The sequence below is a fragment of the Colossoma macropomum genome, unplaced genomic scaffold (genome assembly GCF_904425465.1).
Source record: "Colossoma macropomum unplaced genomic scaffold, Colossoma_macropomum, whole genome shotgun sequence".
Lineage (NCBI taxonomy): Eukaryota > Metazoa > Chordata > Actinopteri > Characiformes > Serrasalmidae > Colossoma > Colossoma macropomum.
The window spans coordinates 8,500,366-8,566,348 of NW_023494798.1; the positions used below are offsets into that span (position 1 = coordinate 8,500,366).

The following is a 65,983-nucleotide window of genomic DNA, read 5'->3' on the forward strand; positions in this document are numbered from 1 at the left end:
CAGTTTTCTTCATGGCATTTCTTGCCAGGTCATTATTTTATCTTGCTTTGCTATTTATTACTTTTTTTTAAACATCTTAGACATATGGGCATTTCAGTAAGACAGCTGTGTGCTAGTTGGTTAGCTGGCTACAAATAACCTTAGAACATTAGTTTTTCTTGGCTTGACATCTGGATAGTTTTAATGTGCAGCTGTTAAGATGAGAATTTTAATATTTTAACAAGTATTTCCCCTTGAAGGACTCATATTCCCATCTTTCTTGTTTTGTTATTCTTTCCTCTGATGCCCACAAATGCTGTAAAGCTATAATACATAGCCAAAAGTATGTGGACACCCTAATTATTTAGGTCAAGTGTTTCAACCACACTTTTTGCTAACAGTTGGATAAAATTAAGCACATCTCAATAGATAAACATTGGCAGTAGAATGGGTCGTACTGAAAAGCTCTCTGACTTTAAATGTGGCACTGTTATAGGACGCCAGCTTCGCCACAAGTCACTTTGTGAAATTTCTGTCCTGCTAGATCTGCCCCAGCCAACTGTAAGTGCTATTGTTGTGAAATCTCGAGGAGCAGCAACAGCTTAGCTACAAAGCAGAAGACTCATAGAGTCAGGCTTCACTATCTGGCAGTCTGATGGACAAATCTGGGTTTAGTGGATGCCAGGAGAACATCACCTGCCAGATTTCACAGTGCCAACAGTAAAGTTGGGTGGAGGAGGGATAATTTTTCAGGGTTTGTGCTCAAAACTTTAGTTCCAGTCAAGAAAATGCTAATGTTACAACACACAAAGACATTTTAGACAATTATATGTCTCCAACTTTGTTGCAGCAGTTTGGGGAAAGCCCTCTTCTGCTCCCACATGACTGAGCCACAGTGCCCAAACTGAGTGATGTTTTTTGTTTTTAAATGACTTTTTTTATCCCTTTGAATTCAACAAGTTTTTTTTTTTATTCACTGTGCCTTTAAGACTGATATATGAACATGACATCTATTGTTCATCTGACCTCTGTTTAGCATTGTACCTTATTCAAAAGCAGTCTGGGCTGAAACACTGCTTATAACTTCAACGTGAATGGGCAGAGCCAAACTGCTGTAGGTTGAATAGATATATGCAAATGAGATGTTTTTTACAACCACAAAAAGAGTGAATTCAAAACTTGTTTTTGCAGCTTAGATTTCATGCTTTATTTTTTCATAATACTTTAAATATGTTTCCATGCTACATCAGTGTCTTAAAAAAACAGTGTTATCTCCTGGCTGTACAACTTCTTTCCAAATTAAAGGCCAATAAGACAAAACCATGTATGAATAAAGAAGAATTATATTTTTTTAAAGAATAATTAATTTTATAAAAATAATTAATTTTATAGCAGAACATTTGTTACTAACATACGTGAAAAATACAGTCTTTAAAGAATAAAATAATGTAAAAAATAACAATATAAAACTATGTTTTATTTTTCTTTGGGTGAAGGGATGGGGTTTGGGCAAATCATACATCCTCCCAATCAACTCTGGGCACCCCTACTGAACCCCAACTATCCTTCAAGATATTTAGAGTTAGTTGAAATAATCAAAGTAGCTGTGTTAATAAATAACTAAATACAGTCTCAATCTTTGAAACAAGGCCCTGGAGGCCCAACATCAATCAACTACAGCGACACTCAGTTAAAAACTAATAGATATTTGCCATGCTTTAATGTGGTAGTTGCAACGCCTGACACTTTCAGGAAATGGAAAAAGATGAAGATTAAATTTTTAATCTCGATAGGTCAGAATAGCTCTCACTTTGTCATGGTATAAAAAAGTGATAAAAATCAATGGGTGTTATTTGTCTGTAGAAAAAAAAAATCCTCAATCACTCAAAATGGAAAAAAAAAAATCCTGACAAGATGCAAAACACCTTTCAAGCCTTCGAGCCCTCATGAGTCACTGTGGAAAAGAGGCTGGTGCATGTTTTCTCTTTAATTCTTTATCTTTCTTTTGCCACAAGTGGTACAGCCTGGTCTTTTTTAAGGTCCTGACAGTGTTTGAATTTTAGGCCAGTCACCCGTTTTAGCTATAAATGGTAAACCGTGGGCACCCACAGTGGTGGCGTCAGCTAAAATGAAGCACACTAGGAGATATGAACTGGATGCTTTGACCCCTACTCATAGTTCATGCTGTTGGAGCTGTTGGGTTTCATATTTCATTTGAGTTTTTAACAGTTTTTGACAAATATGGAATGTAATTCAAAGATATTTTTAATTAACTATTAACGCGAAAGCATGACCCAGAAAAACTACACAAATTAATCAAATGACTCGTGTTGGGTTCAATGGTTTTCTTCAAAGAATATGTATCCTGTTTTTATCTTTAGTGAAACTTGTACACCAATGTGAGAATTTTCCCCATCTGATTGAGCAAAGAGGCACTAGAATGAATGAACAAGCATTGTTTATTTACATATTTTGTTAGTTAGCCTGTTCATTAGTTATTTCATCATTACATTAATCAGTTATTTAACAACGTGTCTAACAATAATACGGTAGAACATCGCTCAAAATTTGCTAGTCAGCATTAACCAGTGAACTCAATGAAATTTGCTAGCTAGCTAAATATTAGCTCTATTAGTTTGATAACAAGCTGATTTTGAATATCAGAAAACCTGTTTCAATGTCTAGCTGTCATTTTTTCCCTGGTTAAAAATGCAGTATTTGCAGTCAAAGTTCTGATCTTTTTTTTTATTTGTCCACTGATGGTTTTTAAGGATTCTTTCACAAAATCACAGCAATCAAATGATCGCAGTGTATTATTTTTATTATCTTCTTTGGTGGTCCTGTTTTTGGAAAACCCACAGTGGAGGGAAAAAAGAAGAGTTTAGAGAAGATGACAGCTCAGCAGTTTCTTTCTGTTTGGAAAACCACTGTAATGTACTGATCACATTTGATACTTGGATGGATGGAGATAATAGAAGATAATAGAAGGTACTTCAGCAGTGCAAGTATATTAGATCAGGTTCAAAGGTCAACTGGAAGTAAGCTTGGTTTCATGACCACCGTTCAACTGGCAGTTGCCACCTTCAGTGTTAAGGAAGCTCCTGAAAAAGACCAGTGAAACCACAAGCACTTTGTGACTGCTTACATCACTATATTGTTTCTAGCTAAGACCACAAGCTTGTTCTAGCTAAACCCATACAACCCAACTTTGTCTGGAATAGAACAATACAAAGCACACTGCACTACTTATAAACAGGTTGCTGTGTTAGTCAAATCCCACTTCATATTCAGCAAGCAGTGATGGCTAAACAGAGTCAATCTTTTCCATGGTAGGTTTCATAACTGGTTATCTTACAACTGACTGAGCTGCCTTGATCTGGTAATTTAATAAATGGTACACCTGTAATTACACATTATACCTTCATAAAATGCACTTAAACTTCAAGGGACTACATTTTACATCCTTTCCACTATAACTACATATGTTACATGTTAGTTACATAGTAATTACAGAATAATTAACAGTAATTACTAAAAAAATAATAGTAGCTACTGAACAGTAAGTCTTAAGATGAATTACTAAATTAAAATAAGCCTGCAGTTTAAGGTATTAATAGTTACCTAACACGTATAAAGAGTTGGGCTCCATCTGAATAGCCTCGTGAGACCTGGTAATTAATTTTTGTCCTCTGTGGGGGGAGATGAGTCCCCAAAGGATATTTCAAAAACCATATAAACTACCATGCTGAAACCTGGTGCACCATGTAGAGACATACTGGCCTTTCCAATGATATATATCTTGTCGGGGAGTGTCATTCACAACAGGAGCTCTGCCTTTTCAAAATTGCTGCCATCTCAGCAACCACATTTTATGTGCAAGATAAGTAAGTAGTTAAAAAGATATGCATTTATGATGTTTCCGAAGCCTGTGGTTGGTATGTTTTAGGTAGACATTAGGTAGGTATAACATTTTAGCTAATTTTCCGAGCAATATTTATTTGATATGCATAAAAGTTTAACCATTTATTATTATACTTTTTTGATGTCCTTTTTGGTGGACACTGGAACTAAGTTAATCTGTTTTTGATTAAGAAAGTCATGGTATCATTGGTAATAGAAAACTGTCTGAGGCAGAGAAACTTAAAGGATGATCACAACCCTCTTGATCCAGTTAGGCTTAGAAGCAAGCATGTAAGCTTAGCAGTTGAATACATTACTATGACATTGCTGCATTTCCTTTTTCTTTATTTGGTCCTCAGTATTTTAAGTATTACTCTTACTGCTAAGTGGACAACTAGGATAAGTGTAGGCAGGCATTTAAGCTCAGGATCTGAGCTTTAATTAATTTCCAAATTTATTAGAAAATAACTGCATATTTACAAATGAAAACATTAAAAATAAATTAATTTTCATCCTTCTCCATTTACATCTAAGATTTATCCCTATCATGGAATAGTTTGCTGCTAAATGACACCAGCCACAGTCATACTGACTGAGTGACCTGGAATTACTTTGAACAGTTGAACATTGTTGATAAGGACTCTGAAGATTAGTGACAAGGTTGTTGAAGTTGCTGGTGATGTTGCAGCAGGGTTTTGGTCTGATACAGTATAGGAAACAAGAAAATATGACTTCAACATTACTAGGCAACGTCCTGTTGCCCACTATAAAGGACATTACATAAAAAAAATAAATAAAAAGTGTTTTCGGAAAAAAACACTATTTTTTTTCAGCCAATAGACTTATTTTTACTGAAATTTTTCTAAGACTAAGGAGAGTAGAAAGTCAATGTGAACAGGAAATCAAAAAGAAAAAAAAATCTTTCCATATAATGATGTTTTTACTTAATCATTAGTGGGGGTGGTGAAAGTGGGAGGTGAAACGTGGTATTATCGACTAATTTTATTTTTCCTCGCCTAATGCAATCAAAAGTTAGAAATCTCAGAGGCAGTCAAAAGTCTAACCCATTCTACTGCCAGTGTTTGTCTATGGAAATTGCATGGCTATGTGTTTGGTTTTATATACCTGTTAACAAGGGTTGTGGTTAAAACACATGAACTGAGTAATTAGGAGGGGTGTCCACATACTTTTTGGCTACAAATCTATCTATCAAAGGTGTACAGTTGTTTAAATAAGCTAGCTGTTAGCACTAATGATATAAGGTTTGGTCAGCTGTGGTTCTACTCAGTCAATGCTTGCATGTTATCTGTCATTATCAGCACAAGATCTTCAAACATTAATATCACTATCTGTCATCATTGCTCTGCTCTGGGTATCTTACTAATATAGAAACCCACTGTAATCTGGCAGACAGTTTGCATTTCTCAGTAGACCTCATTATGCAGGCTTGTTATTCAGTTATTTATCTTGATCAGTTACCACCACAAACACAATGAAACATATGTAGTAATAAGAAGGAGGAATTGAAGTTCCCATATTGTCCTTCCATTTTTGACATTTTTGTACATGATTTGAGAATATCAGCAGCTTCAAAATTTTACGTCAAACCATTCAAAATGTCTTTGAATAATATCACTACATCAACTTATATTGAAACCTAAAGGGGATTTCCACGGTTTGGTTCTACATTTCTTAATTTAATTGTTAAGACGTAAATAAAGTGAGAGTTCAGAGTGGTTTGAAGTATAATGGTTCATTGTAGAGAAACAGACAGACTCATATTTCCTTACAGTGGTGGTGATAGGAAGCAGGGGTCACAAGGTCAACAATGGAAATATAGCCATTTAATCTACCATCCAAAACCACCAGTGAACCTACACGTCTATTGCATGTAATGTTGATAATGGTAAAACAGTGGGGACTCTTTGGGGACTATTTTGCCTTACTTGTACCTCTCCGGCATTTTTTTTTTTTTTAATATGTTTTAGGATATTTCATGTAATAACTTTCTGTGAGGCAGCTTTAAGAGCTGGATATCTGGTTCCCACCACCACTGTGAATAATTCTGATTGGTAAATTTCTTCCAGAATGGAGCATTTCATATCACACCACTCTGATTGGCTTTGTTTCCACCTTAAGCAATTAATTATTCAGGAAGTTTGAAAAATGTAGGCTCCTTTTCCTGTATATTGCTATTGCCAGGTTTTGTTCCAACATCACCATGTCACTGTTGTCGGAAGAAAACCTTGTATCTCCAAAATTGGAACTTTACAGGAGAAGGGAAAAAACTATTTTAACTTTAATGGAAGTCAATGGAACCAGTTGTTTTTCCAAGTCATTTTGAGGTGTTTCTTTTAGTCCATTCATGATAAAATTTGCACACAATGCAAAAAGCAACAGGCATTTTCAAATTATGTAAAAACTGAAAAGTGGGGATACAAGGTTTTCTTTAGACAGGTCAAGAAACATTGTCTCTATGACCAGCAATACTAGCCAAAAGTAAAAATTCGCATCATATTCTCCACAATCAAGATTTAAAGCCTGATCCGACCCTATCGCAGCTTTGGGAGTCAGCCACACTTTCTTTGTCTTTCTGTCATTTTCATGTTCATTCTCTTTGTGAGATCAACTTCTACCCAATTATCTCTCCAAACAGTGGAAACATGCAGCGACTCCTTTTTTAAGAGTGAGGGAGGTGAGTTTATTGTCCTACATACCCCCTCACACACCAAAACAAGGGCGGCTTTTCCACATGCCAGCATCGGATCCTCAAAGCGTCTCAAAAGAGGCGAAAAAGAAACACAGCAGCAACATCAGAGAAGAATCCCCATGGCAGCTCCAGCCCTTGTGTGTTTGTGTAAGCCCATGGTGATTCAGCGGGGCTTTAGCTGTGAATATTTACGGAAAGTACCTGTTATTATTAGCCAGCATCGCTGTTTGTTTGCTCGGCACGGTTGAAAGTCATGCAAAGTGAAGCCACACAAGGGAAAGTGGTTTCGAGCCGGGTTTTGAATGGAGCTGAGGTGATGGGAGAGAGAGAGAAAGAGAGACAGAGAGAGATGACCCTAGCCCTGATGGCTTGGAGATGGCGTGGGAGAGCATGCTTACAGCAGCAGTTTGGTGGTCTTGCTGTGAGTGTGTGTATCTGCACCTCCCTCGCAATCCACTTTAAACATTTACATCTTACCCAGAAGCCTCTTTATCCGCCCGTCCACTTAACCTACACGTTTCTTCTGGGACTTGTCCCATCCATGCCTCGTTCTCACATTACATTCATGCTGGATAGGTGTCCACTGTCCAGAGTGTTCTTCACAAATGTGGACACACCCTTCTGATTTTCAATTTTCTCACAATTAAGCAAGAAAAAGTGACAAAAATGAGTTAAGAACACTCAGATTGGACTGTTGAAAATCTGACTATGACGTGACCCATTTAGCTTTGTATCTGTATGAATATAATTAATTTTGTTGTTGCATAATATGAAGGCCGTGTAAACATTATTCAGTGCATGAAAACTATTTGTTAACAAAATTCATATGCACATATTTGTTGGCATGTTCTTTTTTTTTGGCAGTTTAACATGAACTTTAACGTTTACCAGTTTTAAAATGGAGTGACACTAAATTATATGGTTACATTGTGAATTTGGGCAGGGCATGTTTAGAGTTTCTCCAGGGGGAGGAGTCTAATGTTGAAAACGATGACAAAGGAGATGTGACGACATACATTTTGTCAGAAAATTGTAATTTTATTCAAGGAAATGACATGGGGCCCCCCCTCCCCACCCAAGTTTAGTTTAGTCTCATTTATGGGCCGGTCCCTTTACCGTAATATGAGACAAAATGTGTGGGCATTAATCCCATTGTGGTGGGATTACTACATTTTTTGACAGCATTAACATTTTCTTTCTTTGTCCTTTGAGTCATCTGTGGTAGTAAAGGCAGAAGCCCAGCTGCTCACTCGCTGTAGATTGCTATGACAGATTCTGCAGTTGTTGCCCTATAATTTAAATACAGCCTTTAAATGGCTTTTAAAGCAATATCTTCAACTGATTACGCTGGACAGTGCTTGAGGGAGAACTATGGATAAATCAATAAGCAGCAAACTAACAAAAGCAACAGCAAAGGGGAGCTCCAGGTCCTCTCAAGAGCCTCCACTATAAACAAGAATCCATGAGTTGTATGAACAACAGCTAAAGGCTACAGTTGCAGACTTGGAATCATAGTATTTATGATATATTTGATATATACACTCATTGCTTGGACTATGTATTTATTGTCCTAATGAAAATTCCATGGATAACTTTTCAGTCTATGTGATTTTCATGCTCAGATTGATGTTACCTCTGCATTCATGACAAATACTTATTTCATCACTTATTAATGTCACTGATTTATTGAAAGTAATAAAAACATTCAGCTAAACCAGATGAAAAGCCTCTTCCATTTAGGGTCAAATTTGAGTAAATAAGACACAAATCACTTTATTTTAGTCTTTGACAGCCTTAATGTTTACACATATGATTTTTATTCTCTTGTATTAAACCTGATTTGGGAACTGACAAAGCACATTTGTGCTGGTCATCTCCAAACCTTTGCTGGACAGTCCAGAACTACTGCAATTGCTAACTTGTCAGCTTTGAAATATCTATCAAGATGTGGGTGAATAATGACCTGTCTAGATTTGCTGCTTGTCTTTTTTTGCGATTGTCAACCTTTGTTCATGAGTTTCCCACAGCTAAGCTGCTTCTCACACCACTTAGTCTACCATCTTTTTCCACAACACGCAGCACTCAACAGCATTTGAATCACATTAGGCCGGGTTTTACGTCAACCCAGATGCAATACGCTACGCTGTTTTCTATAAACCTTCGTAGAGGGGATGAGAATCACAGTTACAGCCAAGCGGGGGATCAGAAAGTCCACTGGGCGAATCCCAGGCCGAGTTCTCTGATGAGGACCCTTGAGGAGTGGGCTGTTAGGATTGGGGAGCGGGGTTCTCTTAGGAGCGACTGAGATTGGAAGCAGATGTCGGCCAGTGAGGGTGGAGGTAGAGCGGAGGCGGGATGGGGGGGGTTCTGAGGGGTTTCGGAAAATTCTCAGGCCTCAGCCTTCACTTTCTGGGCCCTGCCTCTCTCGGCCAATCAGGGCCCAGCGCTGGCTGACTGGAAGGGTGTTTGAAGCGTCACTATTGGACAAGAAGCCTTACGTGGGTGCAGGGAGCAGATGGTCCTGGGAAAAGGGCGCTGACTCCCAGCCGGCGCACTGTAAAAGAGAAGTGAAAACACTCCGAGCAGCAACTGGACATGGACCAGATTCTGGACTAATCCAGCTGCACATACACACGCACACACACTTAGACATGCACTTGTACAAACAGAGCAAGCATATGCCTGGAATTGCAATTACTGGACAGCTGAAATACTCCAGGACTTGACACTGTCCCAGCCTTGTTCCAGTTTTTGGACACCTTGCTCGGTGGTCCCCCTTTACCTGCTCTAACAATCCTGATCCAAATGATCAGCTAATGAACAAGCGCTGCTTGAGTTAAGAATGTAAAACAGTAAAATGTACAAGCAAATGTACTCCATACTCATAAAAGAGGATAATTGTAAAGTACATTTTTGTTCACCAGTCAAAAATATGACAACAGTCTTGATGTCTAATTATATATCTCAAATGAGTTTTCTCAGTGGAAATGTGTATATTTATACCCTTTTCATAACCTAAAGTTTTAAAATTGAAAAAATAAAACAAAAAGTCTGGAGTCAAGACAGGTTTTATGGAGTATGGAAAAATATGTTCCCAAACCAAAGGTACAGAAGATGTACCCTTGTGGGTACTACCCCAAGGACATGAGGAGTACCACCCCAGTAATCTTTTTTTTCTGGGCTACTGGACCCAGATTCAGTACCACTGGTCCAACGTCTAATTCAATTCAACTGGAATTACCCTACCTAGTCACTAATATCATGAAAATTAAGAAATAGAGAGCAGTGTAGATCTTGATTTTTTTTTTTTTTTAGATTTTTGCAAAAACTGCAAAACTGAAGTAGCAAATCTTATCAAAGAAGAGTTGTGTTACAGAACATACCCAAAGTATTATCTAAAATATTTAATATAAATAGCTGATCTTAGCCAGTGAAACCTTTGTAGGTATTTTTTCATACCTAACTCTAATGAACCAACCAACTTGCCAGCATTCCATTATGAAAATGTCCCTCAGAATAGTAACAGTACATGCACATCCACCTTGGCAAAAGTAAAACGTGTCAGTATCTAGAACTGGAGCTTAGCATGTGCTGCAAATGTGTCCTATCACCTCGTAAAAGATGCACAAGACATCATTTTTATTGTTGGATGCATGGTGACCTGGAGAAATGATTATTAATCTGTTTGATTAGAGTAACTACAAAATGCAATATATGTTACTATTTTTATTCATGAGTTTTGTTGTTCAAAAATGTAGTCGGTGAAGCAAGCTAGATAAAACTACAGATTTTCAGCTTTCTTTACATATCAAATGACTGGAACAACAGCACTGAAAAACTCAGAGCAGATTAAATGGCAGAAATAGCCACGTTTTTGTGTCTGTCTTAAAGGGTTAATTGTAAAGTGACAGCGACAATCAGCCTAAAACCTTCAAAAGAAGGCAAGGAGTAATCAAACTTTTGAGATACAGTGCATAAAAGGCAAAGAAAAGAGTAGAAGTGCCTATGCAAACACAATGCCCTTGTAAAAATATCAAGAATTGCATTATTGATGGAGGCATAGCTGGTGTCTCTGTGTGACAATAGTAGGATAATCAGCTCATTCAGCAGGCACTCCACACTGACTGCTGTCAAATAATAAATACAGCAGAGGCCCTCTCTGTCCTCCTGACCCTCAGCCTGGCTCTGCCAACCCCGTCAATGGTGAGCCATTTCATTTCGTCTTTCATTGTATCCATCTCCCCTGTCACCACAAGAACTGTTGTCCCGGTAAAAACAACAAAAAAAATCAATCAGCATTCCTAATGGAAAGCTTGCATTACCATCTGAAGCTGGTTCATTTCGCATCCCAGAATGCCAGGTCTCCAGTTCCTGGCCCCTCATGAATACAGCAAAGGCCGCTCTGGAGGAGGTTCTGGGGGTTTCCTCCTAGGTTCAGCAGCACATTACCGGCAGCCTGAAAGAGTGTAATAAAAATGCAAATAGAAGCTAACGCCAAAGGAGCCCCCGCCCCCAAGCCCGACCCCTATAAACCTCTGTAATACACTTCCCACCTGTGGCCGTATCTGGGCCAGAATGTCTTTGCTCCATCTCGGAGTCACAGAGAGAGGAAAAGAGAGAGACCTGAGTAGACTCCCATTGTAGTGTGTTCGAGGAAGGGTGAAAATGTCGTTTTTGAAGCGTCTGCTGATTTATGTTTATCTCTTTTCCTTAAAAAAGGATGAGAAGAGCTCATAAAGGTCAGGCTTTTGTTGCTTCTCCACGTTTCAAAGTTCTTAAGGGCTCCTCAGGATGCAGACAAGAGATCTTAAGCCTGGGTTGCGTGAGTTGTTTTTGTGGACTCTACCCCATTTTTCTCACAGGCTAGTCATTGCCAATTCCCACCCGCTAGCTAGGTCTCCCTCTGTTGCATCATAATTCCACTCTTGGAGGTTTGGGGCTAGATGGTGCCTCCTCTGAGACATTTAAAGCAGCCACTGCAGTTTTACAAGCTTCCACTCGTGTTACATTACTAGACATACGAACATGCTTGGAGGAGAATGCTGCCCAATTTGGTTATGTGAGCTAACAGACACCCAATATCATAATGAAGAATAGTGGGAAGGGGAATCGATCCATTGTTCCAGAGTAGCGAGTCAGATGTAGCAGTATGGCTTTTGCTTCACTAATTCAAATTAGCTACCAACAATAGGAAGAAATCTTGGGGCCCTGACACATCAAGCCAACTCTCAGGCATCAGCATTGACCACCTGTATACTTGGTACTTGTTGATTCAGCATCTGAGACCAGTACTCTCTGATCTAGCTAAATGGTGCAAAAGAAGAAAGTAAGCAAAACAAAAAAACTCACTAGGCTAGTTAATTTTGTCTTTGATTTCTGTTTACTTTTTTGATTACAAATAGAACACATGTTAGTTTTTGTACTGTTTCGAGCACAACAATGTCCGGCATAGTCTAGTATTTTGCCTACTCAAATACACTCACTAAACATAGCAATAAACAGATAAGTCAAGCAGCAAAATCGCCAAACTGTGCCAGACTCTGGCCTTCCCAGGACCAAAGTTGTGCACCCCTGCCTTAGACAGTTTTCCTAACATTACACTACCTCAATGAAAGCCTCAATTTACAATCAAGCTGAGTTGGTGGTGGTGCTAGTCTGCAGATTTTGGGGAAGTTGGAGTTGGAGAGATTGGAAAGAGAGGTAAAGGCTCAAACGTATTGCCTCCCATTTTCATTTCAGGCTTACTGTAATCTGGATATCTTCTAGTAGTGTATGCTGGTCAACAACTTGAATCAGAATGCCTCCCATCAACAGCCAATTGACCAAAAAGCTGTTGTACACCCATATTTCTTTTACTTCCAGCATCCCTAATAACAGGAGGTGTGTTGGTGCAATGCACCAACAGATTTTCCTCACTTATCTATTTCAATTTTAAAAGTTAAGTAGCATATACCAAATGTTTTACTATGAACCAAGAAAAGACATTATAAAGCCTGATGTTCGAGTGTAGTCACAGAAGGCTTAATGAAGTCTAAAGAAATCTCTGATCTCTGGCTGCTATTGACCAAAACCATATTCCAGCTTTCTGGACAATGAGCCCAGAATAGACTTCAGGCCATAAGGAGACTGAGTGTGCGGAACCGGGGGGGGGAGGTGGGTCAGGTCATATTTCATAAGCTGCAGCGTAATGGAACCGTGGCGCAGAGCTTAATGTGCGTCATGAGGCCGATCGCTCTCTTTGAGTCTTTGCGCAGGCTCACGCACAGAGCCGCAAGCTCAGCACGGACTTTGGAAGGTCACTTTATCATGTACATAGCCATTTTTAGATCAGGCATGTAGAAACTTTTTGCCAGTGATCACAGTAAAAATTTAGTTTCTAGTTTTGGCTCTGATAAGGGATTTGGGTCTCACTTTATTTTGAAACTCAGTTGATTCTAAACAGTGGTGGGGTTAGGGTTAGGATTTGGGCCAGGTTTAGAGCTGGGACCAGGGTAAGTGTTGGGTTTAGGTTTTGGGTTGAGGTTAATGTTAGGGTTAGGATTAGAACCAGGTTTAGAGTTAAGGATAATTGTGGTCAATTTAGTAGATATTTAGTTGAATGCATCTAAAGTGGACTATCCAAGTAAAAATAAAGTGTTACTGGGAGTTGTTATATATAATAGAACACGTAACTAATATCACCTAATCTTAATGTCTAGCGGCTCCTTAAATGGACATTCACTCTCACTGTAGCTAACCTGCAGAAAATTTGAAATATATAGGCTATATCGAAATGTAATGTCTCAAAGCTAATTAACCTCAAACACTAAGGAGCAGCAAGTGGGTCCAGACCTCCCATCTTCAGTCTTATGACTACATTTCTTACATAGTTGTTGCAAAGAGCAGAACAATTTGTGGGAGATACAGGATAAAAGCTTGATGCTAGTCCTGGTCATGTTAAGCATGATTCATTAAAGCCTACAACTTAAAAGGCAAAGTTCATGTTTTTCTTTAATCTTTGAGCTACTTTTACTTCCTCTGATTACTTCCTTTACTTCCTTAATCACATCACCACGCACCAGCAGGTTTGGAAAAATAATTATAACCAATAATACCAATATTATGTTTCACCACCCCACCAGTCATCATGTGAGAAAGCTTCACTAATTCAGAGACCCCAGTACCCTGTTTAACTCTAAAATAAGTCATGGTACAGAATGAAAACTCAATATTATTTCCAATTCAAGTTGACCTCATTAACCAAATAATATGTCAAGATTTTAAAGATGGGAAAGGAATAGTTTATCCATACATGCTAACATTGAAAACAAAGAACTGAAGCTAGTACACTAAATTTTAGTCCCCCAAGGCACAAACAATGTAAAAGTAGCCTCAAAGGTACAACATGGCCCAGAAAGTCTGATATGTTTTAAAGCTACACTATTCACTTTATCAGATGAAACAGACATATTTGTACCTTTCATAGTTTTACCAGTTTAAATAGAAAAATAAACAGCCTTGGGTTAAGATGGGGTGTTTAGAGTTAATGCAACTTACAGCACATCAGTGCAAAACTATAGGATACAACTGTATTCCTGAGCTACAAGTAATGATGCCATACCCTTGAGGGTACCACCACAGTGACAGCTTTTGTATCCAGAAAAGTACCATTTTTTCTTAGAGTGTAGCCCAGAATTAGCATGTAACTTGAATTATGCTAATCAGTAACCATTCGCTTTCATTGATTGTTTGCAACATTAGTATTATTGGCTGTTACCCCATTCAAAAGTATGAAAAAAGCTAGGTTGTCAGAACTTTTTGTGGACTAGTGAACAGTGACTAGTGTATTGAGAGTAATGTATAAGAAACTTTTTAGGGCCTTTTCAGAGCAACCCTGTCGTAGAAGTGTTCCTTTTTCAGCATTCCAGAGATGAACTTGGCTCTGCTGCACTTGAAGTAAAGATTTTCAGGCATTTTGGGTGGATTCAGCCTGTTCTGGCGGACAGGACATGAGGCAGCTGGGACCGGCCAGTCTTTAGCATAAATATTTGGGCTGAGACTCAACACACCAGGCACTCTACTGCAGGATGCTTCAAGCATGTGTGTGTATGTGTGTGTGTGCATAGATGCATGCCTGCATTGGTCTGTATGTGATTATCAATGTTGGGTTTAATGGTACAAAATAACGTGTTGCAGTAATGCAATTATGTTTTGCCATAACAAAGCAGTGTAACATGTTACAGTTTAAAATCTTGTAATGACATTACGGTTACTGACTCAATAAGCAGGATCGGCAGCTGGGTACTCACGGCTTTTAGGGAGCCCCCTAACAACTTCCGCATTATTACTGCACTATTATGTTGCCTAAAATGCTTGAGTGATGGCAGGAACTCTTAATCATGTCTCAAAAAAGAACACATACGTCTGAAAAACGAGAAGAAAAAGCTTTGGGGTCCGTCTAACGAAGCAGGTTCAACTTAGACAGGAATTTCTGACTAAGCCTCAACAAACACAGCTGTGGTTCACTTGTTTTATAACAGTGGTTAGTGACTTTCTCTGTTAAAGCAGGTTTAGACACTCAGGCTGTGATTAACCCTTGTGCATATAGAAGCACACCGTTTATGATGAATAGTCAATCAAGTGAAACATGAGGACATCAGGTGAAACATCTCTAAAGAAGGTAAAAGAAATCATACGACCTAAATATGTTGAAACTCAAGCGTTTCTGATGGTAAATAATAACACTACAGTGTTTTTACAGTATCTGACGTTTAACTAACTTGGCTATTTCTTTCTAAGGACTTGGACGATTGAAAATTTCCCTTGTACTTTCCATGTATTTAGAAAGTACCTTAGAAGTAAAGTAGTGAATCATGAGATTACTTTTTTTGAAAAGTAGTCAATTCAGTAATCCCATTAAAGTTTGTGAGAAGCAGTTAGTTATTTGTAATAGGCCCTTTTTTTTCTTTGTTTGAGTAACTACCCTAACACTGGTGATGGTGGGTACCGTCATCTGTAAAAGTTTGGACGCCCCTGGTCAAATTACATGTTTTTGTTCATTTTCTAAGAAAAAAAATGTGTACATCCTCTACAAAGTACACACTTCTGCATAAGTAAATGCACTATTTACTGTTTGGGAAATAAACTGTAACAAAAAGTGGCCTGTGAAAAAGGTGACATATTTTATATATTGAAATAAGCACGTAAAAAAAAACTTTGAGTGACCCTATTCTTTAATTATGATTATTAAAACAAGTGATTAAACATTTTGTCATTACCGAAATAATCATTACACTACTGAAATTTTACCAAATATTTTAGTAGTGACTGTTTCAGTAGTGACAATTTTAGTTAATTTTGTGCAGAACTCAAAAATGCTAGCCAATACAGGACTAGCAAACACACTTTGAACAACTGTACACGTAACAAATTTTACAAACAAAACACACAAAAATTATTTAATTCCAAAAAATGTGTTACGGTAGTGACAGTTCTTAATGTTACCCACTGATTTTTAGTCTTTGGGACACATTTACTTGAAAACAATGGGATCTAACTGCTCACCATGTGGCCATGGGGAACAGGGATGCAGCCTCACTTCCTGCTCTAAAATGCAGGGGTGTGGCTAAAATAAGGCTCCGCCCATGGACTAAAACTTGTGTTTCAGTAGTGAGATGAAAATGTGGGACAGTACAAAGTTCAAATTTAGGGGATATATAAACCGATCAGGCATAACATTCTGACCACCTCCTTGTTTCTACACTAACTGTCCATTTTATCAGCTCTACTTACTATATAGGTGCACTTCGTAGTTCTACAGTTACAGACTGTAGTCCATCTGTTTCTCTGCATACTTTGTTAGCCCCCTTTTACCCTATTCTTCAGTGGTCAGGACCCCCATGGACCCTCACAGAGCAGGTACTATTTGGGTGGTGGATCATTCTCAGCACCGCAGTAACACTGATGTGGTGGTGGTGTGTTAGTGTGTGTTGCGCTGGTCTGAGTGGATCAGACACAGCAGTGGTGCTGGAGTTTTTAAACACCTCAGTGCCACTGCTGGACTGAAAATAGTCCACCAAGCAAAAATATCCAGCCAACAGCGTCCTGTGGGCAGCGTCCTGTGACCACTGATGAAGGACTAGACGATGACCAACACAAACTGTGCAGCAGCAGATGAGCTATCGTCTCTGACTTTACATCTACAAGGTGGACTGACAAGGTAGGAGTGTCTAATAGAGTGGACAGTGAGTGGACACAGTGTTTAATTGTTCTGCAGTCTGTAACTGTAGAACTACAAAGTGCACCTATATAGTAAGTGGAGCGAATAAAATGGACAATGAGCGTAGAAACAAGGATACTTAATTGTTTTTTTTTAAGTGTTTTGCATACATATCTGTCTATCTATCTATCTATCTATCTATCTATCTATCTATCTATCTATATATATATATATATATATATATATATATATGTGTGTATATATACGTGCACATGTGTGTGTGCATATATATATATATATATATATATATATATATATATATATATGTATATATATATATATATATATATATATCTGTGTGTGTGTGTAAATGTGTGTATGTTAGTCAGAGGAAAGCATCTCCAGCAGGTGTGACACGCCTTCGCGCTCTTGCACTGTCGTTGTTGTTCTTTTTTTCTGCACCCAAATGCAATGGAAACTTTCCTCAGCAAGATATGTAAATTACCCTTTGAAATCCCCGTCTGTTGGTACCAACAAAGCCGCAGGTACACCGAGTTCATGTAACCCTTCTGCTCGAGCATTTACAGCAGCTTAACTCCTTAACACACTTTCGCTGCACAGCACACATCAGTCTAAAAAGGCTGGCAAATGTATTTGAACACATCAAGCTTCAGCAACTGAAATTCAATGCAATATAATGTCATATTGGATATACTTTATATAGGCATACATGTGCATGGTTTAGTAGACTGAGTTGGAGTTAAACGAACTGTTTAAGACCAAAGAGCTCTGAAAATGGTTAAGATAACACCTGCACACACATCAAATCATACTGTATATGTTTATTTGCATTTATTTGTGTTTTTATATATAAATGCTTACTTCCTCAGATACTTTTGCACAGTACTAGTGTTTAAAATAGTTAGTTAGCATTTGTCTAAATTGTCTCAAAATTTTATTTTCTTCATTTTCATCATGCAAATGCAGGGTTCATATGCACTTGACCATGAAAATCTACATTTCCAATTTTTACAACTGAAACGTTAAATCCGCTTTAGCTTTTACGTACTGAAAGATGATGGTACTCATATCAATATTGATCCAACTCTGAAACAATTTTTAACAATTTCTTTTCAGTGTTGAAAAAAACAAACTAAATATCAATATTGGTCTAATTTTTTTACATAAACATAACTCAGTACTGGGTCCACAGTAGACTGCAGAATTACTGATATTTCATGCATAAACGGTACATTTTGCTTGTAAATTGTACGTTAGATTCGATGTACTTCAGTGACAAAGTAATTTGCAATTGCTGGAAATAGCTTTGATTTTAACCAACAAAGCTATCATTGAAACTTCTTGCTATTTAAAAACTATTTTAGGACTTGAAGATCACAGTCGCAGCGACAGCCATAGCGACACACAACACTCAGCACAGCTGGGCAAAGCTAAAAAATACTGACAAATAATTACATTGTTTCATTTAAATTTCTTGAAAATATGAACCTGCTGTCTTTCAAAAGCTAACAGGCTCACAGGCTCCTCTAACAATACTCACAGTTAGGCTTTATGTTGCATTATTTACTAAAGGATTCACTTATACGTATCAGACATGCAAGCTCCAAAAGTCAGTGCTTAAGCTACAGCTGTGCAGTATTAAAATCAGTGTGGGAAAGTGAATGTACACCACTATTAGCTTGGTACTAACGTGACACTGAAAGTCCCATAGAGACTGAATCCTATAGCTAACTGGAATTAGCGTTATTATAGCAGTGCTAATCAGTGACATATAAAGTAAAAAGATACAAAATGAAAGTCTCTATATTTAATTCTGTTACATAATGACAGGTTGTGCTAGGTAAACTAGCATGCTAATTATAAAAAGAAACTAACTAGGTAGTTAGGCTAATTATAACTTTACCAGTCATATAAACTTGTTGCATTTAGCCTGCATGTACAGATATGAATGCAGCCCAGCTAGCTCTTTTTTGCATTTACACAATATCTGAAAAAATACCTGAAAACTGAAAAACAAAATGAAATTGCAGTGAAGATGACAGTCCTTTGCTACTTCAGATAAGCACTTTTGATGTCTAGTTTTACAGTACAGCTAATGATACTGTATGTTTTGATGCATTTTTACTGTACTGTGGCAATAACTGCAGTAGCCATATAGCCATGTCTATATCGCTGCTGTCGGAACAAAACCTTGTATCTCCATTTTCATCATTTTTCAGTTTTTGACATAATTTGAAAATGCCTGTTGGCTTTTACATTGTGTGTAAATTTCATGATGAAAGGACCAAAGAAATGGCCCAAAACTACTTGAAGAAAACGTCTGGTTCCATTGACTTACATTAAAAGTAAAGTATGTTTTTCCCTTCTCCTGTAAAGTTTTGGAGATATGAGGTTTTGTTTCGACAGCAGTGAGATGTGCACACAGGTTTTTGTTTCCTATTGAAATCTTTAAGATCAAATGCAGATGGAAAATCTACAAATGCAACTTTAAGAATTTAAAAGAAAACAGAAACGTATTTCAGGAGGTTCTGTAATCATTACTGGCGGGTCAAGGCAGTACTCTGTTACTCTAAGAATATAGTCATTATCGTACTTTCTGCGAGACGAGTGTGGGCTGAAAGCCTGCTGTTGGTGTGTGTGTGTGTGATGAAACTGAAGGTCAGGAAAGTGGAGACAGGAGAAGAACCACCTGCCCAGACCGCTGCCAAATGATCCGTCCACTGACTACACAGACAACTTGAACAAACTTTGAATGGTAGCGTGGTCAGTAGTAGCCGAAGAGGAAAGTCTCAGTGTCTGCTAACACTTTTAACAAACTGACCTTTTGCCAGTATCTTTACGTATGTGAGTGGATTTATAAGCCACACATATGACGACCACACTGATTACAATCAGCTCTACACTTCTCTAAAAAAGCTGATGATTTCTGGTTTCTTGTTTTGGAGGAAAAGCAGCCTGTTGGCTCGCCAGCTGCACTGCTTCAGAGAGGACTAAACAGAAAGAGAGAGGCAGAGAGCAGCTACAGTGAGAAGATAGGCCTTGTGTGTTTTTATTTAGACATGAGGAATTTATTGGAGCCTGGGGTTATGAGCACATGAATGGGCTCAGTGTGCCTGTTTTAGACCGCTGACATCATCAGGGATCGCCAGGGTGACACGGTTGTTAATGAAGGGCCGCAAACAAGCAGGGCCAGTCCCTTAGGTCCTGTCCCATGTCTCTGACCATGGGGACAGTTCTGAAGCAGAGTGCCTCGCTATTGGACAGCAATCGCACTGCGCTGCTAACAGCTGTATTAGTCACGTATTGTCATTGTCTTTTCAAAACCTTGTATTTCCAAATCGTAACTTTGCAGGAGAAACGTCGTCATGTTGCAAGTTAGGTTAGTGATGGAAGACATTTATGTTGCATTTGCATACATATGTTCCATTTATCATGAAATGTTGACGACCTTATGGGCTAGTATCTTCTCATGATGCAAAAATAAAAAAAATAAATAAAATAAACGAATGGAAATGCAGGTTTGTCCACTATTCAGGACGACTGGCACAATTTGGTGATCTGGTGTTTTGGTGTTTTTTTTTGGTGAAAAGAAAATATATATAAATATATATATATATATATATATATATATATATATATATATATATTTTACATATAGCAGTCTTTGATTCTAAACCTTACATCCATTTTCTGGTCCTGTATTTTGTAATTACAGGTTGTTAATTGAACTCTTGTTTTAACTGAATGGCCTGAGTGTCAAACCTACTAGTGATTACAAAATCCAAGACCAATATTAGGATTCAAGGTCCAGATTTGAACATTTCTGACCTACATTAAAACTCATTCGCACTTCATTTTTAAATGCTTAACAGAAGCTGTTATTACTTGTCCTCTGGGCCTACATTTAACTAAACTAGCTTCTATCAGGATTCTATGTTTTAGGCAACGAAATCTTGCAGATTACTTGGGTGCTCTGGATAAAGTTCTGCTAAATGGATAGATGTGAAGCTCTAACTATCTTATCTAGTTAATCTGGTATTGCTGTTTGAGTTGACTCTGATTCTGATTCCAAGCCACGGGAATCAATGCAGTTAATTCCATTTCTCGATTTCAGAAACACTTGGAGTACAATGTTAATTATAATTGACCATAACAAGGAAATCTGGACAGTTAGTGCTAGCTAAAATTATCTTTGCTGACTAAAAGGGCTAAATTGTACCTCATTGTATTAATTTTGTCTTTGAAGGCACTTGCACAACATAATACCCGTGTGGTTCATATCACAACACTCTGTTATATTTGTTGCTACTTTCCAAAACCTCTGCAGCAACTTCAGTGGCTGTAAACTGAGGCACCCCATTCAACACACGTGTCTCCGATGTCGACTGAATGAAGAGTAAAGGGTTCCTCACATGATGGCTAAGTCCTTAGTGATTTCCTGAGTGTCTGTTCACCTTTAAAGTTTCACACAAAATGTAGAAAGACCAGAATCCACCAATTACACATGGTGAGAGGCAGATGATGCATTTCTCCACCCCTCTTCATAGCCTCATTACTCTGGATGTGAGTCACATATGATCTCAGATAGAATGGAAAGAGCAGCTCTACAGATTCAGGAAATATTTGAAGCATATTTCTGCACTGTATTATCGTAGAGAAACATATATATAGAAACATTGAATTCGGGCCCATTCATTGACCTCAGGTGCTTTACTCCTTGGAGTGGGTAGATGTTTCTGCGCTGACAACGCTGTTTGACTGTAAACCAAAGTTTTACATTTTACTTTGTTTTCCACTTTATTAAAAGTGAAACACAGCTGGATTATTCAGATATATCTGTTGTGGAAGTGTAGTTTTTTTCAGACAGGCTGCCTAGACAGCAACAACAAAGTATTTTGAAGGCCTTTGTGTGGAATTAAGTCCAAAGCTTTGGAGTCAACTCTCAACTCTCGGTCTGGAATCAAAGAATTAATTCCTTTTAGGAGGAACGTTCAGCCCTAAAATCTAGTAACTAACGGCTGAATTGAATCAAGTGCAGGGCTGGACTTCTCCATTAATGGAGCTGCACACTGCTAGTGCACTGCCTTCCCTGCTCAGACATGCATGATCCAAACAACGAAGCCATTGATAAGAGATTGACTTGAATCTTTTAGAGGTGTAAAGTATTAAAATAGAATGCAGTGCATGCACTTGCAAGTGCAAGGTGAAAAAAGAAGGCCAAATAAAAATGATCAAAGTTCATTGTCAAAATTTCAAAAGTCAAGATCAAAACAGACAATCCGGCTACTGGGGAACAGGCCAAAGGCACAGTCAAAAAACAAAAGAGAAACTAGCAAGACAACATACACACTGAGATGGTTACAGAGACTCAACTACATGCAAGAGACTTTACGGACTCTGAGGAAGTTTGGCTCTGCTTAAGAACTCTGGTTCTGAGTGAAAACAAAGGGAGAACCGGTGAAAATAATGAATGGAGGAATAGGGTGGGGCCAGTAATCAGGAGGACGATGAAGCTGAGTGCTGGAGCCTGGATGGAGAAGCAGGTACAGGCAAGACAGTACTTCAGTACTCAGGAAGGATTTTTCCACTTTTCTGAAGCACAAATAAATAAATGGATAAAATCTCTATCATTCCAAGACATTCCCCCCGAGACTCCCTGTTACATGTTACATTTAACATTTATCTCTCCTCTAAATGCACACGAAGATTTCCCAAGTGCACTACACATTTAAAAAGATGGTTCAAGGGTTTTTTATTTATTTTTTTTTAGTAAAAGCAATGGTTCTACTTAGAACTATGAGTTATATATCAAACCATTTCATGCTTAAATGGTTCTTTGCTTGGTGCAAAAGTTCTTCAGATTGGTAGAGAATGTGTTGCATATGGTTCCATATAGGACCTTTTTGAAAATTGTTCTGTTCAGCACCAAAAAGGTTAGTCTCAAGTTTGACTCAAGTTTGTCTCAAGTTTGACATCATAACAATAGCGCAACCCTTATTGGTGCTATATAGAACCATTTTCAACACATATACAACACATTGCTCATCGATCTGAAGAACAATGTAATGTTTCCATATCGAACTTATGGTTCTAAGTAGGCAGAACAATAGCCTTTACTAAGGAACCCTTGAAGAGCCATCTTTTTAAGTGTGTAGATAGCATAGAGTAATGCTCATGCTCATAACCAGCCCATCTGGTGGGCACTTCATTTATCCAGCATCTACTAGTTTGCTAATTAAAGAGAAAAATGGAGGAAGCAACCACTGCACACACTGACCCTGATCATCCACAGACATACATGGAGGAAGTGTTCAGATTTGTAGCAATGAAAGAGGATTTCTACTCAACGGTACTTATTAACATTATCCTGGTTAACACTGCTAGCTAACGTTGGTTACTGATTTCAAATCGTAACTAGCTAGCCAGCAAATGATAATCACTCTTTTTCATATGAGCTAAAGCTATGCTGAGCTAATTTGTGAAATAACATTAGCTATTAAGGATACCGGTGTACGTTTAGCTAAGAGTTTGAAGAGCAGGCACAGCTAATGTCTTCTTGTTTTTGTTTTTAAGGTTGTTTACAGTGAAAACATGCAGTTTTGTATATGATTCTAGTGCATCATTTCTGAGTCACTATAGTTTTAAAAAGGAAGTGTTACTTAATATCCTACTCGATTTAAACTTACAGTAGGTGATAAAAGTAAAAATAAAAGGGAAAGCTGAAGTCACCCTTGAAGACTCTACTTGAAGACAATAACAAGCACCTGGTTTTAGATACACAAATAAAAATGGCAAGAGGAGGACATTATGTAGCTGCTCTTCAAACCTTTTGCTAACAGGCTAGCTAAATGAGAACGTGACATTAGCTGAAGCTGTACTGAGGGTCAGTAGAGTCAGGTTAGCCTGTCAATACTGCCAGTGTTAGTTCATGATCTGAAGCTTTAGCAAGCTGGCCAGCTAAATGATAACTTGGTTACTATTCTTCACATGAGCTGAAGTTATACTGAGTTAATATGTTAAATAACGTTAGCTAGCAAGAGTCAAGTACTGAGGAAGCTTGGAGAGCAGCTACATAGCTAACATCTAGAGTTAGGGTTAGAATGAAAAGGCAGGGAGAAGCCCTTAGCTATTTAGCTACTATTCAAACACTTGGCTATCTGGCTGGCTAAATGATAACATAGTCACTCTTCTTGACATGAGCTATAATGAGCTGGTATATGAAATAGCGTTAGCTAGCAAGGGTCAGGTACTGAGGTAAGCTTAGCTAATGGTTTGAAGAGCAGCTATATAGCTAACATCTTCTTGCCTATGTATTAATATATGGTTGTTGTCGGAAGAAAATGGTAACTTTACAGGAGAAGGAAAAAACCTGCTTTACTTTTAATGGAAGTCAATGGAACCACAGTTTTTTTCCAAGTCATTTTGGGTCGTTTCTTTTAGTCCATTCTTCACGAAATTTACATATAATGTAAAGGACAACAGGCTTTTTAAAATAATGTCAAAAACGGAAAAACCTCAAAAATGGAAATACGAGGTTTTCTTCCGACAGCAGCAATAAGTTTGTACAAATCATGCACTTTCATGCATGTTTCTAAAGTATATTTCTAAGAATCAGTTTTAAAATAGAAGTTTTGCTTAATATCCTAGTTGATTGTGTCTTCATTGGTGACATCAGGTTTTATTTAGTTCATTTTCAGGTATGGTTTCTTTGCTTAAGTGTTGCATTTGTTACCATGGAGCTAAGATCAAGATCTATGTTAATTCTCTTGATGGAAAGCTAGCCTGAAGGCCCACAGTAACAGCTCTGCTCTTATGCTCTGTCAAGGAACAGAAAAGTGATGTTACTAAGGTGACACTTTGTCTGAAATGCTGTTTCAAATATTTTACAACTAAATATAGCTGGCAGGCTGTGTTGTGGGTGATGATTAGCAACGAGAAGACACCAGTGTCACATTTAAACTCCGGTTTATAATAAACTCAACCACAGATCTGCCGCAGACTCTGCAGAGCGGTGCACGTAAACGGCGAGGTGACAAGTGCATGTGTAAGCAAAAATCTAAGCTGTTTGTGCGTGTTTGTGTTTATGTGAGTGTGCATGTGCAAACGAGTCCTCGCTTACGTGTCCACGTGTTTGCACGAACATCTGCGTGTGAAGTTTGTTTATTGCTATTTGCATGTAAAAGGCAAAGAAATAAGAGACACAACCATGGAAATTTTTCTTTCACTTACATTTTATAACGTAACAATTTGAAGTACAATAAGAAATAGAAGCTACCGTTTATAAAACTCTCCAGCAGAACTTAATGATGGCCCAGCATCAGCCTTCTTCTTTATATAACCGTATAAGCAGACAGGTCTTTAAATTTCATATCAACTTTTTTTTCTGTATAAAAAAAAAATAACAAAAAAAAACAAACAAAAATAAAAAAAACAAAGAAAACTCGCTACATTTGGTCCTGCGCTACCTCAGTTTTCCCATGAAAGCACCAGCTGTCTGCATCTCATATTTCAAAGTTTATAAAATATAAATTATTGAAAAATATTCAAATGTTTGTGAACTAAATACATTAAAATTCTCATTTAACAAAAGGATAAAAAAACAAACATTATAAATTGTACAAAAAAAAAGAAGAAGAATGACAGGAAAGGAAAGAAAAAAAAGTTTCCTCATTAATGGTTTTGTGATATGCCCTCATCACAAAGTTTATGCGCGTGTGAATCCGAAATCTCTTGACACCAAAGTTAGACTTGATATTTAACATGAGCTCTGTTCAGTAAGGAAAAGAAAAAGACAGTAACATAATACCACGTGACATTTTCTGATGTTATGAAGTATGATTTAAGGAAACAAGTACGAACTTGGGTGAATGTCTTGCCACGTAACATCTCTTCCAGATGGAGTAACCACAACGAAACGTGCCCAGAAGATCCTTGAAGATATCTCCTCAACCCACTCTGCTTTTCTAGATATGTCTTTTGACGAAGCTCATGCGTACTCTACAATGCCCGACCTGTTTGTGTGTTGGTACCCGACTCCATCCGCACCGAACGCGTTTGTCCAGTTCACGATAACAGATACAGACAACAGACAAAAGGGATGAAGTTAATGATGTCCGCTCAGTCCTCCAGCAGCACGGACGAGCTCCCGAGCTTTGGGCTCCGGGACCTCACATGAGTTTGAATGTTATTACTGCTTTGACCGTGGCTTATTTGTTCAATCTAGGTCTTTTAATAAAGAGTTATGAAACGCAATCTGTACAAATAGACAGTTCAAAAACTGCCCCGTTAAGACGGCATAGCGTTCCACCACTGTAAACAATAACATTTGTTTTTTTCCTAGATGATACTTCTTGACTTTGGCTTTTCCCACAAGGCCCTTGTGTACTGAGCTCTTCCCACACAGGAACACGAGTGCTGTGGCTTGAAAAACAAAGACGGCAACATGAACCAGATGCCTAAACCGGCTTCATGCCGTTAAGAAGCTGGAATAAAAGACAAAAGCTGCAATCTTTAAATATCATCGCTTCTCACTGTCGCTTTATCTTCAGTTCTTGCACATTAAAAGCTCTGCGTATGACCTATAGCTCCTTGCTAATGCTAAATGACTATACCACTCGCATATGAAGCTAAAGCAAAGGCAACGATATCATCTGCTACTTTCTTTAACATAACGCCACGCTGTCCTGAAAACAGTCAAAAGCAAACCCCTACTTTCTTGAGCCATCTAGAATAATGATGATTCACTCAAATTCAGCTCTTCAGACTTTCCCCTGATCATACTGCTCCTCAAAGTATATCGTGCAAAGTTCATTCCAGTGGTCAATCGCTCCTGCTCCTCGAGGCCGAGCACGTCAGCCTGACTACACGAAGTGACATCTTTGTAACGTTTAGTCTTTTCTCCACAAACTAATGCAGATTCAGTCACAACAAACAGTCTGTCTCCAGCGACTCTCAAGGCGCAAGAGAATCCCCCCAGTTAAATGACAATTCCAATGTGCGAGACCTTACGCGCTCTTCGCTCTACACGTGATAGACAGTGAGACTACAGACATGCTTTTATAACATTTGCCGCTCTAAAGGGAAAGATCTAAGGGAACTATCACAAAAATAACAACAAAGAACAAAGAAAGACGGCGGAAGTGTCGCAACAGACTTAAACTAAGGCAAGAGATGCTTGAAGTCCTTTGTCCGAACATAAGAGATTAGAAAAAAAGCAGTTGTGAGGCGGGCAGTGCTCTACAGCTGCCTGTGTCGCGCTCGGTTAAAACCGAAACACTTCTGCTCATAAGCCGAAGGCGGGGTGTGTTCGCAAGCCTGCCACCGTTGAGCAGAAAACGGCTACTTTCGGTTGTGTCTGTCACCCATTCTCGGTTTGAGTGCGAAGCAGCCCTTCTAAACGAACTGCATGAGTAAACAGTCTAGTATCGTCTGCTGACCGAGTCAGAGATTTCAGTTGGGAGTTATGTGCAAAGAGAGAAAATAACCATCTTTGACTTCACCAAAGTAGGGTGGGGGTTATTTGAATCGGTTTGGCATTATCAACCCTTCATCTTACACATATGAGCCGTGAAACTCAAGAAATAATACTGGCACAAACGTTATCAGAAAAAAAGAAATAAAAAAATAAAATACTTTTGTTGTTGTTAAATTCTGTGGTCCATCTGAGAACTCTGTCCGTGCCTTATGCAAGGAGGGACAGTGACAGTGAGTAACTTAATAGTAAATATTTCTGCGAAGTTCCTTTTCTCTCTAATTTTGGCAACATTATTTAATAACAGGAACTTCCCATCCATACAATGTCCGTTTTAGGAACGAGTCCTTCATTCTTTCCCTGGTCCCTCCCCCTCTCTAGCAGTCTGTTGTTGGTGCTGCTGGGTCAAAAAAAAACAGCGGTTCTACTCGAAACTCCCAGTTTTTTTTTTCTTTTCTTCCCGTTCTGAGCTGCATATGGATACAATAGACATTCACACTACAGACTAAGGAACTTTGGTAAAAGTTTTGTTTCGGAATGCTTCCTTTTTGCGGCGGCTGCAGTCATGAGCTCAAATACAAAAAAAACTGGACCACGACTAGGTATTAAGACAGGATGTGACTGGACCCAAACTGGACACCCAACGGTTACCAGGACGTCAGAGGAATTTTAAAAAAGTCTCTCGTGCCCCAAGTCCGCCCAGTTAGTTTTTTTTTTGTTGTTTTTTATTTTTTCACTCGTCCGTGTCGGGCTTGACGTCCAGCATGGCGTGGAGCTCCTCGGGCGTGTAGCCCAGCAGGCTTTTCAAGTCGCACACAAAGCGGTACACGTAACGCTTGCCGGACGTCTTGTGGATGATGTTTTTGTCGTAGTAGTAACGCAGGCCACGGCTCAGCTTTTCGTAGTTCATCTTGGGCTTGTTCTTTCTCTTGCCCCATCTTCGTGCCACCTGCAGGACAGGGAGACGGTGTTAATGAGTGAGTCCAGAAATCTGAGACCACATTGAAAATCTGGCATCAGGCAACAACTGAAAATTTGAAAGTAAAATGAAGAAGAACTATTCAAGATTTAGCACTATTTGTAGGTCACTAATCAAATATAAGCACATTTGAGACACTGACCACATTAAGGCCTTTTGTTTTGTTGGATCTTTAGCCTTATCCCTTCTAATTAAGCACACGTTCAGACAACTCTCAGGTGGTTTTGATTTACTTATCACAAGCTTGTGGAATAAGTTGTGGAGTCAAGTGCATTATGTCATTAAAGCAAATACTAATAAATTCCGAAGTTCATGTATTTCACTCTGATTGTTATGCTAATAAAATAATTTGTAATGACGAAATTGTATTAAATTAGAAAATAATACAAAATAGAAGCATTTCCACTAGCGGCCTTAGCCTTTTAGACCCCAGTGTACATTTAGACAGCATGTAAATGTAGAGACAAACCCTTTGCACGTGTACGTGTAGTTAAGATACTGTGTACACCTTTCGAGGCCATTTGTTTACCATCCATATTCTGTTGTCCATTTATGTGTGCGTCAACTCAACCAAGACAAATTCCTCGGCCAATAAAGTGATTGTAATTGTGATCTGTCTTAATAACACATAAAGCTGTGTCTAAAACAATGTCTACTAAATGAGAAAACAAGAGAAAACTCCTTTTCCCAGATAAATTCTAGTAGATATATTCATTACAGGCTATAAATCGTTTGCAAATGGATATTTATCCAGTAAAAAAGTTCTAACTGAACTGCAAAGTGTTGTAGTTTTATGCTAAATTAAACCAGCAGTAGGTACTGAAAAACTGCGCTGGCAGTGTGCACTGATAATTGTCTCCATTGAGAGGCCAATTTTGTGTAGTTCTGCACTTAATCTGTGTCTGGATCCTTAAGCAAACAAAAGCTCCATTGTGAGTGTGGGTTGATGTCTTTTCTGCAGTCTGACCCCCCGTCTAGCCTTCTTGAGGACAGTGCTGGGTGCTGCCCTTGTGACCTCTCACCTCATCGGGGTCAGAGAGTTTAAACTCCCAGCCGTCTCCTGTCCAGCTGATGAACGACTGGCAGGATTTGTCCGTAAGGAGCTCCAGCAAAAACTGCCACAGCTGGATGGGTCCACTACCTGCACACAGAGACGCAGAGACAAAAAGAGCACATTAGTATTGAAGGGGGCACAACGTAATTATATAGTGACACCAAAGCAACCTGTGTGTACTATGGACTTCATAATGATTCTGTGTATTGTACTGATACAGTGCACTTATGTATAGTAATTTCTCTGTCTTAAATGCTATGGAATGCTTGGAAAGACACAAAGCCCCCACTATTCACACTGTCTCACTGTACATGTCCTGTGGCTTGTCAAGAGTTTGTCTCTCAATATGAATTCCACTCCACTGACATCACCATGGACTAAAAATATGAGGGATGAGAGTCTATGAGTGAGCGTGTTACTGTAGGACTACTGTGTATGTGTGTGTGCCGTGTAGACGAGTGTGTGAGCACAGGGCAGTGCGAGTGTGTGGGTGTGAGAAAGCTCAGCAGTTGATGGCCCATTGCAGTGAGGGGCCAACTTTTCCGACTTTCTCAACAACTTTTGTGTCGTTACGCCATTGGGGCCGCATTGCAAGGCAAAGTGGTTTTTTTTTCGGCTTTTGTTTTTCTTGTTTTGAGTGCTGTTTTTGGCGTGCATTTTAAAGCTGTAAGTGTAGCCTATCTCAAATGACGTTTCGAAGCAAAACGCAGTCTTTTTGGCCAAAATGACGTGGTGCTTTGAGCTCGTACAGTCAGCGTGCTCAACTGCTAATCTCTGCATAGTTTGTTCTGTGATTGATCCACTGCGCCAAGCGGGTTTCAAGCGGGGCTCAGATGGATACAAGCATGCACGCCACAGCTTGTTTCACAGCTTGTTTTCAGATCTTTTGTTATTTGATGTATACTGCCTACTTTAGCCTTCAAATGTTTTGTCTGCTGTTTGTATGTATCACACTTATATCTAGCAAAAGCGAAATGCCAAAGCATAAAATAAAATATAAACCACCTGTTTTTGGTATTTGTTTTGTCACTTATCTGAAATAACAGTAAAAGCAGCGTGGGTTAAAGAGGTCACCGTTTGCTAGGTAAACAGAATTAGCATCTATTTTAAAGCAAGCTGAAATTTCTCCTTATTTTTGTCCACTTGTATAGATCACAGCATGTCATACAGTACCAACAACCTCACAACCGTGTCTGTTTGAATTTATGTAACAACTCACAGCTTGAGGCAAAGGTGTAATGATTAAGGCATGCAGTTTTAGCCGCACAGCTCCAAAAGGAAACTGCAACATTAAGGAAGCATTCGATTGTGGTAAAAACCCGAAAACCTGATTTCTGGGCAAATCTTAAAGTTAATATACAGAGCACTGCGCCTCCTAATCGAAAGCTCGTCCTGCGCACTTGCTGTCCGGCCAGATGAGATGTTCTCTCGTGCCACGTTTGTGCTGTGGCGTGCTCAGAGTGTGTAGGCTGAGGAGGAGGCCTCTGCTTCTGCACCCAGCTCAATAAGCCTCCTTTCATCTTTGCGGTTTGTGCATTAAGATGAACCAACACTTCACATCACACCTGCTTCAAAGCCAACAAGCGGCAACCGAGGAGAGAGACAGAGAGGGTGGAGAAGAGAGTCTCTGACAGTCAACAGCTCTCAGAAGAAACATCTTCCTGATGAGAGAGAGATTGTGTGTACATTCAGCTAAAAATATATTCGCTGATCGTACATCAGAATATGCTCGTAGATGCCAGAGCTTGATTTTTGTTCTTTTTGCGAAAGACTGCAGCAAAGTTAGTGTAAAAAGCTTTTAGGGGAATGGATTTTAGTTGCATCATGCACCCCAGTGTTGCTAATGACTTGCTAATTCTCTACCGCACATAGGAATAGCTTTCTGCTCTCAAGTACGCACCAGCATGCACTCAGTTGGACCACACCTAGACCCCTGCGCCCATGTCTTTTAACCAAAGGCAAAGTCTACGGAATAATTCAGAATGGTTCAACGCAGGCTAAGACCGCGGGCAGCAGCGTTAAGGGTTAAAAAGGAAAAAGAGAATGTAAAAACAACAAAAAAAAAATAATCAGGTTATGTTGATGACTTTGCGCTGCGGTACTGTGGTCATGTCGTTCTCTTCAAAGACGCAGTGCATTTGTACTTGTGTTTGTGATTTGGAAATGTGAAACGCGAAAAACCTCAAAGCTCAGGCAAAAGGCTGTTTTTATCGCTCCCTCGCCTTATCAACCCCCTCATCTCCACACGCCAGGACTGAGCGCGCCCAGCAAGCACTGTGGCTTCCAGTGCTATAAACAGCCATTTCAGACCATTACATAAATGCCTATTAGACGAGTCTGCAGCCCTCTCTCTCTCTCTCTCTTTCTTTCTCTGCCTCTCTCTCCCTCACACGCTCAGACACTCTTCTCAATTATATAAAGACATAAGTTTATGGGGGCTAATGATGCAAGCATTCCCTAGTTTAGCTGAGAGTTTGTATTTAAGATTAGCGCTAATGGTCACCAGTGAGAAAGTCCATTCATGAAGGTGTTTTTTCTTTCCTTTTCTTCTCTTCACTGTGTTTTCATGGGCTTTCATAATCAGCCATGAAAGCGACATAGCTATAGATTCCATATCTCTTTTCACTTTGATCCCAGTGCTACAAAAGCGACACTTTTGTGCTTTAGAGTTATAATTAAAAGCATTCACAATGATTAACGTCTGCGTTCTATCCTAGGCTACACGCGCAGCCCCTAGACGCCTTAACCCGGAAAAGCTTTCCTTTGCCGTCTCAAGATACATAATGACAACACGGCTTTGTACGCTCTCGTTTAGCGGACTCACACTTGCCAAAAATGACTTACGTGACTTAAAATAGCATTTAAAAAGCCTGAAAACTCTGACGCGTGTGTTGTGACAGGCATGTCTGTAGGTTTAAAAGCCGTGTCTTTGTGCGTGTTTTGTAGCGCCAGTTCAGAAAGCCTCCCAGAGATCGAGCGATAAAGAGACTCTCAGGTTAAGTGCATGGAGCCGCTATCATTTTGTGCTGCACCCTCCGTTGCCAAGACGACCTGGGAAATGGGTTGAGATGCGGGCCGCAGATAAGCCCGCGCACATGAAAAATGAGGAGACGGAGAGTAAGGTGCATGGAGGGAGACAGAGAGAGAGAGAGAGAGAGAGAGAGAGAGAGAGAGAGAGTGAGAAAGAGATAGTCATGTCTGCTTTGTTGCTTTTGGGGGCTGCAAATTGGTTGGGCAAATAGCACACTCACATGCGGGCTGACAGAAGCAACAATGCCAGCGACGCTGAGAAAAAAAAAAATGTAGAGCTTGCAACCATTTCACAAAGGTGCCTTTGTGGTTACGAAACTGGTGCAAGGTGCTGCTCCTCCGGATCCAGAGATTGGCCGTGTCCTACTAAGTGCGTTCTCTTGTAGATTTGGATCGGAGCTTGCTCATTTCGCTGCCTCATTCCCTGCTTCCTCGCCATTTGAGAAAAGATAAGCGTCTCTCGTACTGAAAGTAGGACTGCGTTGAATTGCGATTGTTTTTTATGATTTTGCTACCCTTGCTTCCATATGTATTTATTAATCGGACTATTCTTACTAAGCCTGTCACAATCATGAAATTTTAGCTGAAAATTAGTTGCCATATAAATAACTGTAATTAACAACAGAATTGTCTTTTTGGTTTATTGCATGCGGCTGATAAACGACGAGCTTAAAGTGGCCAAATTGGTTGATCCACTGTCTTCCAAGCTGTTGTTCAAGCTCAAATAGAGAAATGTTACTCACTACTGACCTTTAAAGGTGTTACAGCATACAAAGTTAAAACTTCTGTTAATTTGTATGACACATGATGTGACTCGATATATGTGTATTTAATAATTATGTAATAATTGTAACAGGCCTAATTCATACCAATCACATTTAATGTAGATGAGTCACCTGCTTAACACCTCAAGACGTCAATGGCTGCGAAAGACCAGAAAATCATGTAAAGCTGTTTCTAGCCCTGACATACTGTTTGCTATACATTCAACATGGTGCAATTATATCAGAATTTCTTTTAACTATTTTGATCCAATTGCGTCATCTTGATGTTGCCAATATGTGGGTCTAACTGAAAGGACCTTACCATGTACTGTACATGTATGTGTATCAAGAGATCTTACTACAACTGCCAATGGTTAGGGCTGAATGACTTTCTGTATCTTTACAAAGGAATCTTATTTTGTATTTCTGAATGGCAGTAAAAATCTTCCGTGACTAATCAGTTGGACTTGTGTGATTCAGTGACTTTTTATTGTATAGGACTGACTAACGGCTGAATCAGTGAGTATCGGAGTGAGTATTTGGGGGTTGAGACTATCTCAGGCGGGAACTGACCCGTGTAGCCGGCGAGGGCGGCAGCGGGGATGACTGGCTTGTCCTTGCTGAGGTCAGAGCGCTCCCGGACGTAGTCCTTGAAGGTGCCCTTGTGCTTGTGGCCGTGCAGGGCTGTGGGATAGTCCTCTGAGTCGAAGCTGTCGTAGGAAGGCACGCGCTGCAGACTGTTGAATGACGACTGGCTGCTCCACGACTGTGTCAGACGGTCACAACTTTCAAAGCTTTCTGTGCTCTCAAATGAATCCTGGCCTCCCAGCTTACCTGAAAGACAGAGAGAGAGAGAGAGAAGAAGAAGAAGAGAAAGAAATGGTAAGCAAACAAACCCAAATCTGTAAAAATCCTGCTCTCAAAAGCCCAGCATTCAGCGTTCACTTCATAACAAGGCGAACCCTGGCCTCCGCTTAGTAAATTCAGGCCAAACTCTTACAGCTTTATAAGGTGCAACCTTTGGGAGCTAATCTAGCCAGGGGAGGTTTGATGTGGGAAAATAGCTAAGAGAGACTTTGGACCAAAAGACAAGAAAGGACCCAGAACCATCCAGCACCACTCAGTTAAATTTTCTCTTATATAACTGTCAAGCATCCATCTTTGACTCTTTTTTTTTGTAATTGGAGGAAAATGGAAACAAATTGCTTCTCTATTTTAAGCCAAAGCAGAGATAAAAAAAAAGAGCTGTGCCAATTGAACGCCACTTAAGAAATGAAAGCTAATACAGCAGAGAGGCCGATTCCAAAATCTTTGACTGCAAAATTGAAGCCACATGTGGGGTTTGGTGGTGCCACAAATACTTTCCCACGTTGGAAAAAAAAATGTGGTGTGCAGGCCAAAACAAGAATTTACAGCGTGTGAGGCTTGGTCATACCTAGGGGGCAAATGCGCAAGTCTTGATGACGTTCTGCATCATGCTAAGATCTCACACAGAGATCCCAAGTCTCTCTGAGTCCCCAGGCATCCAGCATGATGCTCGCTGTTACAGCAACTCTTTGGCTAAAAACTCTAGCTTACATCGTCCTTTTACCCCAATTGTGGTCAATTAGTCAAGACATGCTTAGCGTCCGACGCTGGCTTCTTAAGTTTTGTAGTAGAACCGAGATGCTAATGTACCTAACAAGTAATGAAAGCTTATAGCCACTGGCTTCTCATTTCTAAATTCTTGCACACTTGGCTCAAACCACATCAAGTTGTTAAGTAATTTGAAATAGACTTGCTGATGTGGTTTCCAGCACTATATGACAATGTTATTGAAAAAAGTGTACAGCTAAAAATAGCAGTTGAAGCCATCATGAAGCCTAAATTTTGTCTGCATTTTTGTCCATTTTTGTCCAATTTCTTTTAAAAACCGAGCAAGTATGTTTGAAATTACTTAACAAACTGACTCATTTTGAGGCAAGTTTGTAATTATTTAGGCTAAGCTTCCATAACTTAATGCATCCAATGCAAAATTAAAGATGCAAACATGTTGTGGCTAAACATGGACCAGATTTGAGAGAAAAATATAAATTTGACTATTTGACTATCATTGTGTTATACCTTCTGTAAATGAGCAGTGTTTTGGTCTGCGGACCCAGGTATAGGGGGGTGGGGGACACAACAATAGCTTCGTGAGAAAAGCGCATTGCGCTTAGTTCGTCTCTTGACACCTCTGGCACCTTACGAGAAGACAAAGGCGCTCGAAAAACAGCGTCCCCATTACCATCACTCGCCCTGAAACCTTTTACACAAAAAGCACAAGGCTGGAGATCTCGATGCTCTCTGCGGCTTAGCACTTCGCTCACTTTGATGCAAACAGCTTTGTTTTTTCTTCTTCTTCCCTATCTCAATTTTTTTTTTCTTCTCTGTACACTGCATGAACCACAAATAAAACACAACGGTCCCCTTCATTCTGCACATGCACACATGCGACAGAGCAAAACACACACGAAGAAAAAATCTTGCCGAAACCAAAGCTATGCGGACCACACACACCACCGACCGCTTCAGTCATGGGGATGACGGACAGAATTGGGGACAGTGCTCTGTTCAGTGAGAAACAAGCACAAAGGGAGTTTTTGCCTCTTATGAAGATTTGATGACAGGGACAGTCCCTTGTTTTATGCCAGTGGTCAACAATATACAGTATCAGTCTGGACACATCTACTTTTTTATTTTTACTATTTTCTACCATATTTTTACCATATTTTATTTTACTATAAAAGTGAAGACCAACACTGTGACTTATGCAGAGACCAAGTCAAATGCAGTGTTGTACCCTCTTGCACCCTCTAACGAAGCTTCTGGAGCAGCTATTCAATCAGATGTCTAACATTTTGACTGGTACACGATAATTCACATTTTATATAGGGCTGTGATGACAGAACAGATTAAATTACCTCACATGGAGCACCTATTTGATGTAATTCGATTGGTGGGAATGTAGTGCAACAACATGTGCTTCATTGCAGCCTTGAACCCTGCAGGCAGTGAACCACTGAGCTAAACTCCCATCTACAAGACACGGCCATGCACAGCTCAACAACTGTGTGACAAGCGATAATGCGTACTGTCACAACAAACCTGCATCACCATAAGGAAGTCTATGAGGAATTACAATTACAGACCTATAATGTATTTATGGAATAACTGAAATTTGGGGGGGGGACTATGCCTGAAACCCCTCCACCTTTCATTCTAATGCCCTACCATCCGTTTCTCATGATGAAGTTTTCGCAACCTCCTCCCTGTTTACTCAGTCCTACCAGTTATAAAGAGGGGGCAGCATTCTAGCTCCGAGCAGAATCCACCCAGAACAGTAGATAGAATAGATAGCCAATAGAACATAAACATTTGGGGTTTCTTGTATGGAAAAAGTTTCACAATAGAAAAAGTTGTTCAGAAATGTTTTCTTTTTGCTTGCAGTTCAGCTATTAGTTATTTGCTTGGAACCAGAGAAGCATGCATTTTGTGCAACACAAAATCAAATTAAAGCTCAGGATGAGATCTATCTAATGCCAAATCAAATGCAGTTTTAATGTTAAGAGTGAATGCCAATAAACATAGACAGGGCAAAATATCCTCTAGTTCCAAGCCCTTAAGAAGTGAATAGTGAAAGGAGAGGTTAATAACACTTCTCTTTAATCACAGAGCAGAATTGGTGCCACCTTAGTACCGCACGTATCACCAAAATATGCATACATGTGACCATTTACATCCTTCTTTTACACACATCCAACCACCCACACGTATAAATTCACCACCCACCAGCCCACGCATGCAACCACCTGCTCTGCCCCCTCATTCCTAGGCCTCACCTCTGCTGATGCGCCCTACACACATGTTGTCGGGCGACACGACTTCCTGTTTCATCGAGAAGTAATCCCCCTGCAGCGGGTTGAGGGGCGTGTCCCGCAGAATCACGTTGGAGTACTCGCTCTCGTATTTGAGCGACAGCAGGTCTTCTGAGCTGATTGGGTGAAGGGTCTGGTAGGACTCTGTGATGAAGCCAGGCTCCGAGTACTCTGAGGGGGGCACGCACTGGGCATGTTCAATGCCATAACCTAGAGGGAGCGTTAAATCAGGACAGTGCATTGAGTCAGGGTCTGTGTGTTGTTTCATATGTTTACGTTTTATAAAATCACTGACTACCTTCAGGCCTGAAACTAGCATTTAACATGCTGTTTGTTGCGTTATGTAATATCCTGTAGCATCTCTCGGCCTCAGTGATTTGACAGAATTCAGCTTTGTATCCTTTTTATGTTTTCATACTTTAATGTTCTCTCGCTACAATACTCAGCATGTAACCATTGAGGACACCCCTAATGAGATAATATGCTTGCAGTCAGGATAAATATTTTAAAAACATAATATTTGGCTTCATAGCAGTGACAGCATTGACCTGCTAGCTCAAGTATCCGCCAACAAGCAGCTCTAGTTTTCCCAACCTTAAAGATACATCATCAGAAGGGGGATTTTCCAAGTTATTAAACCAGAAAATCTCACTATAGAAACTACTGTGGCACCACTTTGGTAGGTGAGTAAGCACGTTTACAGCAGAAGACACAATGGTTACGTATTCATTTTGATTAGAGTGACCCTTTAAAATAGGGACGGGTTACTGGAATGTATGGATATCTGAAGCATTCAATAACGTAACTGGATATATAAAGCGTATAAAAGTTAAATAAATGATAATTTAAGATCATTTAAATACACTTTTGACTGAATGTATGATGTAGCGCTGCAGGGAATTATCACTATGCAGGTGAACTGTGTTAAATTATAAGCCAAAATCAGTAAATCATCCAAAGAATTTGATATGCTAGTTCTAGTTCTAACTGGATGATAAATCGAAGTTCTTTTATTCATTATTATATAAAAAATCTTCACGCTGGGACGTTTGTTTAAATGTGTTTGAGTAGCAAAAAATGGCTAAAAATCTCATCCCTGATCAAACAACTAGTCGGTGCACTTCCAACCTGACGCTACAGACTGAAAACCCCTCTCTTTTAAATCTGCTAACACTTTCCTCAGACAAATCAATGCACATCTCGTATTGCAGTCTCTGCGGTGGCTGTGAAAGTGAGAGTGCATGTATGTGTGTGTGTGTGTGTGTTCTAATGGAAGCAGTGGGGTACTCACTGACAAAGTAGTCTGAGGTATAGCGAGATTCCTGGAAACTAGAGGTCAGGCCGTTGACAGGGAAATGCTTGGGGTCTTCTGTGTGAAGGAAAAAAGATACAACACACATCAGCGAATGAACAATCTTTGTTATCAAATGATCATAATCATACATTAGGCTATGAAACACATTTGTGAATCCATTTTTAGCATTTTTTTTAACACAGCAGCCTCACCGGGGCCTTGCAGTTACAGTAAAGCTCTGACGGCTTTGCTGCTTCTACCCTGGAACTGACAGTTTCTCATGAACGTCATACGTTCATTGAGTGAAGATAAGAAGTAAACTGTGTGGTATTCTTTATTCTCAAACAGAGTAACACGGATTCAGCACTGTGTGTGATAAAGAGCTGCAAAGAGTCATCCTTCAAAAGGAAAGGGTGGGGAAAGCTATGAGGTGATCTGCTCTGACGCCCATAAGCGTGTTATTCGTATACCGCAGATTTAGAAAGCAGATAGCAAGTGCTAGCTTTGTGCGTTTCAACTGATGATTTGCTTGATAACCGGACTTATCTTAATCAAAATGGAGCTGAATTACATGCATGCAGGGACTACTGAACGCACGTAATGACCATACTGTTTTTTTTATAGTACTCACTGAATAATTCACAATAATAGGTGATAAGTCGTAAAGGGCCTAAATCCTAAGTTTATTGTCTTTTTATTCTACTCTATAACTTATGATATTTGTGGGATTTTATGTAGCAAAAACAGTTATAATTCACTGTTAAATGACCATTTTCATACCTCTTTTTATCCCTTAGAAGTAAACAGGCTGTTTTTGTGATTGTGCCTCTAAGATTGATATACGTAAATGACCTCTGTTCTGATTGGCTGCCCTGATTCACAAAGCACCACTCCTTATAACTTCAGCCTGAATGGGAGGTGCTAAACTGCTGGAGGCTAAATAGGTGAATATTTAGATATTTACATATTAACAGTGTTTACATATTTTAAAAATATGTGAGGACATCTTCCATGATGAAAGCCCCTTTAAGAGTAATAACATTGTGAAATGCCTGCAGTGTGAATGTTGAAGCTTATTATTCAGTTATAAGACTTATTAAGACTTAAATAAGTTTAAATAAGATTACATTTAATCTTAAGACTTAGGCAGGTCATTAGGATTTCAGGGGCTAAACTGATACATGGTAAAAATGAAGCACAATGTCTTTAAGAACTTGTTTATATATATATATATATATATATATATATATATATATATATATAAACAACCACAAACTATATTATGCCTGTGGCTGTTGACATCATCGTTTATAAATGTCTCTTTATTTCAGGAGTGGGTTACTCATGTCCTTAAGCAAGGACCATTAAATTCAAGTGTTAGCAAACCTATCAGGCTTACCTTTCTGCAGCATCTCTAAATGTTCCCACAGGATATCCCCCACAAAGTCAGGCGCCAGGTCCAGAAAGCGGTCCTTGCCCAGTGCACACAGGCTGGCTCCGTTCATGCAGAACTTGTGGAAGTCCACGTTCTTCAGGCTGAACTCGTTTACCGTCCATGTCAGCCATTCTCGCACGTGGCCCTCTGTCCACTGCCTGGGGTCTGTGGGGAGGGGTTGTGGGCAGTGGGGGATCAGATGAAAAGATGACACTCAGCACCGTGCAGGCAGATTCTATTATGGTTCCAAATTTGGCCGATGCATACCTAATTAACCCATTCAAATGTCTGATTCAAATTGCAATTCCAGCTTAGCTGGTAAGTAGGATTCAATAAAGTTACATAGAAAACACAGCAAACACGGACTGCACTCCAGACAGGGAGAGGAGGAGGTCGAAAAACAAAGAGAGACAGGAGGATAGAGATGAAAAATGGCTATAAATCTTTTGCAGATGGCAAATTTTAAGTTCCAGTCATATGTATATATATATATATATATATATATATATATATATATATATATATATATATACACTATATTGTTAATTAAATCGCGAAAAGCGAATTGTGGTATAATTTATCACAATAATGATAAAATATCATCATATTGCACTTGATTAGCGTTAGATAAAGTCAAGTATAGACACTGCACGTAACATGTAATGGATGAATAAAGAATTAGGCCGAAAAAAAATCCAAAATAATTAGGTTCCTCTTTTTCTGGCCAACAGTGTGCTATCAGGTGGTTATATACGGTATGTTTTATGCAGCCACGATGTGGGTGCTCGGAACTGAAACAGCTGTAATTGTAGCCTATGGGTCTACACGCTCACATGCATGCACACACACAAAGCTTGTTTTAATGCCGTCTCAGGACGAGAGGTCATACATATGTGTACCCATGTATGTAAAACTACCCGTACATGTATAAAATCACTAATATGTCACGCGAATTTTCTAAGCCTAACCCTAATCCTGATCTCTGTAACCGAACAGAAATGGTTTTAGTTTTAAAATATTCAACCCATCGCTTTTGTAAAAAGCACTTTACAAAGTCGGGACTCCTTTCTCTCTGGTTTTAATACATAGTCTGGACACTTTTCGTCCTGACAATGTATGAAAACAATCGCGTACACAAACACACACGCATGCATATATATATATAACATGTGGCTATTTTCATTTCCAGACAGACAGCAAAGACCCAATACAGACTGAGCCTCCAGAGACACAGCAAAGCGAAGCCACCCTGTGGTCTGCCTCAGTTTGGGGAACATAATTCATAAGTAGCATGGGGCTGCCATGTGCTTATCTTGCAAGATCCCCTTATAGGCAATCCGCTTCGGACATTCCAAGACAACACTGTAATGCACAAGCCTGGGCTAAGGGTGGACAATTCAACGACAAGACAAAAAACTATCAGTACCCCTTTCCATCCCATTTGGATTAATCTGATATGCCTTAAGATTCACTTAAGGTGTCTATTATCAATATTTTCATTCTACTCTTATGTGAGATTTACACACTATGGGAGTTTTTCATGTAAAATAAACAAGTTAAGATCAGGGTGTAGAGCACTCACACCTACTGAAGAGGTGGTTATGTAGAACTGCATGCTTTCACTTATTGGTTATGTGTGGAGTGTTTGGTACAGGGTGCACTCGCCTTTAGGGCTGTCAGGTTCCTAGTTCGCCTGCCATATTGGGCTAGTTTAAAAATGCAGTAGAAGATGACAGTTTCAGCTTCTGGTGGGTGGTTTTTAAGAAAACTTTGGGCTGGAGATTTTTGTTAGACCTGGCAACCCTGCTTCCATAGAGAACACTAAAATTACAGCATGATCTGTGGACTATCTTTAAAAAAGGCAAAACATGTACAACAACCAGCATTAAGCAGAGAGAGATGAAGGCAGCACCGCCAGCTGCGTCTCCAGAGTGAGAACTGCTGAGCTAACTTAATCACGTCTTTGATAATTGCTACAGAGAAATTTGCTACAGGCAATAAAATACTGATTAAAGGACTAATATGTCAAGAGGTACCACCAAACCCTTGGCCTACCCCCCATTGTTACTTGAGCCGACCGCCTCTCCTGAAACTCAACCTCACGGAACTCAATATCACGATATTTGGTTTTCCTGAGGTTTGGAATGGACAAAATGTACCAGCAAAATACTGATGCCACATTTAAAAATGCCTATGAACAGTATCGTAATGGGCCATCCAGGCAATATTGTTTTTTGTTGTTGTTACTGGGCTCTCAATAACGGGTCTAAATCTATCTGTATAGAAGAAAAGCTCTTCATGGACCTGGCTTGTAACTCACTCCATCACATATGCACTCACTCATGTTTAGCAGGTGGACAGTTCTCCACAAGAGGGTGCTATTACTACTTCAGGAGCTTTCAGCGCTTCATACGAGCCATGCTTTGCATCAGTGACGCTGTGGGTCTTCGTTTATGCTACTTTTTTTTTTCTTTTTCCTGTGTTTTTAAGACACATTAAGTGAGGAACGCCAGTCACCCTTCATTGCTGAGGTCTTGAACTCAGTTCTCAAGAATTTTGAGGTCGATCACCTAAACGAAACACAATCTACGCTGTTGGCCCCGACACTCACGAGAAACTGCCAATAACACACTCTAATCTAATAATTAATGGAGAACAGAAGTACAGACTGTGCCTCGTTTTAAGTAGGTTAGAGGGTGTTTCTTTTCATTTAATTGAGTGAGACACACAAAGAAAAAAGGCTACAAAAGAGAGAGAGAGACTTGCTAAAATATGAGATTATGAACATGATATCTGTTTGTGAGGAAACAGAGGAAAAAAAAAAATAAGAGTGAAAGTGAGGAGAGACCTTAACCCCTTTGAGCTCCGGGCTTAACATTCGATTAATCTAATTCAGTAGCTGCTATGAATTACTCAGAAGTGCTACACTGCTAATTTTGAAGTTATGCAGTTGCAGGAGTGAACTGAAGTGTGGAATTACTGATGTGCCTGCAGTGTTTGCACTGCAAAAAATGACACCCCGGCAAGTGAAAACATCTTAAATATAGACAATATCTAATATAATATCGGATCTCTAGTAATCTAACCGCATAGTTATCCCCTTAAATGGCCAGGGCCCACCAGCAGGCCCAAAGCTCAACAAATTTGCCCTGAAGTCCCTGTAGTTACTGAATAATAAGACTTAGTATGTAATAAGCCTGGGATTTTAAGGGGTTGTTGGCGTTAGCATCACATTTAAAAACAAAAGCAGTTGCCTATATGAGCAGTAAGATTATTTCACTTATTTAATTTACGGTAACACTTTACTGTAGGGTGCTGTTTATAAGGCTGCATGACACCTACATAAGCTTGTCATGACAACTGACATAACCCTACATAAAAATGCAAATGTAACCTTTACAGCAAATGACGTCTATTGAAATAAGCACTAATACACATTTATGTAGCGTTCTGTCAGTTGTCATGACAAGCTTATGTAGGTGCCATAAAGCCTTATGACCAGCACCCTACAGTAAAGTGTTACCGAAATTACTTAGGATAAAGTAAAATGTCTAGAAATAGGTTGAATTTGATAACATTCTTAATAACAGTATCATAATGAGAAATATTCGATATGTTTAAGTCACTTATTTGCCACGATATAAAATGACATCTCGGTGTATGTTACTCTAGAAGGAGCGCAGTACCTTTAGGGATGCCAAGTCTCTGCTGCTCCTTGGTGAAGCCGCTGAAGGTGGCCTTCAGAGCCTGTGACATCATTTCTTTGCTCCCCGGAGTCAGCAGGGGAACGTCCCCGCATTCCAGATCTGTCCCAAAAAGAGCAGAAGAAAACATGGGTCAAATTTCACAGCCAGAAAGCCGAGAACAGCCTGAACTGTTTCAGCTCTCACAATGTGTGTTTTGTACATTTTGACTTAACACTGAGCCTAAAGAGTTCATTCATAAATAATGCTTTCGCCAAACACTGGCCTGTTGGTGGTCACATCCTTTGATATGACACTCACCGATTCATAGCCAACCCTAATTATACTGTCTAATCCAAAGACAACCACTAGCATTGTACTATTCAGCTTTAAACAGCTTAATTATAGCTCAAGCATGAGGTCCTGTAGTGTTTGAAGACACTGGCATAATAAATAACGTTAAATATTCATTGTATATATTTGTGTTCATATTTGATAAAGTTGATGGACAAAGTTAGAATCGATATAAATGTAAATGTCATAATTTATATAACTATGTAATTCATTATGTAATTATGCACTCACAATGAACTAAATCTGCAATATGAATTACAAACGGCACAGGCTGGTTTGGCCACATGATACACCAGACTGACCACTGTGGACCTCCTGCCTCCATACTGACCCTAATATTCCAATAAGGCCTAAAGATGCTGCAGAACCTGAGGGCACATCTGACTCTAATGCTTATCCATAACCTCATTCCCCAAAATGTCCATCTACAGGCTGCCTTCTGTCGCCAGGGGTCAGTCGGCAGGGTGAAAGGTCGTGGCAGCAGGGCGATCATGTCCAGCCTGAACAGTGGCATCAGTGTTTGGGCAGATCGCCTTCACAGCCTTCAGGTCCCCAGCAGGGCACAGAGGGCCCTTTGATGAATTAAACAGTGCCTGATGACTAGCACTAATCCAATTAGAATGGCCCGGGGTGGCTGAGGAGGGGACCTGGGGAAACCCCCTTAAGGCTCAGGGCTAAAAAAAAATCCACTGACTCCACTTAAGGCTATGATTTCCGGGTATATAGAACGCAAAGAGTGATGATGACATGGTGTGTCGGGGAGGTGGGGTAATGGAATTTAGGCCTTGATTGATATTATGTGACTTCATTTACAGAATGCCACACCATTCAGAGATCGTTAATGACCACATCATGGGTATTATTGTGAACTAGACACTGGGAAATCCCTCTGAAAGTTAAAAGAATAGCCAACGAACTCTCTAAGACTTCGTTTAGGCTAAAGGAATTAGGAATTTAGGCCTTGATTGATATTCTATTCATTTACAGAATGCCACAAGCCCTCTTTCTATGCAAGTAATGCATTCGCAATGGGAAATGCAACCGTTACTGCTAACACCTGGATGATAGAACCATCAAAAAATGTGGAGAACCACTGAAAAACATGTGGAGCAGTGCAGACTCTTTGCCCATCTTTGCTAACTGGGAATGTAATAGCTCATGTTGGTTAACTTCTCATGTAGATGGTGCTACTCTACAAAATCCAGGTTCATCTATACCGCAAAATCGTGAGCAGGGAGGTACAGCACGAACCTTGTAAGCGTATATTAGCACAAGCATACATATTAGAGATTGTAACTAGCGCTTATTATAAAATTTTATACTTTTATAATGTTGAATGGTCTTATAAACTGACAACAGTAGCAGTGACATATTAAAAGATTTTCAGGCACTGCTTATTTTTGCTATATCTAAAAATGTGTCAGATCACAACACTATCATATCATATCAAAATGTATCATGAATTTTGTGAATCGTATAAAATAGTGCACCACCATTTGTAATGCATTCATTAGTAAGGTATGAAGAATATGTATAGTACATCAGAGCACAGTGAGTGGTGTTGGAGGCATAGCATATCGCTGCTGTCTGAAAAAAAATCGTTTTTTCAGGTTTTGGCATAATTTGAAAATGCCTGTTGTCCTTTACAATGTTTCAAAATTTCATTTTGAATGGACCAAAAGAAATGACCCAAAATGACTTGGAAAAAAGTCTGGTTCCATTGACTTCCATTAAAAGTAAAGTATGCTTTTCCCTTCTCCTGTAAAGTTACCATTTTGGAGATTCAAAGTTTTGCTCCAACAACAGCGATACAGTGTAAGAATATAATGCATAGTGCCGGAACTGAGGTTACACAAGGTAAAGATGTGTAGAGCCGGGACAGAAGACTTAGCGCATGGTGGCTTCTTTTTTCCTTCAACCGATCTTTTCCCGACACCCAGATGTTCTGGCATCTCCACACGGTTTGGAACTGCCAGCTCTGGGCGCCTTGTTCATTCTCTCTCCGTCTCTCAGTTAAAGTGTATTCACTATTTGCTTCATTGGCATGACAACTTTTCATTTGTATTGTCAAAGCACTGCACCAACAACGCACGCTTACACAACAATAAAGAAAATGTTACCTATCAAATGACGTGTCTCTTTCTCCTTCTCTCTCTCTCTCTCTCTCTATCTCAGCTCTACGACGCAATACAGCCGAGTCAGGAATGCGCAACAGCTGTCCCTCCTTCCCTCCCTCGCTCTCTCTCTCTCTCTCCCTCTCCCTCTCTCCCATCTCCCTCCACTCTCTGCAATGACCCTCTCTGCACATTTCCGACAGCGTTACATTAAACAGGGCGTCTAAATGGAGGAGAACAATGCGCGATTCGATCGGGATGAGCTGCGGCTCTCTCTCCATTTTCGGCTCTTAATTGCGCATTAGAGAAGCCGTTCCCCTGCGTCAGAGCATTCACACGCGCTGGGAAAGAGCCCTATTTGCACATTAGCCGAAACGAGCGTGGCTGAGCAGCCCCTTCAGCCCCTTTCAAAAAAGCCACACAAAAGCCTGTTTGCGGAGTGCAAATATTTAATGAGCGTTATTCTTTTCCTCCTTTTCTTCTTTTGCTTTTTATTTCCTTTTCCCCCCCGCAAAGGGAGCAGGTTTGGGGCTGAAGACAAATGTTTTGTTTGGAGAGCAGATCGCATGGCAGGTTTAACAAGACGTAGCAGAAGCCTGTTCATTAGTGGCGAGCGTGCGGAGGGTTGACCGTCTGCGCTGTTTATTTTCCGCAGATAACAAACCCTCTTGTCCATGCAGTGAACCAGCTGAGGTGTAAAAATGTATAGATGCATTGTGATGCATCTCTTTAAACAGTGACTGATTGAACTAACATCTATGACAGAATGTTTGAGTTGATTATGCTGAATTATACTTGCATTCAATAAAGTATGAGCCCGTTTTGGCCAAATGCTTAGGTTATTTTCAACGTACATGTCCAAAATACTTGGTTTATTGTTTCTGTCGTCTGTATTTCACTAATGTACATTTGCTACTGCCACTTGATAATTTCCCAAAGAATCAAAGTCAAATCGAAACTTTGTGATGACGCACACCCATAGCGGGCGCTATCAAGGATATCAAGCATATCGCTATCAAGGAGGGCGGCCTTCAAGAATCCACCGCTGAAGCGCAAACAGGCAAAAGTCACTCTGTTTCTCTGACACAGCCAAAAGCATCAAGGAGACATGGCCGTCTGAGCCCAGCACCAGGCTTTGAAGTGACTGCCTGTTTACTTGAGATGGATGGCTCAGAGTTTGTCTGCCCTCTCGAAAAAACAGTCTCTCGCACTCTTTCTCCGTCACCGTCTCTCTCCCGCTTTTTCTCTCTTGCGCTTTCTCTTTTCTCTCTTGCTGCCTTTTTCTGTCTGGCGCTCATGTCTGCTCTTTCTTGCTCGCTCTCTTTTTCGCTTCTCTTTCTCTCGCTCTTCTCACCCACGCAGTCCTGTGTGTGTTTAATGGAGGGGCCCCGTCCCAGCCAGCTCTGCCTCTACTGAAGCCATCTCTAACAGTCAGAAAGCTGAGGTTTCAGAGGACAAAAAGGCTGTGAAATGTCACCGTACATTAAGTTCCCTCTTATCTAGCTCTCATTGAAAGGAAAAAAAAAGAAAAAATATGTAGGCCCAGGTTTCATCACTCTTACGAATACATATCTAACATATTACTTACTGAATAATTCATACTGGTTACTAGATAATGAGCGAATAATAAGCCAGGATTTTAAAGTCAGTGTGAATCAGAATAAGCATTTTCCTTCCATTCCCTGCATAGTGAAACACAGTCCCGGAGCTAGCTGAGCATTTTCCCATGGAGGGTAAGCTGAGGTGGTGGTAGAATGAGGCGAAACATGATATTATTGATTAAATATTGTTTTTCCACGTCCCTGGCGTACAGTGATGTAACTAAACCTCAGAAGACGTTTTCAAGGTGGGCCAAAGTCACTACACTTCCATCAGATATTGTAAACATGAATCCATCATCATTTAAAATAAGGTCGACTTTAAGGGGTTAAACGTTGTTGCCGTATCCAATGGCTCAGAAAGTGCACTGCACCCTGCAATTCAGACCTAATGAGCAAACTGCTCATAGAGGTTTACTCAGACCTTCCGAAACTTACAATGGTGTAGTCCCAGCTAGAAAAACACAATATAGCTGATTAGTTTAGCCTGACTTTTTGTGTTTTTACAGAGACTTGAAGCCACTTTGATGTGTAAAAACTGGCACTATAGTCTTAAGATGTCTTAAAATGTACACTGTACCACACAGCATTCATCTAGCACTGAGTGCGTTCAACCAGCGGAGCTCAACAGCTGCATTTCTAAAACAATTTCATCTTTCTAGGTGCAATACATGTGATGTTGATGTAGGACATCACATCACCCCACGGTTGCTACGGTTTGCATGACATAAATCAATTAATGAATGATATTTTTAAATCTGCAGTATTTTTTTTTATTTCACATTTCACATATTGTCCCATCCCTACTTATTTCCTTAGCAATCTGCCCCATAACTTCACTGTAGACTGTAACAGTGCAGGTGTGGGGTTAAACGATGTTGCGGTATCCAATGGCTTAGAAGTGCACTGCACCCTGCAATTCAGACCTAATGAGCAAACTGCCTTATAGAAGTTTACTCAGACCTTCCGAAACTTACAATGGCGTAGTCCCAGCTGGACACTGCTTTGCCTCTCTGATGCTCTTCTCTGCTATTTCCTTATTCTATAACTATATATATCTCCATCATGTCGCCTGTCACAGCGGGTGATGAGCAGGTCAGTGGTGTGGTCCATCCATCATCATGACTGACAGAAGGAACAGACAAATCTCAAAGCTTTGATGTCTAACGTTGATGGAGTGCCATGTGATTGAACCAAGCTATCATGCAGCGGCGCATCAATGAAACAGACCGTGAACAAAGTTATGTTCCTCTATAATGGTGCGCATCTGGAAGATACACATAAATTGTGTTGCCACATTATTACTGGGGACATATTTGCAAAGGCCAAGAATCTAAATTTGCTTGTACAACAAGTTGGAGGGCCAGCACAGTTTGGCGATTTCCCTGCTCAGACACCCCCGGATTCAAACTACTTTCTCTTAATTACCAAGTAGCAGTGAACAGAAAAATCACCGAAGCATGAAGGGCAGCAGATTTAAAATCTTGATCCCTACAAAGAAAGCATAAAAAGAGAGTGTGAAAGAAAAACACAGTATAGAGTGAATGTGAGAGCAAATGACGAAACCAATCATCTTTAGGCCTGTGATGGAATCCTCTTGTTGTAATGACAACTGCAGTATACAGTTAACCTGGTTTTGAGGGAGTGGGAGTGTATTTTTTCCACTTTACTGTCCTTCATTTGACAACTCATTCACTATCTGTGTTTGCTCCCCTTTAGAGTTAGGAACCGTCTATAAATTACCACAAGAAAAAATGTTGGTATTATTATTATCTCTGTAAAGACATCTGCTGATGTTTCCAGGGACACCCCTCATTATCACTACTAATAATAATAGCAGTGTTTTTCTTCCGGTAATTGTTAGATGGCCTCTAGCTCTGAAGTGGACAGTGACAGTGTGTGAGATGAAGCTTAATCTTGTCAAGTGATAGAAAAAAAAAATGCACAGTTCAATAAAAGTTGTGATTGTTGTATAAAGTAATTTTTAACTTGGCAACGAAAGTGTAATTAACCTAGTAAGACAGACCAGGACAGTGAATATCACACAAAGTTTACTGTCTAATGCCTGTGGCTGATTAGTTTAGCCTGACTTTTTGCATTTTTACAGGGACTTGAAGCCACTTTGATGTGTAAAAACTGGCACTATAGTCTTAAGATGTCTTAAAATGTATACTGTACCACACAGCATTCGTCTAGCACTGAGTGCGTTCAACCAGCGGAGCTCAACAGCTGCATTTCTAAAACAATTTCATCTTTCTAGGTGCAATACATGTGATGTTAATGTAGGACATCACATCACCCCACATGTTTGAAAATTTAATTGTATTCACGTGTTGGAATCTTGCTATAGTTTGAATGAAATAAATCTACTTATTTTCTTTGCAATTTGCCCCACAACTTCATTGTAGACTGTGACAGTGCAGGTGTGCACCTAGAGTGTGTGTCTGTGTGTGCGTGTCCTAAACGCATAGCCACGTGGACCAAATTAGCAGGCTTTCTCGGCTCCATGCCCAGGCCGGGGGCCGTGAAATTGCGATTATCGTGGCGGGGCCGTGGTGGTCTCGGGGAGCGAGGGCGTGGTGGGGAGGGGTGCGAGTGATTCACTCGACTGTAATGCGAGTCCCATCACAAGACAAGAGTGCATGAATGGAGCTCCACAGAGGGATGACCTCACCACTGGCATGGAGGCCAAGGCCCCATCCCATTCGCTCTGAGAGCGCTCATTCATAAAGAATGAGCAGTGATGCTATTGATTCAGGGGTCCAGTGACAAGCACTGAGCAGGCATGCCTCTATCTACAGACATTAAAAGGTGGCAGACCCTTTGGCTGGGCTTATAAATAGGTCCAGGCCCCTGATTCAAAAGTGTGTGTGTGTGTGTGTGTTTATGTGTGTCCTTCCAGCGGTGCGTGAGAGAAAGCAAGTGGGCGTGCAATAAAAAAGCCACACAAGCTCATTTGGGTCTTTCAAAAACCCTGGAAGATATTTAAGCCACTTGAATGCTTTTCCTGTGTCTGATTTATTTGAGTCTATATGTCAGATTAGCATATTGGGCCTTACAACGCAACCCTCTCTCTCTCTCTCGCTCTTTCTCTGTGTGTCTCTCTCTTTGTTTCTCTGTCTTTGCCGGGTTTGCGTGGGTGTTATTGTTTTGATGTGACCTTGTCTGCACCAGTGTGTGACCAGAGGTGAGCGAGAGGGTGCAAGCTGAGAGAGATACGAGGAAGATAAAGGTACTTTGTTTGAAGAATCCTCTGCAAACCAAACTAAAAGTATTGTTAAATGAAGGGCTCCGTTGCACACATACAAGAATGCCACAGCTTTAGGAAAGTGGGCTATGGTACATTAATGGTACAATTTGAGTGGTGATGCGCCTCCAGCGGTGCCTAGCGTAATGTAAAAAGGTTCAATATTTAGTCAAAATAAAACTGCTCACACAACGTCATACCAAAACTTCATTTCCGATTCGATTTAACAGCTGCATGTTAAACATTTAATGATGAATGGACCAGTAGAAATGGTCCAAAACGACTTCATCCACATTATCTTAACATTCATCAAGGTTAAGAACATTAAAGAAAATGTGGTATCAGGCCCAGAGAAAGACAGAAAGACAGAAATGCTAGCAGAGAGTGTGTGAGAGACAGTGAGCTATCCTTCTCTCAGCAGGACGCCTCACTGCCCGCTGCCTTTAAGTGCCTCTGCAGGGGTCCGAGAGCCCCTCCATTGGCCAGCCGGACGTGACGGTGTTATCAGAACCACTTTGTTGTAGATCTTTATCTTCCACTTTCTCCAAAAGCATGTTAGGGGCAAGCTGTAAACTCAGGCTAGGATGAAGGAGGGTCATTCACCCAAGCAGAGGGAGCGGGGACGGGGGGGGGCAGAGGGCAAGGGGTGGGGCTCAACACTGAGAGAGGTGCTTGTTCTGCCCACTATTTGGATTTCCATCTGAATTAGAAGCAACTCTGGGCCAGGCCCGCGACAGGAATAGAAGCGGCTCCCCCAGAGGCAGTGCCAAGGCTGGACGGCCAGCCAGACGGCTGGGATCATGAGCAGGGGGCTCTCCCGCCCCGGAACAATGTGGCTATTCTTGGAAGCGCAGACGGAGGATGCCCTGACACACACATACACACATTCACATGAATCAAGCAGGGGATTCACACCATAATCACCACCCTTTGTATACCAGCGACATGAACGGTGCAAAGAACCAATCTTTTCCTTCCCATTCAACCACGTTTCACCTTCTGATTCTCGTACCACTACCTTTACCTCTTTGTCTCTCTCTGATCTTCTTCTGAAATCATTATGTGTTAGGAAATGAATCGCCACTAATGATGAAGAACCAATACGCACAAGATGCTAATTCACTTTAATTCACTGCAACAATAGCAGGTTACTAAGACATCAATGCACAGTCATTACTCATGCCCAACCGGCAGCCTAACTCTGTGGTAAGCAGGGCAATAAGACAAATATGTTAATCATTATCACAACTGTGGCCTTTCTGATACTGATATTACTGCTTTATGCAAACGAGGCCTTTGACAAATTACAAAATTTTATTGTGCTGACAAATTTCAGACCATCCTAACGTGCATTTCTGTATCGGACGAAGCGCTGCAGTCCTAGCTAGCGGCCTGTGCATGATCCAAGAATAAAGAAGAAGGGGCCAAAAAAGTTCAGGCAAACCATCAGCAAAGTTTACCCATGTTTTCGATAAACTGCAAGGAAAATCGCAATAGCAGTATCTAACAAATGGATCGCAATGTGGTCCTGATCTCAAGATGCCGACAGTGATTGAGGCGCATCTGCAGGTGTGATTAACTGTAAGCTTTGCAGCGGCAGGTTTGCACTGCAGACTTTGCAGTTGCGTCCACATGCGCGCGTGTGCACTTGGTTCAGGAGACGTTGCATGCACTGTTTAGACCTGTGAAACAAACAAACGGCAAACAGGACAAACAGTTTACTTTCTCAGCAACATCCTCCCACCCATCCTAAAGCACAAACCTCTGTTAAGTGCATCTAACGCTGAAAGATGGGGCAGTAATGCACTGCTGAGAGACTCAAAAGGCAGAACTATTATATGTGGACATTCAGTTGTGCCCCAGCTACGATTACGATCAAGCAGCCTTTGTAACGCTGGAGTGATTGAGTAAGGAAAAAGCTCTGTGTGTAATTAGCAGTGGGGTGGCTAATGGTTTCTGTGTACTGTGGGGCCAGCCGAGGGCCAACAGATGCATACTCACTAAATGAATTCCCTGCAGACCACAATGTTTTCATGTAGCATGCCACACATTCTTGCGTTGTTTTACTATCGTTAACGCAGAGGGTTTTGTATTTGCATTTATGTGTGCATGCATGCTCTTAAATTGTGATCTTCAAAGCAAAGTACTGTGCTTTTTATTCCGGGTTGAGAAATTCCAATTTACCAAATTATCTATATAAAGAGTAAAAGCACCACTGAATGTCACTGGCATGCCAAAAATAGAAGGCTGGAATTAGCGGCAGGCGGTATGAAAGAGAAGAAGCCATCTGACACAAACGGCTTACTGGAGATGACATCTGTATCGGTGGGTTTCTTTTGGTATCTTCAAAGTGACACCTAACAACCCACCACTTACAGCACAGAAGCAAAGCCTTTCTATAGTAATGAACTTACTATATGACATACATACTATGACATACGTGCCTTCATCTATAGCCTGGCACCTGCAACTGAACAAAAGGGGTTAAAGAACCCATTGAAATCCAAGCCATGCAATTGTGCCATTATTATTATTCCAGTTTCCCATTAGCAAAGTTCCAAGAATGCAGGACCACTACATATGTTGACACAGAGGAAAAAAAAAAAGTCACATATTTTAAAGCATACTTTCTGGGTCTCTAGGTCTGCTAAGAGCTAGCCCTGCTCTGCTGTTTTATGAGAAAAGAGTGAGTTGCTGGATCCTGCTGAGCTATGCCAGTGTATGTGAACGGTGTCAAAGACTACAGCCCATTATGGCCGCCCCTGGGAGCCAGTCCAGACGCCTACGTCGATTTGCTGTTGCTGTTCTCAGCCGTGAACCCTGCGAGTAAGCCTTTTCTGTCCGAGACATGGTACAGAGGGTGAAGGGGAGGAGGCCCAGCTGCGATGGCTGCCTGAGACTGCCAGAGAACATGCGTCTTCCATTCAAGTGCACGTCACATAGCTCGAACAAACCTAAAGAGAATCGTAAAGGCCGAGAGACACACTCCAGCCAAACACCTGGACAGCAGAGTGCGGTCACTGTATGCTGCAGAGGATCCAAAGCCCCGCACAGGATGATACCATATGTAGCGGAAACTGTAGCCAGACGTGCTCTTTCAACACGGTACCTCTGCAAGGAGCTCCCGTTTGCAAGGGTGAATGCAGAAATAGCATAATTGCAAAAGCAGCTCATGGCCTGTGAATCCAAAAACAGGTGGTTTGGTGAAAGACAAGATACTGAATGGAGGCCCAAGAGTTGGGACCAGCTTCTACTGTGTAACGACAACTATTCATTTCAAGTATAAAGCTTAAAAAAAATATATACTAAATCCAAGAACTTTTTGGAACTCCTTCCCAGCTTCTGCTGCTGCCACCATCATATTTCTTCACTAAATTATGGTTTGGTTAGTCAAAGGCCTCCCACAATACCACCTAATGGATATATCAGCAAACCAGTCAAATAATCAACTAGTCTAAGCAACCTCTAGTAAGGACAAGCCCTCCTGCACCTCTCGTCAAACATGCAGGTAAAGTGAGACACTCAGAGCACTGTCAGATCTCCAAACCACAGCCACATATTTTCAATAGCCTCACAACACATATGGGACTACGGAGATGCTAATAAAACAGCCATAGTGGCAATGCCAGAGGGTGGCACTATGAGAGAGGCACCGGTAGGGCTGGCTTACTCATCTCCAGAGCCGCCTGCCACCCAGGAGGCTGTCTGGAGCCCATCAGCAGGTCCTTGGGAGCCCTGGCTGGGCGAGCGCTGAGGGCTCGAGGGGGTGGGAGGGGTGGCATTGCCCATCAGAGGCTGTGACTCAGTAATTAGCCTGTAACAGGCAGCTGGGATGAGACAATGTAGAAGCAGACAGACACAACATCAGGGTGAGACGCGACAAAGAAGGCGTATGTGTGCTGCAGAGGGAGGGAATGAGGGTAGGAAAAAAGAGGAGTGGGGGGCAAGACATAGACGGAAAGGAGAAACGAGATGCTGTAAAGAGTTGAAAAAAAGAATTCCGTCTTGTTTTTTCTTCCCCGCTTGGGGACACACTGTTTCTTTTGTTTTTGTTTTGGTTTTTGCATAGAGCTTTGGAGACGTTGGCTGTTGAGAAGTCGACGGCGTTATAAAAATGGGTCAAGTCTGCTGCAACACATCTGAAAGAATGTTCTTCTATCCCATCACCGATCCATAGATGTTAAGAGACACAGGTTAACATGTCAGCTACGTCTGGACTGTCAAAAGTCTGGACTCTGTCTCACACATGCTTACTATTTAGAAGCCAGTTGTGTCTGAAGGTAAACGCTCCCCACCCCCCTTTGATGACTACATGTTAAAGGGAACAATAAATATGTGTGGTCACAAGTCAGGCATTCTCAAAGGCGAGTCATTTAGCCAACGCACATTCCGCCAAGGGGGAGTCATTTCACCGGCGCACGTCACTAAGAAGCAAGACTTGTTTCATCTAAGAGCGTTTGGCCAGAGCTCAAAAACTCCGCTTTGACAACAATACCCATATTCCTTGAGTATAAAGTGAACTGTATATATTAATTCCTCAACTGTAAAACATATTCTGCCTTATGATTACAAATGAGGTAGGTGCAATAAAGAAGGTGCAAGAATGCGTTAAGTGAGCTTGCTCAGGTCCTCCACTCTTTGGCATGCCTCACATCTCTCATAAATACTTTTGGCCTGACTCGTAAAGCGCTCAGAGACCTATTAAAAACGAGCTGGGGCCTAGTCATTTGTTTTGCTTTGCCAGCCACCCACATCAGATGAGTGTGCATCACCTAGCTTAATGTTTGCACAGCTGCCAGGGTGCCCAGCATGCCCGCAGTCTGGCAAAGAGAGCCTGGGCTGGGCTCTTGCTAGGGCAACGGGCAGGGAAAAGCCAACTGTAAAAACCCTCAGGCTGGAACTTCTTATGTAACACAGGAAAAAAATGGCTGCTTTTTGCAAATTCCTGACTGGCAGCCGATTAGCATGGGTCAGTTTTTGACTAGCATCAGCATTTAGAAAAACAATTAGAAGCCAAAAACACAACAGATGTAGCGCTGTAGTGCTGTTGTTAGGCCTGCAGAATCATTTTGTCAAAAACTAAATAAAGGCCTCGGACTATTTGTTCATTATATAGTGGATTCAGTGCTATATGATGCTCTTAGTGAGACAGTATATGCGAGCAGGCCATTAGCAAGGACTGCAAGGCTTGTGAGGTCACTGTGTCTCAAGGCTGCACAGTGTAACTGATGAATGCTGATAATGTGGTCCATTGTTGATAGTGCATATCTATGAAGTGTGTGTGTGTGAGAGAGAGAGAGAGAGAGAGAGAGAGACGATCAAGCGCAATGTCTTAATCAGATAAAAGAGGGCAACAGGCAGCCCACCCAGCCCTTACACATTCCTGTCACTCGCTGAACCCTGGCTTCCAACAGAGAGAGAGAGAGAAAGAAAGAAAGAAAGAAAGAAAGAAGCACCCTCACCAACAGCTACTTCTTTCTGCAGCCTGAAACGAGTGGGTGGGAGGTGACCTCTGGCTTTCTCTCATGTTGTTGCTGACCCACTTGGCCGTGCTAAGTACTCTTTGGTCAGACATGAAAGAAGCAGCCCTGTCGTCAAGCGCTTTGACACCAACCATCATGAGTGCACATCTTAGCTCGTTCTGCACGCTCGGACGTTTGATACTGTTTTGTTTGCTGGGTCTTCATGCTGTTGAAAGCGCTAGCTAGTTCAAAAAAGTCTGGCTCATGGTGCCCTTTGGGGCTGTACTAGCATGTGGTTTGCATCTGCATCTGGTTCAGAATGTATAAGTCATGGCCGCAACCTTCACGAGTGCTGGTCCTCAGGAAGATTTGTCTCAGGGGCTGCGTTGCTTGGGCTAAAACACGTGAATGTGCAAACCCAATCTTATTCAGGCAGTTCTATTTGTGAACCTAAGTGCTCTCGCCGAGGCCGTCGTCCTAGTGGAGCCTCCATTGTCTGTTCTTCCTCTATTTGTCTTTAGAGTAAATCAGATCATCTCTGATGAACTCTAAACTACTTCTGTGTGGCTCTTGACTTGATTCATTTAGCTTGACAATTCATCACCTTTGTGTAAACAGAGGGAAGAGAGAGAAAAGGAAAGAGACAGAGGGGAGGACACAGAGAAGCTGAGAGAATTCAAGCATGCATTGACAAAATAAGACTAGTCAGGAGGTCAGAAGTCCATGTTAACGGTTGTTTTCACCTAATAACACCTGTCAAACAGTTACATAGTGTCACTGGACAACAGCAGAGCTAATGGAAAACATTGCATGGTTGGATTCGGGGCATGACTGCATGGTATGAGTGGACAATATGGCAAAAATATAATGTCGCCAAACTTTAAGACATTGTCAAGACACATGATACATATCAAAATGTTAATTTTTTTCCCCCAAGTTTGGTAGGTTGGAATATAATGCACCAGTAGTGCCATATTTAAGTAAAGCTATCACAAACTATGAGTGCGACCTTTTTTTTTTCGTACACACCATTTCATATCTTGCGCTGCACTACATTGTCAACATTGCCAGGACTCAAACAATCTCCACCACTTTGACATTCGAAATATCTTAGAATGGAGTCCGCCAATATTCTTTAAGCACTTAAATGGCCAAGGCCCAAAGTTTTATTACACACTTCTACAACCTAAGAATTCAACCTGTTTGCATTAAAGTCCCAGTACTTTCTCAATAATAAGCCTTAGAATGTAATAAGGGATTTCAATGGGTTAAGTACTAAAGATGCCCACAGTATTTTCCCAAAAGCTTATCCTTATTCATCAGGATAACAATATCATATTATCATCTCTCCCACCCCTCACGCCTGGTAGGTTTCTTTCTGCTTCTCTGCATCTTCTTCTTCTCTTTCAATTCCGCAGCCTCCAACCTGTTGCTACATCCGCAGCCCACCAAGGATGAACACATGCTGTAGTTTGTTTCCCCCCGCAATGTAACAGGTACAAAGAGTGGAGGAGCGGGCCAGATTAAAGCAAGCCTTATGCTGAGAGTTCATTCTTTGGCAGTGAAGACTGCTAACCCAGGGCTTTCCTGACTGACCGGGCAAGAGGGAGCCTGTGTTGTGAAATGGTTTTGCAAGATAGCGCAAAGTTCTGGCAAGTGCAATGCAACTATCAGCAACTTTAGTTTTTTTTTTTTCTTAAATAGCATACAAGTGTTTTTCCATGCGCCTGATAAAAATGTGTGAGCATGCGAGAGAGGGTCGCCTGTGTGTGTGTGTGTGTGTGTGTGCGCTTGTGTTTATGTGCATGTTCATATGTGCATGTGCATTATAGTGATTCACATCTCACACCTCAGACAGCGGTCAGCTTTCAGTATGACACGCTTGTGGGGTGAATAACACGTTTCCATGATGTGTCTACAGCTGGTGTGGTGTGTGCGTTTGAGAGAGATTGAGCGAGAGAGCCCAAGAAAGAGAGAGAGAGAGAGAGAGAGAGAGAAAGAGAGAGAGAGAGGGAGTACCGTTCAGAGATGTCAGCTTTTTTCACTCAGGAAAAACCAGCGGCCACTGAACTCCCGCTGCCCCGCTGACCGAGCACGAACAGGGTCACGTTCAAAAAAGTGCATTGGACGAGTGTACAGCAAGGCTAAGGCTGTATTCACCCTCGCAGACACCCCTGCACACACTCTCTGTAAGCATTAACTAGCCTGCACACTCATCACCTCAGGCCGAGCCTAAGGAGTGTCTTGTCAGGACGGTGAGGGGGAGGATGATAATGCTGACTGCTTAAAGCCGCATGGCATGCGCCCTCCCTCCGCCCTTTGGCCGTCCCGGGACGCTGAAATGATGTGGTATGAATGGGCAGTGAAACAGCATCATGACGAGCAACGTTCTGTCAGCACTTGCCAATCGAGGCATAAGCAAGATTCAACATTCAACAAGGTGGGGGGGTGAGGGCGGGGGGTGACTTAGAGAGCGAGAGATACAGACATAGAAAGAAAACGAGAGACATCTGCTGTATATCTGAAAAATAAGTCCAAAAGTGCTGCATTGAATTTCTGCACATTTTTTTAAAAAATTGGCTATTTTCAAATGAAGCACTTCACTCAAGATGGGCATCCGAATGTAGGATATCAAACTACTCAAACCCCATAAGACTAGATTTGTAACAAGATTCAACTGGACATCGCTGACATCGGTCCGATCCCAATACCTGATATCGGATCGGTGCCATCTCTAGAAATTACACAGCCATTATTTTTGAATCAAGTAAAGTTAATGCATCACTCTTGCAAAGAAAACATGAATAGGTGACACCACTGTTCTCCAGCACTTTGCTGGGCATAAAAAGAGAAGCAAGAAACCTGCGTGGATATTCAGCTGTGCATTGGTTCATCACTCCTTGCCACATACAGTCATTAATACTGATCTAGACAGAAGTTAACAACTGTACAGCTCACCACCACCTCCCACTCCCCAGCTCCACAACCAACAGGTATATGTGCGCAACCTCCACTCAAGAATCAGCAGGGTTATTAGCCATGTATTCACTTCTGTCCGTCTGATAACTGATATCTCTCTCGCAGTCAGGCTGCGTGCAGCTCCAGCGCGCTGAAAGGCGATAAATAATTGATGGGCACATCTGGAGCTCTTCATGGAAACGCATTGTCTTGTTCTTTGGCTGCGCAGTATTTTTGCCTTACAGTACTGAAACTGTCACGACGAACACCCACCTAAACAGGGTTTACCTCAGACCCCGTGTTGTATTAACCCCGTCTTACAGGCTAACTGCTCAAGTCAGTCAAAAAAGTTAGGCGCCGCAAAACGCCTCACAAAAAGACGCTCGAGCGCCAGCACCAAACATCCAGCATTTCAAGCAGAGAGAGAGAAAAAAAAGCGTTTCAGTTTTACTCACCGTCCACTTTTTCAGCTTTTATTATAGTTAACGTCGGTTTCATATCGACAGCTGCCGTCATGGTCTCGCATTCAATGTGTTTCGTCTCTACTGTAGTTCCAAAACACACTGTTACAGTTCACGTGCTCCCTCCTTCAGCTCCGGTAACGGCTCAACGTGCCCTACTGAGGGGGAAAGAAACACTGACGGGTTCTCCTCCTTTTTCTACAAATTCTCCCCAAAATGATGCCCTGTTTCTCACATACAAAGTTCTCTTTCGTTCTCCCTCTCTTTCTCTCTCTCTCTTTCACTCTCTCTCTTTCTCCTTCTCTCTCCCCCTCTCTCTCTCTCTCTCTCTCTTTCTCCCTCCCTCCGTCTCTCTACCTCCGTCAGGGCGTTGCTGTGGGGTCTAGCCTGTCGTGTTCGTTTCTCTTTTTTCCCACCCGTTTACAGACAAACCCCGCCCTCGTGCGCTGCGATTGGCTAGGAGTAATCGGTCCTCTGCCTACGATTTACACACATGCGCTTGAGGGACTGTTTGTGAATATAAGCTAAAACCCAATCCCAGGGAAGGTGGGCGGAGCTTGTCGGAAAACGGGCGGGGGAAAAACACGACGCTGTGAATGGGGGCGGCGCCGTGTGATTCACAATTCAATTACATTCCTTTTAGCTCTCCCTCCATGAGAATATCGTCACGTTTTCTGGCGTGTCCTGAGGGAGCTCCGTCTTACTATCACATTTGGCCCGAAAAAGGCTCTTTATTGATGTTATTTTTATTTATTTATTCATTTTTTTGGACACGCTCCTGCTCTTGATTAGTTCTGGGAACTTCTATGGCTCCTTTATACCCACTGCAATGGGCTACTTCAGCAAAGAGAGGCAGATGTTGACAAAGAGCGATTTCACAGAGGAGCAGAAGTCACATCTTGTACATACTCACTGTGAACAGAGTTGAGCAATCTCTCAAGACCAAAAAAAAAAAGAGAGAGAGAAAACCCAACTACAATGATGCAACTGATTGCTTAATTTGTGATATCACATGGTGCATAAATATCCATGAATCATTATTTGCTTGTTTAGTGATATCCAGTGCCAAACTAACACTGACCTCCAAATGTCTCATCTCCTGACTCCACTGTGATGGGAAATAATTTGTCAGTCTGTTTAAAAACTCTGATAAATTAACCACATTGGATCTTGACTGTACATCTCTTTCCAAAACTCACAAGCTCCAACTTTTCTCTTTGCTTGCCCTTACTGGAGGGTAGAAGTCCGGTCGAAGCAAATCAGGAATAATGTTCAATGGGCCGGCCGCCTGGCCAAGAGCGTGGGACTGTTGTGAAGGGAGCAAGTGCCCTCGTAATGCTGGCCCAAACCTCATAAACACCTCAGAGTATTTCCTGCCCACCTTGACTGGACCAATAAAAACCCAAACCTGGCATTTTACAGAGGATCTTCTCACCGCATCCACAGGGCCGTCTTTGACCAGCGTTTGGGAACGGCTTACTGCGAAGGTTCCCAATCAGTCTTGACCATGTTGGGAGATCAAAAATGTGGACTACAGGACTGGATTGGAAACCTCTTGGTTCCTCTTCACAGATTGTTCCCTTGTAGAAATTAGCTGAGAACTGACCATTGTGGCTGCTTACAACAACTTACTCAATTTGGCCTTTCACCATAACAGCCTGTAATTGCAAGCTTTCTTTGTGCATGTTCTATATTAAGATTGTCTTCACGGAGGCAGCCTCGGTTAGAAAGGGATGACTAAACTGGGTGAGCTAAAATAAACTTGTGCTCAGGGTTTTGGGTGAGACATTATGGTCCATTATAGTCCGTGACTGAAGGAGAGGGAGATGGAGACGAGAGGATTGGTGTTGTGGGGGGTGGGGGGGGGTGCGTCTGCGCCCGCATTAAGTTAATTAGCTGCCATGGTAACAGATCGCCATCACGATTGTCATTGTGCTGATCGGCTCATTTCCCAAGTGGAACTCAACGCTTTTGACAACTGTGAGAAGGGGCTGTCAAAAAACATTCATCCACGTCGGGAGCAAATGGTGGTGTTTCCGAAAATGAAAGCAAGCCTTTTTGTTAGTCTTAATCAAAGATCCTTTCTTAGCAGCAAAAACCGCATGTAGCATTTCAGCCTCCCCAGGCTAAATAACCCTGTTAGCCTGGTCAATACTGGCTGGTCTTGCTCAGCAGCAGGTCTGGCCATGATGCCACCCATCTTCAAATGGATCCGAGAGAGCAGGGAGCCGGCGTTATTGATCAGCTATGGATTTTTTAAACAGGGATCCCTCGCATGCTAGCCATTAGCCCGTCTGGATAACGTTTCAGCTGACAGATATGAGCGATGGCGCAAAACGCTCGGATCTTAAGGGGGCTCCTGCGGTCAGAGCCTTGGTCGCGAAGGCCCTTCGAGCCAGAGGTCTGGAGGAGGGCAATAAAAGTGGGAGGCGATCTCCCACTCCCCCACCACCCCTTTTAGTCACTCATTCATTCACTCGTTCTCTCCCTCCTTCTCTCACTAGCCCTCTTTGTTTTAGCCTTAATGAGCTCCTTGTATAGTCTTTAAAAGGACAAGCTAGGCTCCTCAGTGCCCAGAGGCAGCCATTAAGACTAATGGGGTTGCTGACTAATATCATAGACAGGGCTTGCTGAGTGGCATTTTTTCTCTTTATAGGAGGAGACGGAGGTGGAGGTGGAGGGAGTGGGGGTGGGGGGTCGGCAGGGTACTTGAAGTCTGTCATTTCTTCATGCTGCTTTGATGCAGCAATGGAAGCGCTTATTGAGCGATTGGACATCAATGCTGTAAATGCCTGTTAGTGGGATTCTATAGATGGAGACCATGGGGTTAACCGAGTTAGTTCTAATGGGGAAGGGGCTGCTGGTCATTTATGTGTCTAATGTGGCGTCACCTAAACTCTGATAAATACTCGGGATGTTCACAGCAGAGGCTTGGCTTTGGATGTTTAGCATGGAAAAAACAGAAAGGGCTGGGATTTTTTTGAAGTGGGTTGTGAAGTCTCTGATGGGATGGAAAAAAAAAAAAAACTTGAACATGATTCCAGAAACACCTCCACAATGGAAAAAAGGCAAGTTCTCCAACATCATCATCATCATCATCATCATCATCATCATCATCATTTACACACAACCGCACGTGCTTCTTGACTCCTAATTTGTTTTTGGAGAAGTGTGACTGTGGAAGGATCTGGGAAAACCCTCTGCTCTGACGTGAGAGAGCTTCCGAACCTCGTGATGCGCTCGCCTGCGAACACGAGGGAATGCTGGGCTTGATTCACGGATCCGAAATTCATTCAGGCTCCAAGCCGGACTGTGACTCCAACTCCTGAAGTTGTTGACTCCCCAAAACAAAGCTGTTGCTGGGATACAGCTGTGGAAAAAGCATTCTCTCTCTTTCTTGTTGGCCCATCCGCATTACGGGAAGCTTGCGCTTTGCCTCTGAGCAGCCCTTAACGCTGTGGGAAATGAGCTCTAAAGACAGCAAGCATCGCACACCAGCCTGTTTGGCACACAAATTTCCATGCTAGAACCCTGTAACTACTATCAATTGACATCTAATATGGCCTTTTTGTAGCTAGACTGTATCTAGTAGTGGGTGGTATAATTAAAGTTCGTTTTCAGTATATATCACATTATACAATATTAATATATTAATTCAATTTTTTAATCACATTATATATAATTAATTCAATTTTTGAATTAATTATGGGATGTTTCATCATATTTCAATATCAACCATTTTTACCAACGAAAGTACATTTGTTGTTTTTTTTTTTATTGTGTCAAACAGTAAAAGCAAAAATGAACAATATGTTGACAATCCTTTGTCAGTATTGCTTGCCCTGCAAAAATGTTGCTTCACGTCTGAATTTCTACAAGGTCTCTTGTTCTGCAGCTTTTTCTTTGAATTTCATGTTCCACCTTAAATGGAGAAGCAGTTACATCCTCTGTACAGGCACTTCATTGGTATTTCTACATCATTTAAGGTGGAACAAAAAATTCAAATAAGAAGCCAACTTGAAATTTGGACACTGCTGGCATTAGGAAAACATTACAGTCATGCACACTTCAGTACTAGCTGTTCCACAGTTTGACGGCAGACGAGGCCACGAGACCGATGTAGCTGACCAAGTCAGGTGGCTTCTCAGGGGTAGAAGAGGTGGTACGACAATTGCTCTGGGGCTAAAAGATCAGCCATTCCTGTAGATGAACCAGTATACCGTCCACTACTAGCTGCAGTTACAAGCTTTATCATGTTTGCAAAAATCCCAATGAACCTAATAATAAGTTATAGCTTCATATATTTCTAAGAAGCAGGAAAAACCTTTAGTGTGTGCTAAAATGTTGGAGTGCAACTGGCTCTAGTTTTGCAAGTGATCTACTACAATCCGCTTTTTAAATGACATCAACCACAAATGGGATCATTTGAAATGACAAAGCTAAATGATTTTGGCCATTTACGTTTCAATGCATTCGATACATTTACTTTTTTAAGAGGGAACTAATTTACAGCCTAAAACAAAACAAGCAATACAAGAAAACTGTTAAATGGAAAAAGTGAAGGAAATCCAATTCAAGAAATGTGTAAAATTCCATGTTTATTTGCAATGAAGAGTAAAAAAAGGAATTTGAGTTTTGAAGTCTTTCTTCTCTCACACCTTCAGGGCAGCAGACATTGTCGATTCTCCTTGCTGTTTAAACAGTTTTTTGGCCAGTTCCCATAAATAAACCACCATTGTTCTTTAGACATTGACACACTTCATTGGAACTAGCATGCATATTCATGGAGTCAGCTGTGCGAAAACAAGCAGCTCAGCTGTTTGTGCTTCAGCCAATGCAAAATGCTGATAGTGCAACCACAAACATTTGGTAGATTTGGCCCAAAGTCTTTTCCATTAGGAAAAATATTGTTGGCATTTTCTTTACAAAACCTTCAACCAAGCAATGGTGAAACATCTGAAGCTGGTGAACTTTCTATACAGAGGCCTTTTTGCACTTGCACACAGAGTCTCCACTGAGCAGCAGGCTGTAGCCCACCTGGTTCCATGGATAGCGTTTAGTAGAAACGTCCCGAAGTCTTTTCTCCTTCGGTGAAAATAATACTGGCAAGTGCCTTAGAGCAATTTGCACCATGCTACAGTAGCATACTCGTGTAAAACCAAATGTTCCTTCAAGGATCTTTAAGAAGGGCTGTGGTTTATTTAAAACCAGGAGTTCTATATAGAACCATTTCATGCTGAAATGGTTCTTTCCATGGTGAAATGGTTCTTCGGATTGATGGAGAGTGTGTTGTAGATGGTTCTATAAAGGGTCTTTTTGAAAATTGTTCAATATAGCACCAAACCTTTTTCAGAATGGCTCTATATAGAACTCATGGTTCTAAATAAAACAATATCTTTACTAAAGAACCGTTGAAGAACCATAATTTGTAAGTGTGTACTCGACACCTACATAAGCCCTTTAAGGATAATTGACATAAATCTACATAAAAATGTATAAAACTTTATTCTAGTAGGTGTCGTCTTTCATAAAGGCTGTTATTGTCAGCTCTGATGTCGAGCCGACACGACACCTGTGTCAGGTGATTTCAGCTTTAACCTGTGTTCTGACACTCGTTGAAGTGTTAGCAAGATTTCCAACTTCGCAATAACTGCAACAGCTGTAAAAGAACTCGTTTAGGCTCAACATGGAGAGGTCAGTTCAGGCCGCTTTCTGAGCTAGCAAAGCTGAGGCCGGACGCACGTAACTGCATGGCTTTGATGTCTACCTTTCTCATCCTAAGGAGTGCTGTTGTCATGGTTTCAGCAGTTACGAGATATGAAATCAGGAGCGAAAGGTGGAGGTGCAGCGACAGTAGCAAGCGAGCTGGCCAGTCTGCATGAGCACATAAAAATGTCAGCACTGAGAGTCAGGGGCCAAACGCAATCATATTCACAGCTTGTTCAGTCAAGAATGGATTAGAACATGTGGGGACAAAATCTGAACCGTGAGCCATATATATATATATATATATATATATATATATATATATATATATATATATATAATATATGATATATGGCTCGCTCTACAGAAATGCCTGCTTTTCTATCTGTCCATAGGGGTTACTGGTGTTACTGATCCTCTCTGGTGTTACACATAAGAAAGGTAATGCCAGAGACATTTTTAATGAAAACTGCATTTTACAGAATGCTGCTACAGAGCATCAAACCACATGTTGTCAATCATAGAATATCCACTAAAATATGTAATTTAATCCATTTGTATTCTATTTTTTCACAGTTACCTCAGAATAAAGTGGGTCACACCAGTGACTTCAACTGAAAGCTTCATATGAAATCATGAGCTGAATGAGAAAATCTCTGATAACTGAAA

The 65,983-nt window shown here is 40.9% G+C and overlaps 1 protein-coding gene across 1 annotated transcript; it reads right to left on the minus strand.

The window, feature by feature from the left end:
- Positions 1 to 27,440: 27,440 nt before the first annotated feature.
- Positions 27,441 to 59,954, minus strand: ets1 (v-ets avian erythroblastosis virus E26 oncogene homolog 1). Its single transcript, XM_036584842.1, has 8 exons — positions 59,603 to 59,954; positions 43,418 to 43,537; positions 39,696 to 39,896; positions 38,294 to 38,371; positions 36,967 to 37,212; positions 33,680 to 33,940; positions 29,281 to 29,399; positions 27,441 to 28,228 (listed from the first exon to the last, which is right to left on the minus strand). The coding sequence occupies exons 1-8, from the start codon at positions 59,661 to 59,663 to the stop codon at positions 28,013 to 28,015; spliced, it is 1,302 nt and encodes a 433-aa protein (XP_036440735.1). The 5' UTR covers positions 59,664 to 59,954; the 3' UTR covers positions 27,441 to 28,012.
- Between the last annotated feature and the right edge of the window lie 6,029 nt (positions 59,955 to 65,983).

What these genes read in the sequence shown, in the direction of transcription:
- ets1 (XM_036584842.1), bottom strand. Translation starts at nt 59,663, where the DNA reads ATGACGGCAGCTGTCGATATGAAACCGACGTTAACTATAATAAAAGCT. An exon ending in GAGACTTGGCATCCCTAAAG is followed by an intron (nt 39,897 to 43,417) that starts GTACTGCGCTCC and finishes CCCTCCCCACAG; the next exon opens with ACCCCAGGCAGTGGACAGAG. An exon ending in CGCCCTCGCCGGCTACACGG is followed by an intron (nt 29,400 to 33,679) that starts GTCAGTTCCCGC and finishes CTCTGTGTGCAG; the next exon opens with GTAGTGGACCCATCCAGCTG.